Here is a 72,089-nt window from a genome sequence, read left to right on the forward strand (position 1 = left end):
TCATTTTATTTTTCAACTTTTTTTAAAAAGAGGGGCATGCAATGCCTTTATGCCCATAGGTACGAGCTCACAAGGATTAGGTCTCTGCGGTTCGTCACTACCACAGTATTTTCGGACTCCAAACCCTCCTTGTGAGTGTACTCTGATCCCTCCCTAGAGATGTTCAAAGATCCTTCCATTCATGTTTAAACATGCCTGAACTCTTCTCTCAAAACCATCAACTGTGCGTAGGAGAACATCTCTCGGGATCGCACGGCAGGCAGCTCTTATCCGCTCCTTCATGTTCTCTCGTGTTGTTGGAGCTTAACGGTAGACAGCGTCTTTTAAGTACCCCCACAAAAAGAAATCAGGAGACGTAAGATCTGGTGACCTTGGAGGCCAATTTACAGGACCGTCTCGACCAATCCACCGTTGACCAAATGTTGTATCCAGATGATTTCGAACAACATGAGTCCAGTGAGCGGGTGCACCGTCTTGCTGAAACCACATCTGTTGATGTGTTTCCAAATCCAGATCTTCTAGCAAAAGAGGCAGTTCATTTTGTAGAAAATCAAGGTAACGGACAGAGTTCACACTTCCCTCGAAAAAATGGGGCCCGTTCACAATACCACACCATACGTTCAAACTCCATCGATGCTGGTGATCGATCTGTCTCAACCAATGTGGATTCTGATCAGACCAATACCGAAAGTTCCATCGGTTCACTTGACCATGGTTGTTGAAAGTGGATTCATCACTGAACATAACGTATCGAAAAAAGTCCCTGGATCGCTCGATTTGTCTCAACGCCCACCGACAAAACGCCACCCTTCCCAACGGCTCTGGATTAGGAGTGTCTTGGTGGAATTGTAGTCGGTACGGGTGAAGTTTCGCACCTCTCAATACACGGTGCACTGTCGATTTCGGAAACCCCAGTCGTTCCGAGATCACTTTGGCACTCAAATGAGGATCAATTGCTATCATGGCTAAAATAGCCATGTTTCGGGCTTCATGCAATCCACCAAAATTATTGACGTTTGGGAAATGTCGACGGTAGCGGATCATCCGATCTGCCCTCGCTCGCTGCTCAAGGGTTCGGATTGTCTGCCGTGATGAGTAACGACGATCAGGATATTCACGTCGATACAAATTTTCAGCTCGGAAGTAATGGCCCCGACACCTCCCTAAAATAAGGAGCATATCAACGAATTCGTTGGGACTGAAATCAGCCATTGTTGCTAATTTTCAGAATTTTCCTCTAATTTAAGAACTTTGAAAGATTTCGAGAATCAAGAATTTTTTTTCTGATTTCAGAACCTTTACAAATTTTCGATTTCGTCTCTTGCTAATGGCTGCGGAGTCAGAAGATAAACGTTTCAATTAATTTTTCATCCGTGGGCGATCACAATGACTTCTAAAATAAAAAATTCTTCTCTGATTTACAACTCAAAAGTAGGCGTAAGTCTCGCTTACGTGAACTTATCTTTAAGCGTAAGCCTCGCTTACGATTAAAGGTAAGTTCACTTTGTAAGAGATTAAAGAAAACATCATTAGTAGTACTGACGTAGTCTGACTTTGCGTAGTTCTCTTACTTTAGAGTTTTAAATCAGAGAAGAATTTTTTATTTTAGAAGTCATTGTGATCGCCCACGAATGAAAAATTGATTGAAACGTTTATCTTCTGACTCCGCAGCCATTAGCAAGAGACGGAATCGAAAATTTGTAAAGGTTCTGAAATCAGAGAAAAATTCTTGATTCTCGAAATTTTTAAAAGTTCTTAAATTAGAGGAAAATTCTGAAAATTAGCAACAATGGCTGATTTCAGTCACAACGAAATCGTTGATATGCTCCTTACACGCAAACGCACTTGCACTGGGTACGTTAAAGATCTCTTCGCGGTACATCCTGGATATCTCTAAAATAGTTGAAAATGATGTTCTTACTTGAAAAATATGAACTTAATCAAAAAAATCTTTCAACAAAAGTTTTTGGTTTTGCGCTGAAAAATTTTTTGGTCATGAAAAAAAGTTATGTTTCCATTCGAAAAAAACATGTCAGCCATTCTAACACCGCCATTTTGAATTTTGGATCCACAAACCAATTTTCATTATACGTCCCCCTTCAACCTCTAAAAGTTTTGTTCCACACAATATTTGATCCGAGCAATATTTTCCGAGAAAAGTCAGGTGTAAGATTAAAATGGGACACCCTGTATATTATACCTATATACTATGCATTTGTACAGTCGTAGTCTCAGTTGATGGCGAGTCAGTGCTGGACTAGTTACGGGCTTTCTTGATTTAAGAAATCTTGTCGAAGAGTTATCATCGTTGCGTTTATTGTTGGTTCATGCGTCGGAATCTGGTTCTTCTCCTTAGCTCGTCCAAGAATCGGGCGTCTCCCCTGAGCCACCAGTAGCTCTGGGAGAGGCGGAGTGTGTCATTCTTGTCCCTTTTGGGGAGTGCTTTGTCGAAGATTCTTCTCTACTCGTTCTCATTCTCATGACGAATGCTGATTCCTTTTTTACAGCATTGTCTAGGAACGTGATATAAAACTGGCACATTTTTGCCATCCTGTATAAGACCCTAGTGGTCACAGTAAGTGAATATTTGTGGTGGAATGTAACCGCTCTCGAGATGAGCTTGGATATCATCTGCGTTCTCACATATATTCTTCAGATCACCAATGATGTTATTGTTTATTTTTATTGTAATAGCGAAGTAATTCCTGCATAACTTGATCATAAAGCAGTCGATTATTGGGATGTTCGCCTTGTTGTACACGGTGCTGTTTCTTGTTCTATGGGTGTAGTCAGAATTTGCTGTTCTATGGAAGCGTAAGCATGCTCTCAGAATGGATCTCTCTAGGCGGCGGTATTTCTCCATAACCGTTGGGCCTAAGTTCCAGGTTATTGGAGCTGCATAAGTTAGGATCGGTCGGATTAGAAGCTGGTAACAGATGATTTTAGCCCTGGTTTCCAAGTTTCTATTGTAGAAGAGTCTGGCGTTAATCTGCAGGGTCTTTTTAGCTTTGGCTATTTGCAGTTTGTGGTGTAAGTTCATTCTTAGTAGATGGTCAAAGGTGACTCCAAGATATTTGACAGTTTTATTATTAGGAATGTCGATTCGATCTTCGGTGGGTCCATCGGTTGCTGTGACCTTGAAGTTTTTAATTTTTTTATTAGTTGATCTCTTTATGTCGTTTACTGTTTGCCTGAATAAGATTTTGTCGACTTTATCTTGAAGAGATCTTTGAATTATGTCGATATCGTGGCTGCCTTTGTATACGATCAAATCATCAGCAAAGGCGATAGAATGACACTGAGGTTCAGTATTGAGCCCGAATTCGTTGATGACTTCGCTGTTGTAAATATTGAACCAGATGGGAGGGGTGACCGTGCCTTGTTGTAGTCCTTCAGTTATTTTGAATTTCCTGGTTGATATCTGCATGCCGTCCCACGTGTGAAAGTTTATCCCGCGTATCATATCAAGTATGAGTATGACTAGTCCCATAGGAAATTTGTACATTTTCAATTTGTGAATTAGTCCTTTATTCCAAATGGAATCAAAAGCCTTTTCAAGATCTATTAAGACGGCTCCTATTAATTGATTGTTGTGCAAATAACTATTGATGTCAGAAGAAAATTTCTTTAATGCGTGGGTTGTAGAGTGCTTTGCTTTGAAACCAAATTGAATCTCCGGGATTATGTCGTTCTTATTTGTGTGGTCAGTTAGCATGAATTTAATTAATTTTTCAAACACCTTACTGATGTTTATTGTGAGGCTGATTCGACGGTAGCTTCTCACGTCTTCCGGATTTTTTCCTTTCTTGAAGATTGGGAGTACCTTTGCAGTCTTCCATCTGTTCGGGTAGTAAAAGTTATTGAGCGCATTATTGAAAATGGTGGTATAGTCGGTGATTGTCTTTTTGGGTTGATTTTTTATTGCTGTTGTAGGTATTGTAACGTAGATTTTCCCCGCAAGGGTACGATCCAGTCCCTTCTCGGCTCACCCGCTCCTTCCCGTATAACTCTCCGGCTGCGAGAATGAACTGGGCGCCAGGTACAAAGTACCGTCGAATTAATCGACTTTATTTTCGTCGATTCTCGCGATCGTAACGCAACGCAAAACTAGAATTTAGAGTACACGAGGGGAACGAATGACCGAGGACGGTCCGACTACTCAGCTCATCTGAGATACAAAAGGTAGAAGGGGGGATCCTTGAGGAAAAATAGCAATTCACAATGCAAAGCAAATAATCGACACAGACAGAAGATTCAGAAAAGATTAACAATTTATTCAAATAAACAAAAGTACAAGAAAAGATGAATACTCGCGAGATTGGATCCTATATAAAATAAGAGTTGGAAAGGAAATTCAATTTACGGCTCGCTAGAATCGCATGGCCAATACGTATCGGACGACAACGCGGTTTCGGGGCGCGGCTTACTCGAATTCATCAGGTAATTCAGGTAATAGGTAATCGCATCGCAATTTCGCGGGTGTCGTAGGTAATCGACGACCGACGCTCTGGCATTGTAGGTAAAAGATAATCAGCGATCTCACGAGCAGATGCCTTAGGTAACAGGGAAAAGGTAACCAACGCCAGAACAACCGGTGTCTTAGGTAAATTCAGGTAAAAGGTAATCGACACCAGGTAACCCGAAAGTAACTCGCGAGAGCGTCATAGGCAACATAGGCAAGGTAATTGACGCTAGGTAATTCCCTACATAAGTTCTCGGCCACAAGAGAAACTCGAAGATACGCGACGAAAGGTAATCGAAGGTAATAGTGAAGCGACTTTCGGCCAAGCGCGAGGTAACACCGAAATTCCCGAACGATCAGTACAATAATACGAAGGTAGCGGCGTTATACGATAAAATAAATCATAGAAACTAATAGCAAGATAATTCTTGAAGAGGTAACATAGGTAACGGACGGGTGCCGTAAGATAATTCGTCATAAAGAAACGCAAAATGATACGATCGTCACGAAATAGAGAAAAGGAAATAAATACGAACGCAAATGGAACGGTTGAAAAATACGCAATACAAAAGATAGAATAAACCGCCGTATAGACGACGCGCGACAATAAGTGCGAGAGAGACAGAGCGAAAACATCGCGCAAACGACCGTGCTCGCTAGAGCCTCAACGCGTGCAGGGAGAGAGAGAAACGTAGCTGCGTGGAATATTCCAACGCGTACTACCAAAATTCGATATAAAAAATTCGACATTACAAAACTCAAACTTAATTAATTAATGCGCCATAGAATTACATCAAATGAACTATACTGAATGGACCCAAATTAATATTGAATCGATTAGTGGAGCTGAGCCGCAAAACTACGAAATTTGGGAACACGGGAAGTATCGGCCGCAATCTCGCTCGAAACTTTGACACACATGTTCCCCGAAACGCCAAATAAACCGGAACTAAATTCCGAAAACTCAAAATGCTCAACTCCATTATTCATCCAGGGAGAAAGAGAAAGGGCTTACCGAGGAACCCGCTCGTCGCACGCCGAAAGACAAAAGGAGCCGCGATGATCGGAAGGTATTGGTGACTCGCCGGTGAGGTGATCGGAAGAAGGCGGATAGTGCGTACGAGCGGTCCTCCAGATTCGGCGTTCTCCCCACCACTAGGCCCATGCACAACGGCGCTCACGCGCTAGGCGCGAACTAGAGTACAGAGTCTTTGCTCGCGCTTTCGCGGGAAACTCAAAACAAGGGAGCGTGTACGGAGGATAATTCCCGTTACACTTCTTTACACAATATCGCAATAATTACCCTTCTGCTGCTCTCACCTCTCCCGCTCACTCGAAACACTCCTCTCGACTAGATGACCGTGATCCGGGTGTCTCTCCTCTTGAGGATCCGGCGGGCAGCTCTGAAAGGACGAGGGGAGGCCTCCCTCACGACTCCGGATGACGCGGTGAGCCCACAAGATAAGCCACCAGGCAAGAACAGCACCTCGCCTCCAGAAAACTCCCCCAGACCCCACCTGACGAGGCGCCGGTTCACACGGACTTTGACACCCGAATTCACGGTATTGCGGGCGGTGCAACTCTGGGTTGCTACGGCGGGAAAGACACGGGCGGCGTTCAATAAATGGCCTATGCCAGCGTGCTCTTTCAACCGCCCGCAGGTCGAGAATGTTCTTCGGTACTCGAAGACGGCGTGAGAGGGATGATTCTTGCGAGGGAGATCGGCTCGAACAGCAGGAAAGTATCGTCAAATAACTAATGTTCGCGGGGACCAATGTGGTGACGGCAAACACCAAATCTCTCAAAAAACAAACGGAATAGTCAAAAGGAAACTTCATCAAACTCAAAATTAAACAATCAAGAATTTCTCTCTCTTCCTTGCACCTAGGTAAAAGGTAACGGTTATTAGACTTAGTAAATTGTCGCTCGAAAGGTACTATACGTGATTCTTAAAAATAAATCTTATAATTACGTGACGATGAGTCTCTTTCCGACCAACACCCGTCGAGTAAAACGGCATCAAAATGGGCCGTAAACCCGGTCCACTGGTCGACACGATTCGTACGAGTAGCGGGGCAAAAATGTCACGCCACAGTATGTTATCTAGGCCGGTAGACGTTTTATTCTTGAGTTTTTTGAATATGCCTTCCACTTCAAGATGACTAAAAAGGTGTTTCGGTATTCTTTCATGTCAAATCGGCATGTGAGCTGGATTCTCGGGCGAGAAGGTGGTGAGTGTTTGCCTGGATCTTCTGAGCTGATTTTCCCACTCCGCCGTTTGATTGAAAGATCTTTCAACCATATCCCGGGTGGCTGTATTATCGTTGGTGTATCTCGAAGAATTTATCGACCCAAGATATTTTCCGATGATTTTCAATTTGTCACCAGACTCTGTGGCTAAGATCTCGTTGCTAGTTCGATCTACGAGGTGTGGAAAGGATCGAAAAATATTATTGCTGAACTCACTGTTATCGTTCGTGATTCTTAGTCGATACCAATGCTGCTTTTTGGGCGAAGAATAGCATTGATTTTGGGGAAAAACTCGTGAGGGTTTTTGTAATTGATACTTTTTGTTTGTGCTGCCCAATAGGCAGTAACAGTTTTTTTGAATTCATTATGTAAAAGTTTGTTCACTCTTTTTATTGTTCTTTTGACTCTATCCTTTTCCTGCCTGCTCATCGGTAGCGATCGTCTGCTGGTAGCTAGGAAGAGTCGAGTTATGAGGAAAGATTTATATTTGTGTAATCTAACTATATTGTTGTTGTCATATTTTTTATAATATTTTTCCGGTTTATTGTTTTTTTTTGGGATCGCCTTCTGGATTGTTTCTCTTATTTGCGTTTCGAGTCTGCATAGTTATGTGGTCGTCTATTTCTTCTAGTGAGAGGTTTCTATCTGAAGGGATCGGGGTGTGCGTTGAGTTCGGATCGACTAAGTGTTTTTGAAATTTCTTTCAGTTCGCTTTTTTAAAGTTGTAATTGGCCGGTCTTGCCTCTTGGCGAGGGATTCCTTGTAGTAGCGTATTGGTGTCGAAGGAGAAGGTGATGGCGTTGTGTTCGCTGTCGTACGGTGCGGTGACCAGTTTGCCGTTGATTTTGTCTAGGATCTCAATTCGGCAGTCTATGAGACCATAGTCGAGATAAGAGCCTGCGCTTGGAAATGTTGGATTACACGGTGGATACCAGCTTGTTTTGTACTCGACGCTGTTTTCGCCTAACCATTGCATCATATGGCGTCCTCTGTCATTTGTCGCAGAGTCACCCCATTCTGTGCTACGCGCATTGAAATCCCCCGCGATGATGTAAAAGACGTTATCGTTGTTTAGTTTGTGGTCTTTCGCGAGTTTGTCCAATTCTTGGACAAAAACGATAGATGGGTTTTGCGTCGCATATATGCTGAGGATTAATAGTGTATTGTTCGAATTCACTTTGATATTAATCGCCGTGTATTCTATCACTTTGTTGTTTTTGGCGTTTGCGGATGAGGCTCGGGTATATTGTAGGCGATTGTATATAGCCCCCGCCGTTCCGCCCCCTCTTCGTCCAGTGGGCCGATCATTTCTGATAATTACATGGTTGTCTAAGCGAACCTGATGTTTATTATTTAGTTTGGTCTCGGAGAGTAGCGCTATATCGATGTTGTGTGCTATAATAAACTTTTGTAAATGGTATCTTCTTTTGGCAGTGCATATCGAGTTCACGTTGACGGCTGCGATTTTCAAAATGTTATTGGCTGTGGTTTGTGACGTCATTTTACTCTATGTTTAAGAAGCTCATGATGTAGTCGATTCTAACTGCATTTTTTGTAACCTGTGTTCTGGTGGTTTTAAGTTCTTGGAGAATTTCATTTTTAAAGCCGTTGAGGAGCACCTCTAATCTGTTCGCTGTAAAGTTGTTGCTCTCGTTACCAATAGCTATCATTGGCGACTCAGTTCTCTGCTCCGCCGCTGGTGTACTGTTTTCATTTAGAGTTTGCTCTATCGGATCGATGTTGTTACTCTCAGAGACCCAATTCCCAATTAATTTCTCTATGGGTTTTAATGTCTAGGTATATTCCTTCATGGCTTTTAATGTCTAGACATGTTCCTTCATGGTTTTCGTGGTCCAGGTATATTCCTCCATGGTTTTCGATGTATGGATATGTTTCTCCATGGTTTTCGTGGTTTAGGTACATTCCTCCATGGTTTTCGTGGTCTCGGATGATTCCTCTATGGGTTTCGATGTCTAGGTATATTCCTCTATGGTTTCTGATGTGCAGGTGTATTTCTCCATAGTTTTTAATATCCACGTGTATTTCCCCATAGTTCTTGATGTCTAGGTATATTCCTCCATGGTTTTCGTGGTCTAAGTATATCTCTTCATAATTTTCGCGGTCGAGGTCGACGGCTCCCCAGTTTTCGATGTCTAGGTATGTTTCTCCATGGTCTTCGTGGTCTAGGATAATTTCTCCATGGGTTTTGATGTCTAAGTATATTCCTTCATGGTTTTCAATTTCTAGACATGTTCATTCATTGTTTTCGTGGTCCAGGTATATTCCTCCATGGTTTTCGATGTCTGGATACGTTTCTCCATGGTTTTCGTGGTCCAGGTAGATTCCGTCATGGTTTTTGATGCTAGGTCAACAATTCCATAGTTTTCGATGTCTGGATATGGTTCTTCATGGTTTTCATCCTCTACGTCGACGGCTCTATTGTTTTCGATGTCTACGTCGACAGCTCCATGGCTTTCGTCGTCCTGGTATGTTTTTTCATGCTTTTCGAGGTCTAGATCAACGGTTCCGTAGTTTTCAATGTCCAGGTATGTTTTCCCATTGTTTTCGTGGACTAGGTTGACGACTTCATAGTTTTCACTATCCCGATCGATAGCTCCATAGTTTCCGATGTTGAGGTGAATTTGTCCATGGTTTCTGATATGAAAGTCAACGGCTCCATAGTTTCCGATAGTATCGTGAGTTTTTCTACGGTTTTCGACGTCTAGGTTGACGACCGCATGGTTTGCGATATCTAGGTCGACGGCTCTAGTTTTCGATGTCTAGGTTGGCGACTATAGGATTTTCGACGTCTAGGTGCATGCCTTCGTATTTTTCAATATATATTCGACAATTTTATATACTCCGATATTTAGGTGAACGGTGCAATGGTTTACGATATATTTCCTCATAGTTATCGATATCTAGATCTGCGATTTAATAGTTTACATTGACGAGGCAGGTTCAGACGTTACAGAAGACCATGAAAAAATATCCCTGGACACTAATAACCATAAAGCTGTGGTCTTAGATATTGAATACCATGGAAACATCTCCTTGGACATTGCAAACCATTGACAGTATCCAATGCACGCCAAGTTTGTGTGTAATATTGACAATGAATTTGTGCAGTACATCGCATAGATACAACGCATGCACTTGTACACGTATTTGCGCTTTTCTTTATAAAAGGTTCCTGTATCATATTGTGTAAAATGTTTTAAGTTTATAACCTGAGCTAGCATAAAAGCAGATGATAATTTCTTAATAATTGCAGAATCATTCTAGAAACCTTTGTTCCTCTGTAACGCTTGCTGGAAAATTTTCCTGAAGAAGTGAGTGATTAGGGCTAAAAGTGTACACGAATGAATTCCACAGGAACCTTAATTCATTCACTGTACTTGGCTACGTTAGAAAATGATCTCATTTTTTTTTATTTCCAAAATTCTGAATTCCTACAGGAAACGTAATTTGTTCACTGTATATGTTACAATAGATCTCATATTTTTTTATAGTTAATAATTTTTTCATATTTTTTTATTGACAATGCAAAAATAGAAAATCATTTAAAACTACGGTTGCGACCTTTTAATACTTGGCGTGCCTTTCTTACTTTTTGAATTATTTAGACTTTTATACCATACATCGTTAACTCTTTGCTATAAAATCGATTTTATACCGGTGAGGGAGGCCATGTTACTTTCCGCTGTCACCGTGACTATAAAATGGTAGCGATCGGGCAAGTTACGATTGAATATCATTTTAGATACTTTCACTATCGAGACATCTTTTGGTTGCAGGCTGTTGATTTCTCCTAGTACGTCTTCTTCCTCAAAGCCACCCCTGATACCTTTCAGGACCATCGATTTTGGCTTCATGTGCCTAGGAGTGAAGGTGTAGAACTCTATCAATTTGGTTTTAAAGATTTCTATTGCACTGTTGTAGGTGTCCATGTCGTTGGTAAGCAATCTTAGTAAGTTATCATCACAGGTGTTTATGAGGATTTTTCCTTCGATATTTCGTTGGCCATTAGAAGTTCAATAGACTCCTTTATGCTAAATTTGTAGGCATAGATGAGCGGCGGTTTTGTAGCATTTCTCTTGGTGTTCCCTGTGGGGAGTCGTGGGCCTCCGGTGGCGCCGTCGGCGTCGCGTGCCTCGTCTCCAGCGACTAGGTCTCCATCTTGTATGCTCATGGTGTCCGATCAAGGTTCCTAAACTACACAGGTTGTCTCATTGACAAGCTTATGGGCCGGGGACGTAGCGGCGAGGAGGGATTGTGACGTCACAGAGAATCCTCCAGAGTCGCTCATTCTACGGCTCCCAGTGGTTATCAATTTAAAGATACCACATGGCCAACATCGAAAAAAGCATATGAATTAACATTGAAGGATGATTTGTGGGTGCTAACCGATGATATTTAAAAATATTATTTAAATCGAAAAACCGTATAATAACATTTAATAAATAATTTGTATCTATTGACTGGTGATATTATTAAGCGTACGAAAACATTGTCATTTTTTCTTTTAAATCTAACCCAAAAACAATATCGACGTACCACAAATGGATTGATAAGAAGAATATCCCGCCATACAAGACAAAATTTGAGCTTTAAATAAGATAACATATTAAAATAACTAATAACAGTGATGATATAAACAGTCAAATAATCAAAACAAAAAATAGATTTTCAGAATGAATGATTGAATTTTTTAAATAAATTTAAAAAAAGTTGGGTCTACTGAGAATCGAACCCGACGTCCCTTCATCTCATAACTGGCACGATATTGCTTCGGCCATTTGGCATCATATATAAAAATTCACTTTGTACTACATAAACGCTGAGAGGGTTCGAAGCATTGTTATACCTATATTGAGCGGCTGCCGGCTGCTACGCTCCTACTACAGACTGCCATGAAACGCGCATGAGCAAAGTGAGTGAGACGGAATTTGTGTGTCTCTGTCGCACAGGATTCTCTGTGACGCCATAGAAAAAGTGGGGATGAGACAACCTGTGTAATTTAGGAACCTTGGTGTCCGATAGGCTGTCGAAACGGTTGGAAGTAGAGGTTTCTGCCTTATCGACTTTCTTTCTGAGTTTGGCCGATCTCTTGGGCGGTTTGAATCCGCCAGGTGCGCCCAGCGTTGCCACTTCTAGTACAATAGTACTTTTCTCGTACATTTTAATGATTCTTAGTACGCTAGTACATTTCATGGTTTTTTAATACATTATAACAAACATTTTGATACTTTTTCACGATTTTCAGTACAATTTCTAACATTACTCGCACTTACCATCTCAAACTGTATATGAATTATTTTTCCAGCAATCTTTCATTATTTTGCCCAATTATAATCATGATCTTAATGAAAATATACTAAAAATTATGACTAATAAGCTCATTATATGAAATTAGTGTCGCCGATAAATTTTGCCCATGAACGCGTTCTTCTGAAAATAAGAATTTTTTAAGAAACGAGCATGTAACGTTTTTTTTTTCATGGAATATCGAATCTTTCCACGGATATATATGAAGCGAGAAGATTGTTATTGACTAGTCATCGTACAGCTACATTTGATTGGCGGACACATTTCCGGGTGGGAGGGAGAGCGAATAGAAACAAAGAATATCTTATGTATTATGTAGTCACTAAGTGGAGCTGGTGGCAGGTGGAGACCAAAACGTTTCGTTCGAATTATATTGCGGACCGTGGATGTCCCGAAATTTATAAATCTCCACACTCCACATTCACGAAAATAAAAAACTGAAAGTTTGAGTCGTGTGTTTTTTTGTGTTGTGTATGGTGAAATATCGGTCTCTCTAAAATCACTGAGTATGGAAAGATTTGTTGTTCGACTAAAAAGGCAGAGACAAGAAGAAGACGAAGGCCAGCCTGGTTCATCAGGTCAACAAAAAACAAGAACGGAGAAAAGATTTCGTCGTTTGTCAATAGACCAGACTCCGCGAAATTACGATGATAGCGAGTGTGAAGACAATCCTTGTTCTGTTAACGTGTCAACAAATGCTGGAAATTTCTTTAAAAAAAGTGATGAAGAGATAAGTGACCTCGAAGATGTACCTTCTGCAAATGATAAAGAAGAACGGAGTGTGTCAACTCCAAAAAAGGAAAAAAAAAGTTTATAAACAGAAATTCAAAGATGCGTGGAGAAAAATGTATTCTTGGGTTGAAGCAAAAGACGATAAAACACGCTGCAAAACCTGTGACAAAATAATCACAGGTAATGTTACTCACTTGGCACGGCACAATGACATCATCTATCATAAAAAAAGATCTCGAGCCCTCTGTAATGTCAGCACAAGAATTGACAAAGCAATATTGGAGACTCAATCACAAAAAACGGTTCAAAATAGAGCTGTATTAAAAATTCTCAATTTTGTGACAGAACATAATTTGCCAATAAGCATTCTAGATCACTTGCCGAAATTTATCCAGCACTTGTGTCCAGATTCCAAAATTGCAAAAATAATTCAGTGTGGAAGAACAAAAGGAACATCTATAATCTGCAATCACTTTGCACCGGAAAGTATAGAAAAAGTATGCGAAGTGATCAGAAAAAATCCATTCTCTCTTATTATTGATGAAACTACTGATATTTCTATGGAAAAATGTTTGGCTGTTGTTGTGCGCTACTTTGATTATTCCTGCATAAGAGATAGACTGCTATCTCTAATCGAACTCAAAGCAGGCACTGCGGATGCTCTGTGTGAGGCAGTGAAAAATCTTTTTGAAAAAAAAACAACATCCCGTTGAGCAACATGATAGGTAAGTGAAGTTTGTAATACTCTATATTTTTTTAATTTACATTAAAGAACCAATCAATCCAACAAAATTTTTCACTCATGTCTTGAGATCTCATTTTTCGCTCATTTATATTTTTCGTTTCTCAAAAAAGATTGCCCGCAGTTGGCTAAATAATACAAATCTACATGGAGTGATAAAACGATAAAGGATCGTTTCCTATTCAGATAGTAAAAACTGTAATTTATCGATTTATTTTCAATGGCTTGATTTACAACAACAAATAATATTCTTTTATTATAATTCTGATATACCGATGCCCTCCACACGTTCTTCGAATGCGAGGAATGGAGAGTGTGGAGGGCCCCACTGGAGGAAAGGTACGGAAGCATAACTCCGGATAATATTGTCCGGGTTATGCTCCTGGGCGAAGAGCCTTGGGCGGAGGTCGACCTCTTTGTCGAGGTCGTCCTCCGCCGCAAGCGGGCCTTCGTGGAGGATGGGACGCCCTGAGGGGCGTTCAGGGAGATAGAGCGCCACCCCGAAGTAATGCGAAAGCGGTTCCGGGGTGGTTGCTAGGAGACCGGGGACGGGGTTTTTAGCCGGTAGTTTCGCTAATGGAGAGTCCGGCACACAGGGGGCCTTATAGGCCCCCCCCCCCCCCCCCCCAGTGCGTAAATGCATTTTCCCCAGCCCCGGTATATAAATTAAAAAAAAAAAAAATAATAATAATTCTGATATACAGGTTTTGCTGCTGACAACTGTTCTGTCATGATGGGAAATGTGAATGGAGTCCAAGTTCAATTTAAGGCTAAAATTCCAAATCTCTTCGTATTGGGTTGTTTTTGCCACTCAATGAATTTATGCTCATCGGCAGCTTGCCTTTAACTTCCAACAACGTTGGAGGATTTAGCCCGAGATATCTACAGCTATTTCAGCAATAGCCCTAAACATGTGCTGGAATTGAAAAGTTTCCAAGCATTTGCAAACGTTCAGCCACACAAAATCTTGAAGCTCTGTCAAACTCGTTGGTTATCGCTTGAGAATGTAATCAACCGGATTTTAGAACAGTGGGATGCACTCGAGTCATTTTTTGCTAAAACTTCGGAAAAAGACAGCTTGCAATCTGCAAAATGCACTTTCCACGCTTTGCGAAATCCGATTTATAAAGTGTATTACACTTTCCTGTTGTTCGTTCTTGAGATAGTTAATAAAATCAATTTGATATTTCAAAGACAAAAACCGATGATAACAAACTTGCTCAGTACCGTCGAGAAACACTTAAGAGTTATCTTGGGATGTTTCATGAAAAAAAGCTATCTCGAAAAAACTGAAATTGCTCGTATTATCATTGATAATTGTCGCGAATACTTGGACATCAACAAGATGTACTTTGGTGCAAAAACTGAGCTCCTATTCACAACTCTTAAGAGTCAGGAACTTCGAGATTTCAAAGTACGGGCGTTAGATTTTCTCGTATGTCTCGCAAGTCAAATAAAAAGTCGTATTGACTTCAATAATCCGATTTTGAAAGCAGTCAACGTACTAACTCCGAAAAATGTGTTGAGTGGTGCATATTCGTCAATAATATCGCTCATAACGTTGTTTCCAAATATCGTTCAGCCAGACTCATTCGAACACATCAATTCCGAGTGGCGCACGTTACTTCAATTTAAAGAGCAACTGGAAAATATCGACGATTTGGAAGAATTTTGGCTTGAAGCTGGCCGGATAAAAGAAGATGGAGAATCATTATTTCCGAATTTACACAAACTGGGAATGAGTATTTTATCTCTTCCTAACAGTAGTGCAGCTACTGAACGTATATTCTCGAAGCTGAATTTAATAAAATCAAAACTTCGAAGTAAACTGCATGTCGAGACCTGCAATTCGTTGCTCCTTGCCAAAGAGATGTCCAATGGGTCTTGTTATAAATGGGAACCCCCATCGTCACTCTTAAAACGTATTTCTACTCACAAATGTGATTTGGAATCACGCGACGTAGAAGCTGGGCATAATGTGGAATCAGACGAAAACGCAAAGATTATTGACGAATTGCTGACCGAATGATGAGTCTTCAAAACCCTTAGTTTTGATATTATATCACAAAATGAGGTATGTGCAATTAGAAAGTACGCCGTTTTTGTTGTTTTTTTTTCATTTGTTCTGTCCATTGCATTTTTCTTTCATTCGTTGTTTTGAAATGATATATGAAGTGCAAAATCAAGGAATCATTTCTGGTAGATTTTATGACGCTGACATAATAATAATTCTTCAAGCAATGCATTAATCATCTGGGATTCAATTCTTTTTTTTCAGAACTTTTGAAGTCAATGTTATAATAGGAAATGAAAATCAAATCAACATTAAAAAATTGGTGATGAAACAGAGAACTGTTGAAGACAACATCACAGCAGGAGATGAAAATCAAATCGGCAATCAAAAAACTGGCGATAAAAAAGAGAACTGTTAAAGACAACGTCACGACAGGAGATGGCAATCGATTAGCAATCCAAAAGATGAAAAATTGAATAGAAAGGAAATATTTCTAAAAAATCTTCGTTCAAGGTACAACCAACGTCTGATCAGTAAGTACATGACCTTTCCAATATTTATATTATTTTCAATATTTTCGTGATCATTGACAAAAGATGAAAGTTAATAAATTAAGAGTACAATTGTACTTTCGTTCCCATGCTACTAAATCAAATACAATTATTTCGTTTTTTCATTTATTATTTTTATTCAATTATTCATATTGAATTTGATTATCAATGATTGTTTATTACTTTTTTTACAGCTATCGAAGAAAATGACAGCAAAATAAATAAATCAGATAAAATACGAAACAACGGTTGGAAGGTTCCATGATCGCACATCAAACTCGAAAAAAAGAATCATGGGTCAAAACCTTGCTGAATTATTCGAGCTTCATCTAGAAAACAAGTAACAGGTTTTCCGTGCCATCAACAAAGCCGAACGGAAAGTGTCAAGTTCATCTACGATTACCTTAACGAAATCGATGAGACAACGATGATTAAATCATCCAAAATTTCGCTGCAATAACTTATAATATCTTGTATGTAAAATCATGAAAAACATTGCGCTTCACGATACAAAAAGTCATTAAATGTAAAGAGAGTATGTTGATCAGTCAAAAAAATTCTACTTTTTAGACAAAACGTCATTTAAAAATTAATCTCATTAATTATTTATACTCGAATTGATGCTTGAAATTGAAATTGAAATAATCAAAGTTCCTAGTCAAAATGTAATAGGCAATATTATTCTAAATACAAGATGAAAATGAATAAATGAAAACTACACTAAACAAACCCTTATCGATTCTCAGCTGAAATCATTGATAATCGTCTGAGTAAGTCGGAAAGTACTGGAATTAATTCACCGTGAATATAAATGGAGATAATCATTATTCGAAATCAATCTCGATCATTGGATATTAATAAATATCAATAATCATTGGAAAACTTTTTTGTTTCTCGAATTAAACCCACGAGACTGATAAATTATCGGCTAAAAATTATTTCAGCATAATGTTTTTTTTTTTTTTGTAAAATAGAGCTAATTGGCGAGCCTAGTCAAACTATTCGAGCGCATGTGCCTTTCACTCTTTTACATTCATCTTTGCATTTTGTTGGAATTCTTGTAGAAAAAACAACGGTTCAAAGATTCCTTTTCCTTCATCATAAATTTAAAAATAGTCATGGATTGAAGACGAAACAAAAAATAATCTCGCATCTCGCCAGCCGCTGCAAACTTATACAAAAACCGCGCTCCCTGCAATTTCTCGTTTCATCGTTCACGTCACTGTGCCTAGTGCTGCCATCTGGAGCACAGCAGATCGTTGAAAATAATAATAATAGTTTTTCATACGTTTTAGTACCTATCTAGTACACTTTTTTCATAGATCTCGTACACTTCAAAATTACGAAGTGGCAACTCTGGGTGCGCCTGCGCTCTCGGGGGCCTTCTCACCATGTTGTTGTTGTTGGCGACCGTTATTTTCGCTTTCTCTCGATGATCCTTCGTCAGACTCGCTCGAGGAAACGCTGCGTCGCTTGGTCGTCATATTTGGTCTGGTCGTTTTGTTTTCGAAGATTCTGTTGTAGCTAGAATGCTCGTATAATTTGCCGAAAGCTTTAATGTCATGCTTCAGCTTTGCCATTGAGTCACTGTTAGATTGTTGTTCACGAGGGTGCACTGGATTAGGCTTGTCCGTGGACATTTTCCGGGTTTTAAGGGTCCCCGCGAACCTTTATGTCCTTAAGAAAAAAAGAAATCACTGATCAGTGTCTCTGTCTCTTACTCTAAATCTAACAATTGGTGGCATTGCCAACTATATACACTCTTTATATATACACTCCACATGAACTTAGCCAGAATAAATGATAACGAAAACAACGTTAGGCGCGGGCGGAATTTATAGGTTGTTACACCAACGCATAGGCACAGCACACGTGCGTCACCTACGGTAGCCCGAGACGAAACGCATCCCTCAACCATTCTTTTCGTACCACAGCTTTGGCGGATCCTTCGTTACCAACATCCGTACAATTCCCAATTATAGCCATCCACAGCCACCAGGGAAAACAGAGCCCAAGCGGAGCAGAGAGTGCCGAGCGGAAAACACAAGCAGCAGTATATAGCAGTCAACGCTATATTATCACCCAACCGATTATATGTTGATAAGTCTCAATCGAAAGAGAATTGTAAAGTGGTAATTAGTAGTATACTTGAAATGTTTTGTGGCAATTAATTACTTCATAATCGAATAAACAAAATTAAACAAAATTTGGGTGCAAGTTAGCCGAATTTTTTTTATTTTTTGTTCAAATCGATTATAATCAATGGCTAAATTAATAGAAGATCGTTCAGTGGTCACGAATAATCAAGTTTTATCGTTGAGTAGTCATTAAATTATTTGATAATTTGAAAAAACTAGAGACCAGTTGGCAGGGACAAAGTCGATCAGTCGGTGGGGATTAGCCGGGCAAATTAGTACATTACGATACGTGTGACTTATGGCCGTTTTCTCCGACGCGGTTCAAACTCAGCTCAATTTTTTTCATATAATTTCCAGATAGGATGAACCGAGTTTAAACTCAGATTAACGTTGGAGAAAACGGGCATTAAGCTGCCTATTATTGCACGGCGTGAAGTTAGCGCCCGAGCGTATAGCGAGGGTGCTAACTTCACACGCCGTGCTATAATAGAGCAGCTTAATTCACGAGTATCGTATACTATTTTATAGCCCGCATGACATAAAACCGCATTTTAGTCACGCTTTTGCGTGACTAAAATGCGAGTTTAGATCAAGCGGTGCTATAAAAGTTTTTAATTAACCAATCGCATTTTAATTAATTTTAAACTAAATATAATCGTTAGGTGGTGATTAGTGGCGTAATTTAAATATTTAGTGGTCAGTCCTCATTCTTAATTAAATAAATAAAATTAAAGCAAAGTTGGCCGAATAATTTTCATTATCCATTCAATCGTTTAAACATGAAGCTAAATCGATGTAGAATCGTTAGGTGGTCTCAAATAATTGCGTTGTAACGTTTAGTAGTCAATAGATTATTTAATAACTGCGAAAAACTATTTGTGACCAGTTGGCGGAGTTTAGCCAGTCATACACATTGTTTCATCCCAACGTGGCGACTTTTAATGGAACACGTGGTTACGACAGTTCCTTTCTGGGACATCCAAGCTCTTTGAATCCCGGTGACTTTACACTGTTCGTTAGGTAAGAAAAATATTTTAAGCACGGATAATGTGTTTGTTGGGGTGAATAAAAAAGTGAAATAATAAGATTCTCGTTATTTACAGGTGAAACAGTGAAGTGACTCATATCAAGATTCAGAACGCTGATGATTTTTACGATCTTTATTATGGAGGTGAAAAGTTTGCCACACTCTCGGAGCTCGCCCAGTTTTACATGGAAAATGGTGGACAATTGAGAGAATAAAAAAACGGTCAAGTTATTGAATTAAAATATCTTCTTGATTGTGCGGATCCAACAACCGAAAGGTGGTGCCATGGACATTCATCCGCCTAAGAAGCCGAAAGTTTGATATGTTCGAGCGAGAAAAAACGGATCGCTTCTCGACCGCGAATCGCAGAGCAAACCAGGAATCGTTTTGTCGGTCAGGACTGATGATCTTGTTACTCATATTATGATATGATCTCAAGTTCGAAAGCATTACATCGCTGTTTTGAGTATTTTATAAACGACGATTTCCTCAATTGACCATCTTATCGCAGGTGGGAAGATCAATAAGTTTTCAGCATCTAAAATACGGCGTTGGTAGCGATGAGAAATTTGATAGTTTGAGCGATCTGATAGAGCACTACAAAAATCAATGTACAATAGCTACAAATTTTGAAAGAAGGTTTGTCCTTTTTATTTCTCCTTCAATTAATTATTTTTGTTGAGTCAAAATTCTAAACGTTTATTTGTAACAAAAATAGCAAAAATTCAATAATTTTTGGGGTTTGGAATTTTTTTTCAGGTTGGGCAGCTCTCTTGATTGTTTTCATGTGAGAAGACCAATTCCTGTGAACTCAACATTTGAAATATTTGAGGGACAAAGGAACAGAAGTGAACCAATCTGTGCCAATAGTATGGCGATAAGCACTGCGAATAAAAATTGTTTGGAAAGTTTTCTGCTATAACCCTTTGATACGCTGGTAAATCTTTAGCTATATTTCGAGAAAACCAGAATTTTACGATCATCGGAAAGAGGAAAGATGCGCTCGCCAATTCGACACAATCGATCAGCGGCATCCGTACGTCAAAATTATCTGCGAATCTAGTGATTGGCTAGTCGGTGGTGACGTCGAAGTACTCAAGATAATCAAATGGCACGATGAAGTCGACGAGTATAGACTCACTCCCAACGAAATACGTCAAATGGTGGTCAAATGAGATTGAAATGCAAGGAAATGAAAGCCGACGCGGCCTCGCTGCGCTCGGGTGCTAACTTCACGCCGTGCAATAATCGACTACTTAACGAAGTACCCTCGGTACGTAGTGAGTAAGAGAGTTTTAGTCTTCAATATGGGTAACGTAGTATATATTTCGGCAACACCGTAGCCCCTGGGTTAGTGTGCGTGCTCACGTACAATCACAAGCATTGAATCTACGTATAGTCGCGTATAGGAAACCCAGCTTCTTGCGTGATTCGTTTTTCATCAGTGGGTAAAGAAATCCGAAGTGTGTACGGGAAAAGAAACATCCCTAACCTCAAAGAAGACTTCAAAAATGATTGAATTGACGGTGTCTTCTTTTCATATTTTATATTTCTTATTGTTTCCGAAAATAATTGATGCATGAAACACACAAAATTTTCGTTACAAATGTATAATATTTCTTTTGCAATACTGTGTTTCTATCGTTGACTCAATTTGCGCATGTTCAGACGGTTTCGAAAGTGCTGCTGTAACTTATAGTCGAATGAAGCGCCATAACCTACAATTCTGCGGTGTTGCCACATTTGCGTGTTGCTCAAAAACCTTGTCTTATTTCCAGTCATTTCTTAGAACACAAGCAAGCTTTGCATGTTTTCCAAAAAGAAAAATGTTCATTGGACATTCGTTTATATCTTCTCCAAATTTTATCAAAATCTGTTTGTTAACTTCAACGTTATAAATTAAAAAGTGCGTCTGAATCACAGATTCACATAAGACTCCATGTTAACCGCTTCAAATTGAATCATAGATATCTCTTTTCAAAGTCAACCAAAGGTCACAAAATTTTAACTGACCCATTTTTCGAAAGATTTTGACATCTTTACAAATTTTTATAATTTTCTGTTTGGTAATTTATTTACCGAGGGTACTTCCTTAAGTCACACGTATCGTAATATCAAGAGACTCGGTAAAGTCTCGGGACAAGTACAATGACTGCTCTGTCGTCTGCTGGCCTGAGGCTCTCGTCGAGACTATCTTTTCTCTGAATAAAACGATTCGTGGTGGTGGGGGTAAAACTGGCATGTCATTTTCTAGAATTGCGGAGCTCAAGAAATGTTTTGTTAAGCGAAAATTAGTTTGGAGACTAATTTTCAAAATCCCTTTCGAATTAGCCCGAAACCAACACGATCAGTAGCATAATTGCTGAGAAAAAACTTTGCACAGGCTCAAGATTATGCAAAAGCTATTTACACATTTATAAATTCGACGTGTCTGTATATAATACCATCATCAAAGACCTCATGTCCCTGGGTCTAACTTCGCGGCGGTGTCGCGGACTGACGTCACATGTCAGCACCTCCACCTCGTCGCTATATAGATAACCAAGATATTATGAAAGAGGGTTATGTTGTTTTGACAATGCGAGGTTCGGAATGTGTGTATCGTGTGCTGGATAAATTCGTGATGATCGGTTAATGAGATCATGCCCACCACACGAGCGTTGAACAACTGAATTTTTTGTCATGATAAAGGATTGGTGCTATTATATTCTCTCAAAATTTATAGATTTAAAAATTAACATAACTAATCAATTAGTCCGTTGTTATTATCAGTTATATAAAAAAAATATCATTGTTAGTAAAAATTTGACTAGTTAACTTTTTGATTTGGCAACTTTGTTGTTGGTGGAGAGATATATCTACCTTGCCAACGGTAAACTGATGGCTTGTCGTTCACATATGATTTGATACACATAACCAACAATTTATTTGAATTTGAGGTTACGTCATTATTTGTGATTACAAACATTTTTGTTATCACAATATTTGTATAAATATGAACAATAGTATATTACACACCTAGGGAGGAAAAATAGACTACTTCAAACCGCGGGCAGAATTGTCCGCGATAAGCACGCGGTTTGAGGTGGTCTAATTTCACTCCCATGAATGTATACGATTTTTCTGTCCGACGCAGGCGGAATGCGGCAACTTCGGCCCGGAGGGCAGAAAAACATTTTTCTATTAATTATACTGAGAAAGTATACACGCCTGTACAATACCGATACACTAATGTAAGCACGTCACAACTAAACACGATATACGTCGATATACATATATATAAACAGCTGATAGAACGGTGTTGCCGATGTCGTACCGAACCTAGTATTCAACGACTCATCGTGAGCGATAATCGTAGTTAATTTATGATTTCATTCTTAAAGTTTCGGTGACCTGATATTTTTATAACGCCGTTAACAAGATAAATGTTCAACGAATACGTATATGATTTAATTTTTTTTTTTCCAGCATTTACGATCCCTTAAATTTGATTGAAAAATCACGATCCATTTACTGCCACTACGATGTCCAATTTTTAATACTTATTTTCTTGCTTAAATGTTCGGTAACCTCCCCTCAATTTTTTTTACCGCCATTTTCGAACATTTTTCTATGCTGTGTAAAAAAATCAGATTTTTCTGCAGATTTTTAAATAGTGGCCATGATCTCATTAATTGTGTCCTCCTTTCCTATCGTGAATTGTTTTTAAACATAGATTTATTTGAATGAATAATTGGTTGAATGTAAATGAATTCCAATAACTGTTTAAAAACTTATCAAATAAAAATATCTGATCCCATGTATTTTTGTCATATTCTCTTACATTTAGTTTGGCCGTGCCCTCCAGTCCCTTTTTTCCACCTATTTAGCTTACCAATCTTACCAAAATTAGCTATATCCTTAAAGCTTACCAATATTTAGCTATCCATACCAATTTCTGTTCATTCTCTGGACTATATGTATGTTGTGTATTTCTATTTTCTCTCATTGAGTTCATCAACATAGTTTGAAGATTTATGACAATAACTCTTGTTCGATCTGATCGCTTGTTTATACACCCCAGTTTGAAAAAAATCTTTGTGCCGAGTAAATACATAGATATTTACTTGAGTTGTTACATGATGAATTTTGAAGTTTATTTCAATAAGCCATTGGGTGATTTGTTCCACGTGATATCAAAATTTGTATTTTGGAAATGCAATGGACACCTCAAGTTTGACTACACGATTAAGTGACATGTATATATTGAGTATTTCCACGTCATGTTTGCGATTGGCATTATGGGTTGAAAAATTCATGTTTGCAAGTCTACACTTGATCATTTTTGGATGCGATCAAATATTTTATCTGCGTATAACCATGGAGACATACAAAATTACTTCATTTTGGTTGCTGCATCAACATGCATCATGTCTTTCACTTTTTTTTAAAATGTGTCATAATAACTTTCAAAAATGTGGCTCAGGAAATTCTGAAATGTTTTTTCCATAGTATCAAAGTTGCAACTGTAGTATATAAACAAAGAAATTCATTACTAAAGTCTTCAGCCGCCTACTACTTCAGCGAATAGGGCTGAAATTGTTGTCGTCGAAAGCCAATGCACATATACATTAAACAATTTGAAATTCTGTTCGCTTTTCAGTACGCTGTCTTTTTACTTTTAGTTTTGGCATGACTACTTTAATGAATTTGTGGTAAGAAAATGTAGATGAGTAAACCACAGTGGATACTTGCAAACTATGAAAATTCTGTGTATTGACATGTGCACCAAGTATAATCACTTCCTATTATTTGATTATGGAATGTGAATAGAAAAAATAGATAATAAAAATAATTCAAAATGCTACAAAAGGTCATCAATGGCTCATTTATAAATACCATAAGAATTCATCGTTTCAGAATGCAATGCATATATTAAAACATAAACAATTCTGTTGGGCTCAAAGCGGTCTATACTTTTTCTTTTTCTGATTGAACCTCAGTGACTACATGAAGAATTTGAAAATTTTGTGCATCGACATGTGTACATCTACTTTGCATCTCTGCATATACTGATATAAATGAAAAAGAATATTTCAAAAAGTCATTATAAAGCCATTTTTGAATAAAATAAAAATGTCTAGCTTCTGAATGAAATATATTTTTCTAAAAATTGCCGATTCTGGTCGACTTGGTGAGCATTATATGTTTTTTTCTCTCTCTTTCTTTCTTTCTATAAAAATTTGAGAAAAATCAACGAATACATTTGTTTCATTAAAAATCCTTCATATATTTTTTATTCAAAATGATTTCATCAAAAAAATAGAAAGGAATATTTATAAATAAAGCGAAAAAACTTCGCGAAAATGGAGAAAATTCATAAACATTACGAAGATCACTACGAACATTTGAATAATATAAAAATTATTATGGAATGGACAGAACTTGACTAAAATCATTGGAGAATTGATTTTTAAACATCACAACAAAAACATTGAAAAACTTTAAAACACCTTATTGAAAAACTTTTTATATCGTTTAGATCTAGTACAGAAAAAAGATTTTATATAAAATCGAAAAAATTCTCTCTCGGGGAAAAAAATTTGGAAGAGAACATCGATGATCGCCCGTTTTCGCATTATACCAGAAAAAATGTAAACAAAAATTCTTAAATCTCACAATGAAAATGATTTCAAACCGTGAAAAAATATTCGAATCTACTACAATACTACAGCATTAGTGAATAATATTATCCACTAATATACCTATTATGAGGTTTTTTCAACGTTAATGAGAGTTTTGAATCGAATTTCAAACATTGGACACATAAAACAAACGTCCATGGTTTGAATTGTTGACTATAATTATTTGTCATTATACGGCGTTCGGATTTATTGGTTTAAAAACATGAGAAAAACATTATATACGTAAATTTTATTTATTTCATCATGTATGGCAGAGTATTCCTCGATAGATCAACCAATGTTTCAATTTCGCATTTCACACTCAATTGATTTCTGTTCTTGAGCTCATTAATTGCAAGTTACATGAGATTTAAAAAAGAATTTTTTACTATTACGACTATACTGAAAATATTGCAATTCTTGCCTACTAATAGTCAATTAACTTTCTTGATTCTGCAAAACAAATGAGTAAGGTGGTACAAAAATATCTAGATGTGACGAGCACTTTTGTCTCGTATGTGAATATTTTTTAAAAGATTGCTTTAATCGAATTTTCAATTTCTGATCGCAGAATATACCTAGGGAAAAAAAAGTTGGGGCAAGTACATTGATGCTTCCTTGTTTCCTGACCATATCACGAAAAATGTGAAAAAAATTCCATAAAAAAATGTAAATAATTTTAACAGAACAATTCGAAAAAATGTCACAAATCCTGAAAAAACGTCACATTGAAAACAAATAAGAATCTGTAATTATTTTGTAAAGTGAAAAAAATTTAAATAAAACATGAGAAATAAAAAACCAAAATATCGCGCTTGAAAAACATTTTGAAAAACGATGCTTCATTCTTCTTATCTTATTTTAATAACTAAATCAAATTTAAAAAAAAATCCTATCTAAGTTTCTTACAGCATTAAAATTAATGATATCAATTCCAGGCCAAGTATTTTCTGATAAATTGAAAAATGTTACCACTTGAGTTACGTGCATCACTACAATTTAAAACCATAAAAATTCCCTCCCGTTTTATTAGTAATTCCGAGTTTTAATATTATGAAATTGTTCTATGGGCCGTTTGAATCCAAAAAAAATCACATTAACGGTATTGTAATTTGTTACTCTATGGTGGCAGGAGATTTAGAAGAAAATCGATTCTCCTCAGACTTTCAGGATCCCCTGGTATTATTGACAATATTCGACGTCAGTTTTGGATCGGTACAAATTATGTTTAAATATGTGTTAAAAGTACTTGTCCGGCCCATCACTTTTTATTTAAATTTTTCATTCAAATAAAAATAGAAGGGCCCTTCTAGGACTGATGGATCATAAGTATGCATACTAGGGTGATGCAAAAAAAATCGATATTTTTTTTTCTCGGAGCTGCAACGAAAATCGTTAGTACATCAAAAAAAAGTAATTTTCTCAAAATTTCAGATTTTTAAAAATATTTTTGTATAGTGCTCAAGCCACTTTTCGATATTTTCCTGTTTTTTTTCTCAAAAATCACAAAGCAAAATTTTTTTTTTGCTTTCATAGCAGAAAGTGTTAGTGCTCCATGGAATTATAAGTCTAATAAAATTTGTTCACTCTCAAAAAAAATTAAATGGCTACCTTGCATAATTTATTTCTTTTTTTCTATATATTTCGCTATAAATGATGAGATTAAAAAACGTGTGGCTACAGATAACTATTCTTGTCGTCCTTCTAAAAGAAAGGGGGAATGTACTTTGCAAAAAAATAGTTTTTCAAAATTACATGTTATAACAAATATTTTTGCGTTTTCTCACACGATTGGTTTCAATTTGCTTGTATTTTTCATACAGATATATAGTTTTATTGACGAAAACTTTTTTCTTGCTAGGGCATCGTACAAAAATGACAACATACCAAATAAAGCTGTGTTTTGCCGAATTTAAATTCTCTTTTTCAAAGTCATGTTTTTCACCGCAGAAGACGTTATACTTTGGAAATTTTCTAGTTTTCCCATTGGTTATAAAAATTAGTAAAATATTTTGTCTGAATTTTAATGGAAAATAAATGTAGGCTTATGAATGCGAAATCGCAAAAATGTTTAGTTCCAAACTCTTTGTTTACAATCAATAACTATTTGAGTTTGTACAGGGAGGCAACTTTGTACAAATAGACCTATTTCGATCTTGTTAATTTAATTTTTTTTTTATCAGTAAAGATTACGAAACCGATATTGGAAGCTTTATGATAAACATATGCGATTTTGCATCTATTAGTCTCCATTTTTTTCTAACAGAATTCGATCAAAATATTTTACTAGTTTTTATAACGCACGAGAAATTAGAAAATTCCCAAATTTTAACGTTTTCTGCGGTGCAACATCAGACTTTGAAATAATGAATTGGGCAAAACACAGATTCGTTTGGCACGTTATCATTTTTGTACATAGCCCTAGCAAGTTTTCGTGCATAAGAGTGTTTATGTCTATGAAAAATGCAGAAAAATTGAAATCAATCACTTGAGAAAATGCGAAAATCATTGCTATAACATGTAATTTTGAATAACTATGTTTTTGCAAAGTACATTCCCCCTTTCTTTTGGAAGGACGACAAGAATAGTTATTTGTAGCGCTACGTTTTTTAATGTCATCATTTATAGCTAAATATACAGACAAGAAGAAATAAATTATGCGAGATAGCCTTGAAATTTTTTTGAGAGTGAACAAATTTTATTAGATTTATAATTCCATGGAGTACTAACACTTCTGCTATGAAAGCAAAAAAAAATGTTTGCTTCGCGATTTTTGAGAAAAATACAGGAAAATATGGAAAAGTGGCTTGAGCACTATCCAAAAAAATTTTTAAAAATCTGAAATTTTGGGAAAATTACTTTTTTTTGATGTACTAACGATTTTCGTTGGAGCTCCGAGAAAAAAAAATATCGATTTTTTTCATCACCCTAATGCATACAGAGGGGATTGAGAAAGTTATTTCCAAATAATTTTACTTAATTGCGTTGAATTAATAACAATTGCAAATGAATTCTCCTATAATATACAAGGGATATTACTGTACATCGTTAAATAAACGAAAAACATTTTGCACAATAAATATGTTTAAGCTTCTAGAATGACCCCCTAGTTTATCAAGAGAAGCGGTAGCGTCTCGACGCCAAGTATTAAAAGAAAAGAAACAGCCAGGGCGAGGCCAATACCGTACTCTACTATACGCGAATATGCCGGTTTTATGACGTCACAACGACTTCAAATCGTTCTCACGACAAAATGATTCGACCGAAAATATTACAATGACGGCAATTTTTACTTCTCCTTTCTTCCAGTGAAATAATTCTATTTGGTATAAGAACTAACACATACTTTTATTGGAAACATTAAACGGATAATAAATCGCATTTCAGTAAATTTGCAACCGGATTCTGCCGTACAATTTTCTTATTTTATTATAGATTTTTATTTGAATGAAAAATAAAAATGAAAAGTGATGGGCCGGACAAATACTTTTAACACATATTTAAACATAATTTGTACCGATCCAAAACTGACGTCGAATATTGTCAATAATATCAGGGGATCCTAAAAGTCTGAGGGGAATCAATTTTCTTCTAAATCTCTGTCACCATAGAGTAACAAATTACAATACTGTTAATGTGTTTTTTTTTTATTCAAACGTCCCATAGAACAATTTCATAATATTAAAACTCGGAATTACTAATGAAACGCTTGTCCTTCCATTGATATCATAAATTTTAGTGCTGCACGTAACTCAAATGGTAACTTTTTTGATTCATTAGAACTCTCTCAAGTTCCTGATGCTTCCCTCATCAGAATAAATATTCCGAATTACCGTTAAATACTTGGCCTCGAATTGATATCATAAATTTTAATGCCGCACGTAACTTAGATGAAATTTTTTGTCAATTGATTTAGCTTTTAGAACAAGATAAAAAGAATGAGGCATCGATGTGGAACTTTTTTCGAATTGTTCTGTTGAAATTATTTACACTTGGTTTTATAATTTTTCGAATGGAATTTTTTTTACACTTTTCGTGATATGATCAGGAAACAAGAGACCATCAATGTACTTGTCCCAACCTTTTTTTCCCTAGGGGAACTTTTGTGATTTAGTATTATAACGTTGCTACAAGCATTTCAATTGTATTCCATAATTGCACAATTGAACGGAAACCTGAAAAATTTTAACCTTCAAATCTATCGATCATTTTCGTTTTTCACAAAATGTTTTTCGACAGTCCATAAAGATAGAAAAAAAGAATTTTTAAACAAGAATTGTACTCAAAAGAATCAAAAGATTTTTTGATATTTTTCAAGAGACTCGATAGAGTCTCGGGACAAGTACATTGACAGCCCTGTCGTCTGCTGGCCTGAGGCTCTCGCCGAGACTATACTTTCTCTGAATAAAATGATTCGCGGTGATGGGGGTAAAGTTGGCATGTGATTTTCTTCAATTGCGAAGCTCATGAGTTATGGACGGCTTTGAAAATTGAACTTTTAGCTAATTAAGAAATGCAAAAGTTACTAACACATTTAGGGTACATTCTTCTTGGACGCTGACAGCGTTAATAGCGTTAATAACGCTAATAACGCTAATAACGCTAAAACATGTTCGATTTGAAGTGAATGCGGTGACGCTGGTTGCGTTCACATCATGTTCGACTTGGTGCGATTATAAAATGGCGGAACCAACAAGTGATTTTGTTCTTTTTCAATTACTCGACGAAATAACACTGGATTCATCGAAAAGTGAAGACAACGAAACAAGCAGTAGTACGATAACAGAGATAACAGACGATTCTCTCAGTGGATGCGTTCAACCACTTGAACGTCGGGAGCTTTGAGAACACAATTCTAAATGCATATGTCAACGAAACTTTTCAAGGTTTCACTATTTCGTTGAATTGGAAATAAGTGTCAACTGAGATAATCTTTCAATTAAACCAGAGTTCGCAGAATATTGTCCAGTGTAAATATATCATCAGTTGCGTGATTACATATCATGTGCAATAATGTAGGTCATATATGAAAGTTCCCTTTGATAGCTGTGTGGTAACGAACCGGCCGGGGTTTGACGTTACGAAGTGCGGGACAAATGTCGCAAACGTTCGCATAGTTAGTGAATAATATAAATAAAGCAAATCAGTTTATCAAAAATAGGTCTGGAACTTGTAAGGAAAAATGTCCGTCAACCTATAACGTCAAATTTTCTTTTTGCGATCTGAAATATTATGGTTGATAATTAATAAAACAAGAACACACGGAACTGTTAGTATATAATGTGAGAAACTCCAATCGAATAAATGTTTTCTAATTTATTTCTTGTGTCATCATTATTTTTGAATATTCCGATATTTTGCTTCCGATTGAGTTTGGCTTTGCTCTTTCCGATCCTTGTTTTGACTCCATCGGTTTGCAGCGGATCGATACATATTATTAATTCGTTGCCTAATACGTGTCCTTTGTTTTTATACTATTTCTTCATGCTGATTGTGGTAACGTGATTCAAGTGGTTTCCGACTATGATCATCAATCGCACATTTTGTACATCAGATTCTCAAAACAGTTTCTGGTGTTGATATAAGTGTAGTTATACTTTTTCCACTTGGTCTGTCGAGTAATAAATTTTGAAACTTGTTCCAAAAAGTCTTTGGATGCTTTCTTTGCTGATAGTATGAAAAGTTGAATCTTCGGAATGCGGTAGGCAAACACAAATTTTGACAACAATACTTATGAAATTACGTGTATGTTGAGTATTCCTATTCTGCAAACTGCAAATGTGGAATTATTGGTGAAAACATTCATTACAATAAGTCTACAATTGCTCAGTTTTGGATGCGATTGAGTATAATGCCTGCCAACATCATGGAAACCTACAGAACGTTTGAAGGTTATGTGCGCTATGTCATTTTAATGTAACATCATAACTTCTAACAACTTTTCACTATATTACTATAGATTTGTATCATTGAAATACAGGAAAAATCTGCAAACTATAAAATTTATATATTGTGCCATTCATTTTACTTTTTGACTCTCACCGTAATATGAATATTAAGTGAAAAATTCATTACAAAAGTCCTCAGTTGCTCATTTATGGATGGATATGAAATGACTGTCTTCCAAATTCATTGCGTAGATACATTGAATCGCAGCAGATACCTGCAAACTTTGAAATTTCTGTGGATAAGTATTGAGACGAACGATGTCGCTCGACAACAAAACTTGCGGCCGTACCGACACGGCAACTAGCGATCCGCGTATCACTCAGAGAGAGGCGCCAGCGGACGGGCTCGCTTATCGACCCGTGCCACGTCGATCACAAGAAAAATCAATTTCTCTAAATTTTATTAAATAATCCAGCTCTCTTTAAGGTGCTCTGTCACTTGTTCAGTCGGTAAAAATCCTGTTGCACGGTTTATTCCGAGTAGCTTGATACTTGAAAGAAAATATGAGTTACACGCTATCTAGAGTCGCGGCAATTTGAAAACACAAGAAAAATTTATCAAATCATTTCGAAGCAATTATTTCAAATTCAAATAGGTTTCGCGCGCTGTTGCGACCAGGCTCGCAAGAGCCAATCAAAAAATTCAGCCAATAGGCGAATTTCTCGAAGTACGAATGAGAAAATCACACAGTTCCAATTGGCGATTGTGAGTTCTAGCACAAGCGCAGTTCATCTAAATAAAAATTTACGATTGGTCGCGATTAAGCAACCAATAATGAAGCACACCGAAGATAAAATTGGCCAATTAGAAATTTTAAAACGCAATAAAGGTTTGAAACTATAATAAGCGAGCGAATCAGAAATATCACGAAGCCCGCCAATTTATTATGATTATTTCGCATTGTTGTATCAGCTGAGTATATAAAGGCATCGAGAGCGAGTCTCATTAGGCCAGTCTTGCCCTCATCACGCTTGACTCGCCTACGCACGCCGATCTGTAGATTGAGCAACTCAGATTCGCTTACGCAATTCACCAGCCGATTCTGACTTCGCAACTCAGAATCCGCTTTGCAAAACGTAGATCACCACCGATTCAGTTTGGAAGGGCAGGCCCCATTCGGCTCCGTTTGGGTTCAAGATTTCCACTCTGGGGCACCGATCTGACCAGAAGGGCGGGGACAGTTCGATTTCGTTCTGGACCAATATTTTTGCCAGATTACCCATCCTTTTCCTGCCAGGAGGGCGGTGACCGTTCGGCTCCGTTCGGTCACAAGATTCTTGGGGGAATCCTTCCCTTCATGCCAGGAGGGCGGGGGCAGTTCGGGTTCGTTCTGCCTTAAGATTCCTGGGTGGATTGAATTCCGGTTGGTAGGTGCCAACGTTTAAGGCAATCAATTGAGATTTATTTAGCTTTTTTACGAAATCATAAATTCTAAAGGCGGGCGAAACAAAATAAGTTTATTTGCGAAATTTAATTCTTTAACTGTGAAACAAAATTCAGTAATTGCGAAATTTAATTCTTTATTCTTTAATTGCGAAAAAAATTCAGTATTTGCGAAATTTAATCCTTTAACTGTGAAACAAAATAAGTTTATTTGCGAAATTTAATTCTTTAACTGTGAAACAAAATTCAGTAATTGCGAAATTTAATTCTTTATTCTTTAATTGCGAAACAAAACTCAGTATTTGCGAAATTTACTTCTTCATTTGCGAAATTTAATTCTGTAATTACCAGAGTTAATTCCTTATTTGCGAAATTTAATTTCGTTGTGTCTTGAATTTGATCTATCTTTCCTCTTTTCTTTTCTTTTTCCTAACGTTATAAGCCGGAAATCATATCTCAGCCCGCAACACGCATTGCTACATGCTCTTGAGTTCCCAATAGACAAAACATATTAGAAGAGAAGGGGCAAAATCACCAAAGTCCAAGAACAAAACTCTATCGAAATATTTCCAGTACAATTTTGACGAAATTTAAATCTTTTTTCGTGGAAACCAACGTTATAAGCCGAAAATCATATCCCGGCCTCCAACCCGCTTTTCACCGTGCTCTTTGGTTCCTAATTGACAAAACATATTAGGGTACAAGGAAAAAAAGTGCCAAAGTCCAAGAACAGACCTGTGACGAAATATTTTTTCCAGTAAAATTTTGACGCAAAATAGGTCTTTTTTCGTGGAAACCAGCGTTATAAGAAGAAAATCATAAATAATCCATAGAAATTCAAACTAAAATCCTATAGTCAACTGAACATAAATAAGGAACTTTTGAGAAAAAAGACGTGATATCAAACCATAAACTTCCCCTAGGAAAAAAAAGTTTGGGACAAGTACATTGATGGTCCCTCGTTTGCTGATAATTTGATCTATAAAAAAAACTTCAAAAAAACTTTTTTTAACAAATTTTCAAAAAAATTATTTTATAAAAAAAAATACAGAACAATTCGAAAAAAATTTCACAAATCTTTAAAAAACATTATCTTTAAAAAAAAACTAATCTGTATCTATTTTTTAAAGTATCAAAAGTATCAAATAACAAGTAAAAAATAAAAAACCGAAAAATCGTGCTTGAAATCATTTTGGAAACCGATGCCTCATTCTTCTTATTTGATTCGAACAGCTAAATCAATTGAAAAAATTCCATCTAATATACGTGCAGCATTAAAATTTATATCAATTTGAGGCCAAGTATTTTCTAATAAATTGAAAAAAGTTCCCATTTGAGTTATGTTGAAATTGTTTACAGGTGGTGTAATGATTATTTTTATGGAATTGTTTTTTCACATTTTTCGTGATATGATCAGAAAACAAGGGACCATCAATGTACTTGTCCCACCCTTTTTTTCCCTAGGCGAATTTTTGAGATTTCTAATATTCCCAAAAAAAAGTTGCACTTATGGCCTATTTTTTTACGAAATATTCAGTTTAATTTGAACTTCCGGCATTGGATTTCCTCAGTAGCAATTTTAAAAAGTGTGCCAAAAAGTTACCTCTGAAAGATAAATTTCCGACAACTGTTAACTTTCGGATAACTTTATGGCGGATATTTGTATACCATTAAGGTAACTTTTTGGCACACTTTTGAAAAAAGTGCTACTATGGTTCCTATGATTCGCTACGATGGAAAGACATGATAGCAAAGCAGCAGCTGACCCTAGCGGATCAAGAGACTCGGTAGAGTCTCGGGACAAGTACATTGACAGCCCTGTCGTCTGCTGGCTCGAGGCTCTCGCCGAGACTATACTTTCTCTGAATAAAACGATTCGCGGTGGTGGGGGTAAAATTGGCATGTGATTTTCTTTAATTGCGAAGCCTATGAGTTATGTACGACTTTGTAAATTGAACTTTCAGCTAATTGAGAAATTCTCTATCGAATGAGCCCAAAATCAGCATTATTGGTGGCGTAATTGCTGAGAAAAAACTTTGCACGGGCTCAAGATTATGCAAAAGTTACGAACACATTAAAAAATTTATGTGTCTGTATATTATAGTATAACACCATCAAAGGCACTTTGATGCTATCGAGTTTCTGATTGGTTGGATCTGACGACATCCATTTTTAGACGTTGTGATTGGTTGTTGAAATTAGTTGTTGATGATTGGAAATCTGACGTCAACTTCATAACGTAGCATAGGACGCAGCACAGCTGGTAACAGCAGTCATAAATTCGATCGATATACATATATATATACAAACCGTGTGTCAGTTTTTGATCGCATGAACAGAGTTTCGACATTACGAAGTGCGTGCGGGATAAATAAAAAAATAATTTTCGTCATCTAAAGAAGTGCATATAACTATTTATTTTGTTAAAATTTATGATATATTAAATCGGTATCAAAGCGGCCGCGTAAATGTAGTCTGTGATGTGTGTGTGAAAAAGAATATAAAAAATGCGCGATGCATATGTCAATGAAACTTTTCAAGATTTCATTATTTCGTTCGATTGGAAATAAGTGTTGACTGAAATAATCCTTCAATTAAACCAGATTACAAAATATTGTCCAGTGCGAATATATCGTCACTGGCGTGGTTATATATCATGTGTAAATAGGTTATACATACGAATAACAAAAACACACGGAACTGTTAGAATGATATTAGAAACTTTACTTGAATAAATGTTTTCTAATTTGTTTCTTGTGTCAACATTATATATAAACATTCCCATATTTTGCTTGATATTCAGTTTGGCTCTGCCCTCTCCGATCCTTGTTTTCACCCCATCAGTTTGCAGAGGATCGATACATATTATTAATTCGTTCCCTAATATGTGTCCTATGATTTTCTACTCCTTCTTCATGATGATAGTGGTAACATGATTCGAGAGGTTTCTAACCATAATCTTGAATTGCACATTTTGTAAATCAGATTTTCAAAAAAATTTCTGGTCTTGGTATACTGGGTAGTTATTCTTTTCCCATTAGGTCTGTCGAGTGATAAATTTGGAAACTAACTACAAATATGGAATTATTATAAAAAAAATTCATTCCGATAAGTCTACAGTTGCTCAGTTTTGGATGTGATCAAATATAATGCCTACCAACATCCCCAGAAACTTACAGAATTTCTGAATGCAATGTGCGCTATGTCATTTTAATGGGACATCATGACTTTTGACAACTTTTCATTATAATGCTGTAGATTCGGATCATTGAAATACAGCGAAAATCTGCAAACTATACAATTTATATACTGTGCCATTCATTTTACATTTTGACTCTAACCGTAACATATATATGAAGTAAAAAATTGATTATAAAAGTCTTCAGTTGCTCATTTATGGATAGATTTGAAATTGCTGTCTTCGAAGCTCATTGCGCAGATACATTGAACCGCAGCAGATACCTGCGAACTCTGAAATTTCTGTGGATAGATATATATGCTACGGATCACCCCTTATCTTTGATTATGGTAATATGTAATGGAACTTGGTTCAGCAAGTTTTAAGGTGTTTCTTTTCAAATAGTATTGAAAATGTATTACTGTGGTATGGAGCGAAAACCTTCAAACTTTCATATTTTTGTGGCGCAGCATGTGTACCAATACTGCGGTATGGAGCGAATACCTGCAAACTTTCATATGTTTGTGTCGCAGTATGTGTGCCCATCATTTAAATTTTTTACTCCAACCGTAACATATAATCTCAAAAATTCATCCCAAAAGTCTTCAGCTTTACTAATTAACTTAATTTTCCTTTTTCTAAATTCTATGCTGAATTTCTGAATTTCTAAATTTATTTCTAAATTATCCTGAAATTAAATTGTTTACCTCCACAACCAATGCAGGTACCTTAAACGTCTTTGAATTCCGTTGCTCTGTTGAATTAAGTACGCTCAGTTTTTTTTGCTTCTTTGAGTTCTAACATAATAAATGTTTCCAGGTGCCTTTTTTCGGCAACTATCAAACTGTAGATAATTGGATCGCAGCGGCCACTTGCAAACTTTGGAAATATATTTCGTCGGGGGTACGTTTTGGAAGACACGAAAATGTCTAGATTCAGAATGCAAAAGCGACATTTAAAAATGGCCAATTCTGTTGGATTTGTTGAGTCTTGAATTTGATCTATCTTTCCTCTTTTCCTTTCTTTTTTCTAACGTTATAAGCTGAAAATCACATCTCGGGCCGCAACACGCATTGCTCCATGCTCTTGAGTTCCCAATGGACAAAACATATTAGAAGACGAGGAGAAAAATCACCAAAGTCCAAGAACAAACCTCTATCGAAATAGTTCCAATACAATTTTGACGAAAAATAGGTCTATTTTCGTGGAAACCAAAGTTACAAGCCGAAAAACATATCTCGGCCTCCAACCTGCTTTCCACCGTGCTCTTGGGTTCCTAATTGACAAAACATATTAGAGTTAAAGGAAAAAGATTGCCAAAGTCCAAGAACAGACCTGTGAAAAAATATTTGCAGTACATTTTTGACGAAAAATAGGTCTTTTTTTTGTGGAAACTAACGATATAAGCCGAAAATCATATCGCAGCCTCCAACCCGCTTTCGACCGTGCTCTTTGATTCCTAATTGATAAAACACATTAGAGTACATGGAAAAAAATCCTCAAAGTCCAAGGACAGACCTGTGACGAAATATTTTCAGTACTATTTTGACGAAAAATAGGTCTTTTTTCGTGAAAACCAACGTTATAAGCCGAAAATCATAAATAATTCGTAGAAATTTAAACTAAAATCCTATAGTCAACTGAACATAAATAAGGAACTTTAGAGAAAAAATACGTGATATCAAACCATAAACTTCCCCTAGGAAAAAAAAGGTTGGGACAAGTACATTGATGGTCCCTCGTTTGCTAATAAATCCATCCATAAAAAAACTTTAAAAAAAATTTTCTTTAAAAATTGTCAAAAAAATTATTTTATAAAAAAAAAATACAGTACAATTCGAAAAAAATTCACAAATCTAGAAAAAACATTATGTTTAAAAAAAAAATATTCTGTATCTATTTTTTAAAGTTCAAAAAAATCAAATAACAAGTAAAAAATAAAAAACCGAAAAATCGCGTTTGAAATCATTATGCAAACCGATGCCTCATCCTTCTTGTTTGATTCGAACAGCTAAATCAATTGAAAAAAATTCCATCTAATTTACGTGCAGCATTAAAATTTATTATATCAATTCGAGGCCAAGTATTTTCTAATGAATTGAAAAAAGTTACCACTTGAGTTACGTACAGCACTAAAATTTATGATATCAATCAGTGGACAAGTATTTTATTAGTAACTCCAAATTTTGACATTATTAAAATGTTCTAAGAAGCTTTTAAATCCAAAAAAAATCACATGAAAGCTAGTCATTCGTTACTCTATGGTGGCAAAGACTTATAAGAAAATCGATTTTTCTCAGACTTTCAGGATCCTTTGGTATTATTCACAAAATTCAACGTCGATTGGATCGATACAAATTATGTTTAAATATGTGTTAAAAGTACTTGTCCGGCCCATCACTATTCATTCAATAAAAAATCAATCATAAAAAAATGAAATTGTACGGCAGAATCTGGTTAAAAATTTGTTGAAATGCGATTCATTATTAGTTTAATGCTTTTAATAATAGTAGAGGTTAGTTCTTAGTCCGTATGGAATTCGTTCGCTGGAAGAATAAGTAGGAAGTAAGAATTGACATCATTGAATATAAACTGGAGAGTTATTTTGGAAGCATGAACATATATATTATGTACAATTTGTTTCATTTATCGATGCAGAATAAAATCCCTTGTATATTGCGGAATAATTTGTTTCCGTTTTTTATTAAATTAGTGCAACTAAGTAAAAATTACGTAAAGATAATTCTCTCAATTCCCTCTGCATGAATACTTGTAACTTGTGAACCATCAGTTCTAGACAAGCCCTGATTTTTATTTGGATAAACAATTTAAACGGAAAGTGATGAGCCGGACAAGTACTTTTAACACATATTTAAACATAATTTGTATCGATCCAATCGACGTTGAATTTTGTGAATAATACCAAAGGATCCTGAAAGTCTGAGAAAAATCGATTTTCTTATAAGTCTTTGCCACCATAGAGTAACGAATGACTAGCTTTCATGTGATTTTTTTTGGATTTAAAAGCTTCTTAGAACATTTTAATAATGTCAAAATTTGGAGTTACTAATAAAATACTTGTCCGCTGATTGATATCATAAATTTTAGTGCTGTACGTAACTCAAGTGGTAACTTTTTTCAATTCATTAGAAAATACTTGGCCTCGAATTGATATAATAAATTTTAATGCTGCACGTAAATTAGATGGAATTTTTTTCAATTGATTTAGCTGTTCGAATCAAATAAGAAGGATGAGGCATCGGTTTGCATAATGATTTCAAACGCGATTTTTCGGTTTTTTATTTTTTACTTGTTATTTGATTTTTTTGAACTTTAAAAAATAGATACAGAATATTTTTTTTTTAAACATAATGTTTTTTCTAGATTTGTGAATTTTTTTTCGAATTGTACTGTATTTTTTTTTTACAAAATAATTTTTTTGACAATTTTTTGTACTTTTTTAGACCAATGCCTGGTCGTACAATCCGCTAGGGGAGTGTAGTCCTAACCTCAATTTGACAGATCAACAGAAAAGAGGTTTTTCCTCACACATGCGCCGAAAGTTCAACTTTCCGAAATCGGAAGGTTTAATTTTCGGTGCATGTGTGGTGAAAAATAGTATACACTCCACACGCGAGTGAAATTAGACCACCTCAAACCCCGTGCTTATCACCCTCGCCTTCGGAGGGAAGTAGTATACTTTCCCTCCCGAGGTGTGTAATATACTAGAACATCCACGAGTGGTCGAGTAGAAAAAGATGGAGAGAACCGGTGTTACCAAACTAAACATAGACTGAGGTAATAAAGTTACCTTAAGATGGGGCGTGAAATTTTTAATTTCTCGAGACTCATTCACGAATAATTGAAAATCGCATCAGCTAATTCCAGTCAGTATTGCCGTATACTCTAGCACGAGTTTACAGTGGGGAAACTGAATAGAGTCTGGACATAATATTGATCAACGTTGATAAACATGTGAGTGCGTTATTCACCAGTGAGCGTTTCGAAAATAAGCAACCTCTTGGATAAATTCTACGTGATTAGCGTATAATTTGAGTTGTCTATCGATGTCCGTCCATTGTACATTCGCTGCATCATCTCCCGCTTCAAGGATCATATTAGCAACAGTATTACCATTATCATCATGGAAATTCATCACAAATGTTTCAATCCAAGCATTGTCTGTATTCCTTGGATCATCCACATAACCTTTGTAAATTTCTTTACCATGTTCAAAAAAGTTCTCTACTAGTGTTTTAAGCCACTGTAATTCCGTTTCACTTTTATTCAGTGCATTCATAGTTTCTTCTATGAATTCTCTTTTGAGCGTTGTCGATATGGTCTCATCACCATCGACCATGCCACCAGGTATTGCCCATTTTCCAGAATCGCATCTTAATATGGATACAAATTGGAGTATTGGCTTTCCTGTGACTCTGTCAATCTCCAGAGCACCTGTACCATTGCGTTTCCAGCGAGTGATAATTGGATCAGCTGCATGATTTGGTCCCCATCGCCCCAAGAGACCTCTGCCCTTCAAGCCTGTACGACCGATTGGATTGAGTGGATAACCTTGTTCGTCTAATGTATAGTAGCCCATAAAACTTTGACGATTCACATTTTCTGTTGAAAATGAATGTTTTGAGAACCTGATGATTTTATTTAAATAATTGATGATGATGATATATCATGTGATTGTCAGTTATTGAGACAGGCAAAATTATATTTTCAGTACATGGTTTCAGTGGATATACTCATAAACTTATACATAAATGAGTATATATACATATAAGACATGTACTGAATATACTTAAATGAATGTATTCAGTGATCTTTCGAGTCGTGCAGTTTCAGTTAAAGGTTATATATGGATGGGTGGCCACACCACTTATCTATGATGTTATGCTTTGCACATCAATTATTAAATAGGGAATAGTTTTTCTCATTATCCAACCTGGTTGAAATTTAGTGAAAATATAATAATTATAGCAACCAGGTTTTCTATACAGTTCCACTCGACCCGATATGAAAGTGAATTAGAAACGAATGGCTGTGAGAAACACTTCAGTGTGTGCCATGGGTGGTCTCAGAGTAATAAGAACAAGAGGAAAGTGAGGTTAAGTTAAAAGGGTCTGTAAAAATCTGAAAGAGTCTTTGGAGGAACAATAAATAACATGTTGTTGGATTTTTTCAATGGATAAAATAAATGAAAATTGTGAAGATTCTTACCATCAACACAATTCCACTGGGGTGAAAATGTTTTGTCAGTAATATTCGGATCAGCCCAAATTTTACTATTTACGATACTCGCGGTATATTCTTTAGGCTTGTAACCGGGAAAAGCTACATTCCACGGAATCTTATCAACAAGTACGTTGAATCTATTTATACAGCTCAATGGATATACACCTTTTATACAATTTTGATGTAACATTTTTTTCATCGGTTATATACACAGGATGTAAACAGAACAATATATATATTTATCAAGAGACTCGATAGAATCTCGGGACAAGTACATTGACAGCTCTGTCGTCTATATACGTATACAGTCCAAAAGCGAGCGCACTTTGGCACCTCCGTAAACTTTGCCGAATATAACAAGCGCTTTTCCAATTTTTTACAAAAATATTTCAGCTTAGTGACTACGTGTAAACTACGCTATTATTCCAGTTTTGCATATACAGACGGGTATATGGGGAATTCCACGTCAAATCAGCGACTTCAAAACTTTTGGATTTTTGATTTGGTTCAAAATTTTTCACGTTGTTATAACCAGTGAAAGAAGCTCTCTTGATTTTTTCCAGAATTTTTAGTTGATTGGATAATAAGTAAATGATTTTTGGAAAAAAATAGAGATTTTTTTCTTTTCCCTATAACTTTCGGAAAAATGGGCCGAATTGAACTTTTTTTTTTTTAAATTTGAGTGTTTTTTCTGTTCTTTTCGAAGATATTTTTTAAAAAATTATTGGTGTAGATTTTAATTAATTTTACGCAGTTTTAAGCAAAAACCATTAATTTCAGGCAATAAGACAGTTTCAATTTTTTTTCGAAAAAATTCTCAAAAAAACTTCAACTAATCCAACGATTTTTAAGACTATAATTGCGTTATGGGATCTCGTTTGGTTATATTTTTTTCGTAATTTAAAAAAAATTTACCAATAAAATCTTAGTTTTAGACCTGGACATTCAACCAAAACTGATGTTTCATGTGTGCAATACCATTTTGAATTATAGATCCTATTTGACTACAAGCGAAGTGTCGAATAGCAGTTCGAATAGTTTAATAGAGAAGGTAGTCATAAGCCATTGAGGAGATGGAAACTATCGGTGGGATTCGACAGTTCCGATCTGGCGAGATCGTTGTTGCAGTCCTTTTGGGTTGAAGAGGCACTACAAAATAAACGATTTACGATCGGCATCCGAGGATGCTCAAAAAAAACTTGGTTTAAGCAAGTATTGCTTACCTAATGATATTTCAATATCAGCGTTGTGACTATCATCATAGTATTAACACGTTATCAACGATCATTACAGATATTCTATGCCAAAAAATAGAGCACAGTTGATGGGTCTTACTTAAACCAAGTTTTTTTGAGCATCCTCGGATGCCGATCGTAAATCCTTTATTTTGTAGTGCCTCTTCAATCCAAAGGCATTGCAACAACGATCTTGCCAGATCGGAACCTATCAATGGCTTTTGACTACCTTCTCTATTAAACTTTTCGAACTGCTATTCGTTTGTAGTCAAATAAGATCTATAATTCAAAATGGTATTACACACATGAAACATCACTTTTGGTTGAATGTCCAGGTCTAAAACTAAGATTTTATTTGTGATTTTTTTTTAAATTACGAGAAAAATATAACCAAACGAGATCTCCTAACGCAACTAGTCTTAAAAATCGTTGGATTAGTTGAAGTTTTTTTGAGAATTTTTCGAAAAAAATTGAAACTGTCTTATTGTTTGAAATTAATGGTTTTTCCTTAAAACTGCGTAAAATTGATTAAAATCTACACTAATAATTTTTTTCTAATATCTTCGAAACGAACAGAAAAAAACACTCAATTTAAAAAAAAAATCGTTCAATTCGGCCCATTTTTCGGAAAGTTATAGGGGAAAAAAAATCTCTATTTTTTTCCAAAAATCATAACTTATTATCCAATCAACTAAAAATTCTGGAAAAAATCAAGAGAGTTCCTTTCAATGGGTATAACAACGTGAAAAATTTTGAACCAAATAAAAAATCCAAAAGTTTTGAAGTGGCTGATTTGACGTGGAATGCCCCATATTTATATATATCAATACCTATAGCGGATTGTACGACCATTTCCTGGTCGTACCATCCGTTAGGGATAGATATATATTTTGGTTATCTATTCCCAGATAGACAAACGTGCTATGAAAAAATGTAATCCAGAGCAATACGACGTTACAAAACAGCATGCGTAACGTAAATATTGTACAGTTTACTTCCGATTTGAACTACAAACTAACGGCACATTGGTAAATTTGGCAGTAGTATTGAGATAAAAAGTATTGACAAGATGTTGGCAAAACGTGTGCATGGATAACAGCAACAGAACGGCAACAGAACAGCACGTCGTGCCCTTCGCGGCGCAAAGTGCCACGCTGCTTTTGCTTATTTGAAACAATGCCGCGAGCTGCTTTATCGACGGCACACGGTACTGCGAAACCACCTGAAGAGAGAGCAGAACTGATAAAAATCAGTTCACAAAATCACTTCCATTCATTCAGTTATTGACCTATAAAATTTTATAAAATAAATATGCTCAAATAAAAAGAATCAAGACCCGAATCGGCGATGTAACGATGTGTGTGGACGTGTAGTAGAAAAATTCGAGTTTTACGGAATGGTAAAACAAACCCGAACACCCGTGTATTGGAGGACCTTCTTTTCACGTGGAATCCGAACCATGCATTCATACATACACTCTGCACTTTCATACGGAATCATACATCTTAACGTCTAAAAATACACTGAAATTCTGTAAGAAATAATTATAATCTTGCTTATTTTTTAAATAAACTTGTTAATGATTAAATGTATATACAACTAATCATATACAAAATAGGAAAAAACCGTTTACCCCTTTCTTTGAAAAAAGAAAAAAATAAAATGTTAACCTATTTTGCTGAAATATTATCTAATGAGTCTAAGAAAGGGTTCGCTGAAAGCTCCCATTGCACAGAGGTTGGTCACCATGACGAACGTGTTTTCTCCAATCACCTCCAGTTTTTCCCACTATCGAGCCTACTTCGATGGCTCTGTTTCAAACTCTTGAGCGCTTTGAACCTCACAGTCGCGAGGTTGGCTTTGGTTTCGTTGAGTGTTGAACTATCGCAATTTTCTATAAAACGAATTCTCGATCAGATCCATCCAAAATCGCAAAAATTCCCCTAGGGAAAAAAGGTTGGAACAAGTACATTGATGGTCCCTTGTTTCCTGATCATATCACGAAAAATGTAAAAAAAAATCCATAAAAAAACTATGAAACTAAGTGTAAGTAATTTCAACAAAAGAATTCGAAAACAATTTTACAAATCATGAAAAAACATATTTAAAAAATACAAATCTATAATTATTTTTTAAAGTGCCGAAACAATTCCAATAACACGTAAGAAATAAGAAACCGAAAAATCGCGCTTGAAATCATTTTGGAAACCGATGCCTCATACTTTTTATCTTATTCAAAAGCTAAATCAATTGACAAAAAATTCCATCTAAGTTACGTGCGGCATTAAAATTTATGATATCAATTCGAGGCCAAGTACTTAATAGTAGTTCGGAATATTTATTCATATAGGAACCATCAGGAACTTTAGAAAGTTCTAATGAATCAAAAGAGTTATTATTTGAGTTATGTGCAGCACTTAAATTTATGATATCAATAGGAGGACAAGTGTTTTATTAATAATTCCGAGTTTCAACATTATGATATTGTTCTAAGAAACATTTAAAACCAAATAAATAACATCGAAGGTTTAGTAATTTGTATTTCAATGGTGGCAGAGATTTAGAAGAAAATCGATTCTTCTCAGACTTTCAGGATCCCCTGGTGTTACTCACAATATTCGACGTCGATTTTGGATCGGTACAAATTATATTTAGATATGCGTTAAAAGTACTTGTCCGGCCCATCACTTTTCATTTAAATTTTTCATTCAAATATAAATCAATCATAAAAAAAATTTTTCATTCAAATATAAATCAGGGCACTTCTGGTAGTGATGGATCATAAGTACGCATACATTGGGGATTGAGAAAGTAATTTTCATGTGCATCGATAAATGAAAAATATTTGGCACAATAAATATGTTTAAGCTTCTAGAATTATTGCATTATATTGCAATGACGGCAATTTGTACTTCTTATTTCTTCCAGCGAACGAATTTCATTCGGTGTATAAGAACATACTAATATTGAGAACTTGAAACTGATAATTTCGAAAACAGTTGGAAATGCTATCGCTCCGGTAAAGAGTTTCTAGCAGCAAGTCGTCATATCTTATAAGTGTACTTGTCTCACAATCAGAGTCGCTGCCGCGACTCTAGATAAATTGCATTTCAATAAATTTTTAACCGGATTTTGCCATGCAATTTCTTTTTTTTATGATTGATTTATATTTCAATGAAAAATTTAAATGAAAAGTGATGGGGCGGACAAATACTTTTAACACATATTTAAACATAATTTGTACGGCCGAGACTGTAATTTCTGAATTATCGACGAACACGCTTATTGCGATATCTGTGCCTTGTTTCTACAACTATCTTACCCCATTTTTTTCGGCTAGTGACTTTGGCCGACCGGAAATAGTGACGGCGGCCATTTTCAGCCAATCTAGTCCCTACCCTCGTAGCACGGTAACAGAACAGCAGTCATAAATTCGATCGATATATATATATATATATATGTACAAACAATGGGTCAGTTTTTGATCGGATAAACAGAGTTTCGACATTACGAAGTGCGTGTGGGATAAATAAAAATAATTTTCGTCATCTAACGAAGTGAATATTATTATTTATTTTGTTAAAATTTGTGATATACCACAGCGGTATCAAAACGGCCGCGTAAATGTAGTCTGTGATGTGTGTGAAAAAGAATATAAAAAAATGCGTGATGCATATATCAACGAAACTTTTTAAGATTTCATTATTTCGTTCGATTGTATTGTTCAGTGTAAATATATCGTCAGTTGCGTTGTTATATATCATGTGTAAACAGGTTATATATATACGAATTAATAAAAGAAAAACACACGGAACTGTTAGAATGATGTTAGAAACTTTAATTGAATAAATGTTTTCTAATTTATTTCTTGTGTCATCATTATTTTTAAACATTCCTATATTTTGCTTGATATTATATAAGTTTGGCTCTGCCCTCTCCGATCCTTGTTTTCACCCTATCGGTTTGCAGCGGATCGATACATATTATTAATTCGTTGCCTGAGATGTGTCCTCTTATTTTCTACTACTTTTTCATGCTGATTGAGGTAACATGATTCGAGAGATTTCTAACCATGATATTTAATTGCACATTTTGTAAATCATATTTTTTTAAAAATTTCTGGTCTTGGTATTCTTTTTTGACTTGGTCTGTCGAGTGATAAACTTGGAAACTTGTTCCAAAAAATCTTTGGATGCTTTTTTTGCTGATAGTATGAAAAGTTGAATCTTCGGAATGTGGTAGGCAAATACAAATTTTGACAATAATACTTATGAAATAACGTGTATGTTGAGTATTCCTATTCTGCAAACTGCAAATGTGGAATTATTGGTGAAAACATTCATTACAATAAGTCTACAATTGCTCAGTTTTGGATGCGATTGAGTATAATGCCTGTCAACATCATGGAAACCTACAGAATTTTTAAATGTTATGTGCACTATGTCATTTTAATGTAACATCATGACTTCTAACAACTTTTCACTATAATACTATAGGTTTGGATCATTGAAATACAGCAAAAATCTGCAAACTACAAAATTTATAAACTGTGCCATTCATTTTACTTTTTGACTCTCACCGTAACATGAATATGAAGTGAAAAATTCATTAGAAAAGTCTTCAGTTGCTCATTTATGGATGGATATGAAATTACTGTCTTTCAAACTCATTGCGCAGATACATTGAATCGCAGCAGATACCTGCGAACTTTGAAATTTTTGTGTCGCAGCATGTGTGCCAATTATTTTAATTTTTTACTCCAACCGTAACATGTAATTTCAAAAAATCATCACAAAAGTTTTCAGGTTTACTAATTAACTTAATTTTCCTTTCTCTGAATTTCTGAATTTCTAAATTTATTTCTAAATTATCCTGAAATGAAATTGTTTTCCTCCACAGCCAATGCAGGTACCTTAAACGTCTTTGACTTCCGATGCTCTGTTGAATTAAGTACGCTCAGTTTTTTTGCTTGTTTGAGTTCTGACATAATAAATGTTTCCGGGTGCCTTATTTCTGCAACTATCAAACTGTAGATAATTGGATCTCAGCAGCCACTTGCAAACTTTGGAAATATATTTCATCGGGGGCATGTTTTGGATGACATGAAAATGTCTAGATTCAGAATGCAAAAATGATATTTAAAAATGGCCAATTCTGTTGGATTTGTTGTGTCTTGAATTTCATCTATCTTTCCTCTTTTCCTTTCTTTTTTCTAACGTTATAAGCCGAAAATCATATCTCGGCCTCCAACCCGCTTTTCACCGTGCTCTTTGGTTTCTAATTGACAAAAGATATTAGAGTACAAAGAAAAAAATTGCCGAAGTCCAAAGATAGACCTATGACGAAATATTTTTAGTACTATTTTGACGAAAAATAGGTCTTTTTTCGTGAAAACCAACGTTATAAGCCGAAAATCATAAATAATTCATAGAAATTCAAACTAAAATCCTATAGTCAACTGAACAAAAACAAAGAACTTTTGAGAAAAAAGACGTGATATCAAACCATAAACTTCTACTAGGAAAAAAAAGGTTGGGACAAGTACATTGATGGTCCCTCGTTTGCTCATAATTCCATCTATAAAAAAAACTTAAAAAAAATACAGAACAATTCGAAAAAGATTTCACAAATCTTTAAAAAAATATTACCTTTAAAAAAAAACTAATCTGTATCTATTTTTTAAAGTGTTAAAAGTATGAAATAACAAGTAAAAAATAAAAAACCGAAAAATCGTGCTTGAAATCATTTTGGAAACCGATGCCTCATTCTTCTTATTTGATTCGAATAGCTAAATCAATTGAAAAAAATTCCATCCGATTTACGTGCAGCATTAAAATTTATGATATCAATCGAAGGACAAGTAATTTATGAGTAACTCCAAATTTCAACATTATGGAATTGTTCTAAGAAGCTTTTAAATCCAAAAAAATCACATGCAAGCTAGTCATTTCTTACTCTATGGTGGCAGAGACTTATAAGAAAATCGATTCTTTTCAGACTTTCAGGAGCTTCTGATATTATTCACAATATTCGACGTCAATTGAATCGATACAAATTATGTTTAAATATGAGTTAAAAGTACTTGTCCGGCCCATCACTACCCATTCAAATAAAAATCAATTATAAAAAAACGAAATTGTACGGCAGCATCAGGTTAAAAATCTATTGTTATTATTTATTATTTACCATTTATTATTAGTTTAATGTTCTTAATAATAGTATAGGTTAGTTATGCCGAATGAAATTCGTTCGCTGGAAGAAGTGAGAAGTAAAAATTACAGTCATTGCAATACAAACTGGGGAATTATTTTGGAAGCTTGAACATATTTAATGTGCAAAATGTTTTTTTATTTATCGATGCACAATAACATCCTTTGTATATTACAGGACAATTCGTTTCCATTCTTATTAAATTAGTGCAATTAAGGGAAAATTACTTGAAGATAACTCTCTAAATTCCCTCTGCATGAATATTTGTGCCCCATCAGTTGTAGAAAAGCCCTGATTTTTATTTGTATAAACAATTTTAATGGAAAGTGATGGACCGGACAAGTACTTTTAACTCATATTTAAACATAATTTGTATCGATCCAATCGACGTCGAATATTGTGAATAATATCAGAAACTCCTGAAAGCCTGAAGAGAATCGATTTTCTTATAAGTCTCTGCCACCATAGAGTAAGAAATGGCTAGCTTGCATGTGATTTTTTTGGATTTAAAAGCTTCTAAGAACAATTCCATAATGTTGAAATTTGGAGTTACTCATAAATTACTTGTCCTTCGATTGATATCATAAATTTTAATGCTGCACGTAACTCAAATGATGACTGTTTTCAATTGATTATAAAATACTTGCACGTAAATTAGATGGAAGTTTTTTTAATTGATTTAGCTGCTTGAATAAAATAAGAAGAATGAGGCATCGGTTTCCAAAATTATTTCAAGCGTGATGTTTCGGTTTTTAATGTTTTACTTGTTATTTGATGCTTTTGAGACTTTAAAAAATAGATACAGATAATTTTTTTTTTTAATATAATGTTTTTTCAAGATTTGTGAATTTTTTTTCGAATTGTGCTGTATTTTTTTTATAAAGTAATTTTTTTTATAATTTAAAAAAAAAATATCATATTTTTCTTATGGATGTATATAATTATCAGCAAACAAGGGATCATCAATGTACTTGTCCAAACCTTTTTTTTCGTAGGGGAAGTTTATGGTTTGATATCAAGTCTTTTTTCTTAGAAGTTCCTTATTTATGTTCAGATGACTATGTCATTTTAGTTTAAATTTCTATGAATTATTCATGATTTTCGGATTACAGGGTTGGTTTTTACGAAAAAAGACCTATTTTTTGTTAAAATTGTTCTGGAAATATTTCGTCACACGTCCGTTCTTGGACTATGGGGATTTTTTCCTAGTACTCTAATATGTTATGCTTATTGGGAACGCAAAAGCACGGTGGAAAGCGGGTTGTTGGCCGTAATATGCTCTTCGGCTTGTAACTTTGGTTTGCACGAAAAAAAGACCTATTTTTTGTCAAAATTGTACCGAAAATATTTCGTCACAGGTCTGTTCTTGGACTTTGGTGAATTTTCCCCTTGTCTTCTAATATGTTTTGTTCATTGGGAACTCAAGAGCATATGAAGCAATGCGTGTTGCGGGCCGAGATATGATTTTCGGCTTATAACGTTAGAAAAAAGAAAGGAAAAGAGGAAAGATAGATCAAATTCAAGTCACAACAAATCCAACAGAATTGGCGATTTTTAAATGCCATTTTTGCATTCTGAATTGCATTTTCGTGTCATCCAAAACGTGCCCCGATGAAATATATTTCCAAAGTTTGCAAGTGGCCGCTAAGATCCAATTATTTTCAGTTTGATAGTTGCAGAAAAAAGGCACCCGGAAACATTTATCATGTGAGAACTCAATGAAGCAAAAAAACTAAGCGTACTTAATTCAACAGACCAACGGAATTCAAAGACGTTTAAGGTACCTGCGCATTGGTTTTGGAGAAAAACAATTTCAGGAGAATTTAAAAATGAATTTAGAAATTTAAAAACTCAGAATAGAAAAGCAAAAGGAAAATTTAGGAATTCAGAAAAGCTGAAGACGTTTGTGATGAATTTTTGAGATTACATGTTACGGTTGGAGTAAAAAATTGAAATGATTGGCACACATGCTTCGACACAAAAATATGAAAGTTTGAAGGTATTCGCTCCACACCGCAGTAATACAAACTTCAGTACTATTTGAAAAAAAAAACACTTTAAAACTTGCTGAATTGTTGGGATGGTTCGAGCAGAGTCCGACTGCACCGATACGGTCATAGATCAAGTTACTGGTGGACAACGCGAGAGGCGTTGTACAAAGAGCAAGAGGGACAGACAATTACGCTCTCCCTCAGTCTCTCGTCTCCGATGCTCTGCGAAGGAGCACGTGCAAGCAAACCAAAGAGTTGTTACCACATTCATAATTTACGGTGTTAATAAAATTTAACAGATTTCTCTATTTCGTCATAACTATCGGTGTAAATTGACTATTTATTTTTCCTGCTAATCCAATCCCATTCACAGATCTCTCAGTTGTTATTTCATCCAATTGAATTCAACATGAATCAAGTTTCATTACATATTACCATAATCAAAGATAGGGGGTGATACTTAGCACATATACTTATCCACAGAATTTTCAAAGTTCGCAGGTATCTGCTGCGATTCAATGTATCTACGCAATGAGTTTGGAAGACAGCAATTTCATATCCATCCATAAATGAGCAACTGAAGACTTTTGTAATGAATTTTTCACTTCATATTCATGTTACGGTGAGAGTCCAAAAGTAAAATAAATGGCACAGTATATAAATTTTATCGTTTGCAGATTTTTGCTGTATTTCAATGATCTAAATCTATAGTATTATATATATCTATCCACAATCTATAGTATATATCTATCCACAGAAATTTCAGAGTTCGCAGGTATCTGCTGCGGTTCAATGTATCTGCGCAATGAGCTTCGAAGACAGCAATTTCAAATCTATCCATAAATGAGCAACTGAAGACTTTTATAATCAATTTTTTACTTCATATATATGTTACGGTTAGAGTCAAAATGTAAAATGAATGGCACAGTATATAAATTGTATAGTTTGCAGATTTTCGCTGTATTTCAATGATCCGAATCTACAGCATTATAATGAAAAATTGTTAAAAGTCATAATGTTACATTAAAATGACATAGCGCACATAGCATTCAGAAATTCTGTAGGTTTCCATGATGTTGGCAGGCATTATACTTAATCGCATCCAAAACTGAGCAACTGTAGACTTATCGTAATGAATTTTTTCACTAATAATTCCACATTTGCAGTTTGCAGAATAGGAATACTCAACATGCACGTCATTTCATAAGTATTGTTGTCAAAATTTGTATTTGCCTACCGCATTCCGAAGATTCAACTTTTCATATTATCAGCAAAAAAAGCATCCAAAGACTTTTTGGAACAAGTTTCAAATTTTATTACTCGACAGACCAGGTGAAAAAAGAATAACTACACTTATATCAAGACCAGAAACTGTTTTGAGAATCTGATGTACAAAATGTGCAATTGATGATCATATATGATCATATATGAACTATAGTTGGAAACCTCTTGAATCACGTTACCACAATCAACATGAAGAAGTAGTAGAAAATCAGAGGACACATCTCAGGCAACGAATTAATAATATGTATCGATCTGCTGCAAACCAATGGAGTCAAAACAAGGATCGGAAAGAGCAGAGCCAAACTCAATAGGGAGCATGATATGGGAATATTCAAAAATAATGATGACACAAGAAATCAATTAGAAAATATTTATTCGATTTGAGTTTCTCACATTATATACTAACAGTTCCATGTGTTCTTGTTTTTATCAACCATAATATTTCAGATTACAAAAAGAAAATTTGACGTTATAGGTTGACGAACATTTTTCCTTACAACTTTCAGACCTATTTTTGATAAACTGATTTGCCTTATTTATATTATTCACTAACTATGCGAACGTTGTTACATTCGTCCTGCACTTCGTAACGTCAAACCCCGGCCGGTTCGTTACCACACAGGTATCAAAGGGAACTCGTATATATAACCTACATTATTACACATGATATACAGGGTGTCCCATTTTAATCTTACACCTGACTTTTCTCGGAAAATATTGCTCGGATCAAATATTGTGTGGAACAAAACTTTTAGGGGTTGAGGGGGGACTTTTGATAAAAATTGGTTTGTGGATCCAAAATTCAAAATGGTGGCGTCAGAATGGCCGACATGTTTTTTTCGAATGGAAACATAACTTTTTTTCATCACCAAAAAATTTTTCAGCGCAAAACCAATAACTTTTGTTGGATAAATTTTTTGATTAAGTTGATATTTTTTAAGTGAGAACATCATTTTCAACTATTTTAGAGGTATCCAAGATGCATCGCGAAGAGATCTTTAACGTACCAAGTGCAAGTGCGTTTGCGTGTGCGTCTGCATATGCGTGCATACGTGGAGGTGCATGTGTGTGTGTTTTTTATTTTCATTTTATTTTTCAACTTTTTTAAAAAGAGGGGCATGCAATGCCTTTATGCCCATAGGTACGAGCTCACAAGGATTAGGTTTCTGTGGTTCGTCACTACCGCAGTATTTTCGGACTCCAAAAGAAAACATCATTGGTAGTACTGACGTAGTCTGACTTTGCGTAGTTCTCTTACTTTAGAGTTTTAAATCAGAGAAGAATTTTTTATTTTAGAAATCATTGTGATCGCCCACGGATGAAAAATTGATTGAAACGTTTATCTTCTGACTCCGCAGCCATTAGCAAGAGACGAAATCGAAAATTTGTAAAGGTTCTGAAATCAGAGAAAAATTCTTGATTCTCGAAATTTTTAAAAGTTCTTAAATTAGAGGAAAACTCTGAAAATTAGCAACAATGGCTGATTTCAGTCCCAACGAAATCGTTGATATGCTCCTTACACGCAAACGCACTTGCACTTGGTACGTTAAAGATCTCGTCGCGGTACATCCTGGATACCTCTAAAATAGTTGAAAATGATGTTCTTACTTGAAAAATATGAACTTAATCAAAAAATTTTTCCAACAAAAGTTGTTGGTTTTGCGCTGAAAAATTTTTTGGTGATGAAAAAAAGTTATGTTTCCATTCGAAAAAAACATGTCGGCCATTCTGACGCCATCATTTTAAATTTTGGATCCACAAACCAATTTTTATCAAACGTCCCCCCTCAACCCCTAAAAGTTTTGTTGCACACAATATTCGATCCGAGCAATATTTTCCGAGAAAAGTCAGGTGTAAGATTAAAATGGGACACCCTGTATATCTTGTAGAAAAAGTATTGAAAAAACGTGGTAGTCAGTTGCTTGTTAAATGGTTAGGTTTTGATGACGCGCACAATAGTTGGATAAATAAGGATGATTTGTAAAAATGAAAAAATAAAAAAATGTGAAAAAAGGACTTGCTGATTTTTTTTTCTATAGCATACCCCTCCAATTCTCGAGACTCGTATGGTCAAGCCTTATATTATAGAGGTCTGAGTTTAGCAAAGCAGATAGAATGAAAAAAGGGACTTGTAGACCTGGTTCTTTTTATTCAACACAAAAAAGTACAATATTGAAGAAAAATATTCTCTCTCTCACGCTTACATACATATTTACATTTCAACTATATCAAATTTTTGACAGATCTTAAATCTGCATCTCTTCTTCGGAAATGTTTGAGTACATGGGGATCTTGTAGTGACCCCACGGCAATGTCTCCACCGTACCCGGTATAATATAACGCTTGTCATCATGTGGGCTCAGGGCAATTTTTGATTCTGAGATGGTATATACCTGATGTACCGTTGAACGATTGGCAACGTGTCACTTCAGTCTCTTCGTTCAAACATTTTACAAAATCGTCAAAGTTTATTGTTTTCGCAACAACATTGCTCTTCACACCCTTAACCTTCTTTACATCTTTTTTACCCTCGACACGCGTGGCATACATTTTTGACCTGAGCCCCACAAACTTCGTCATAATGGATCCATTATTCTCGTCCTTCACGAGACCCGGAACCTTTTTATTGACAAGCGGAATATGGTAAGCATTGTCAATGGGATAGTCACTCGTATCAAATTTGGAGAGATTTTCTCGCATATCTCGATAAACGTCATCACACTCAATTTCATATATCAAACTATCTGTATCTGTATACATTACTGAACATTTATCCCCATACTTTGGAGTCATAAACTCATGATGAAACGTATACAACCATGTTTTCGATATATCGAGAATTGACATGCCAACGTATATTGGTTTGTCAAATTTCACCTCAAGCTTACGCAATTTAACGGCTATCAAGTCTTCAGCAAAGATACTGCCACTGTGTAAATTCGGTTTTGCAATCATCGCTTCCGCTCCATATCTACCATCCCACTCTGTTAACAATGAAACATTTTTACGTTCGCGCACATCTTCCATCGTTTTACCGAAAACTGCATTATTCATTAGTTTATACATATTTTTGTCAAAATCATTCGTTGCACGCGTTCGCAATTGTGTGTTCAGATCAATGTAGCCTGCCAGCCATGGAGCTTCAGCAAATTGCAATATCCTATGTATTTTCTTGAGTATGAGCCCATGACTCAGACAGTGTTGTAGAGTTCGGTAATGGGTAACATAGCGCTCTTTATCGAAAACGGTTGCAAGTAACTTTTCTTATTTCTTACCCGGTGGTTTTCCATGTTCAGGAAAAAAAGGCAAATCTTTGTGTTTGTCATGCAAGTGCGCCGGATACTCCAAATCAACTTCAAGTATATAACCTTTTGTCGGATCTGGAGTTTATATCAAAGTTCGAGATGTCTTCGAGAAACTCAAAATCTCGATACGGTAATAGCGTTTTCATTGCACTTCCATACAGATTATTTACATCATAGTACATAAGGTATGTGGAAGCTTGTGATGGATCGAAAGATTCCATGTACTTGTTATTTGCACGTGCATATCTCCTCGAACATTGACTTAAACCCCCGCGTATACCTCTCTCAATAAAAAATACCATATCAATGTCGGTGAGTAGTTCAAATTTAATTCCAGTAAATTTAAGCATAGCATCCCAGGTGTACCCCGGGAGAGTGAAATAATATGCTGGGTCAAGCCCATAACTTTGTTGAGAACTAACTCGAAAATTTTCAAAAATGTCTACCAGTAAAAGGACATCCGTTTTCAAATAAAGATCGCTATATTCCCCCAGCGTTTGAATTGAAAATCGCTCCCAAACTGTTTGTGCATGTTGATATTCACTTTCAGAAACTGTTGTGTCTGCTAAAGAACTGTAAAAAGCATTCCGAGGTGGAAGCTCTGTATCATTTAATTTTTAAAAACAGTCGATGTATTCATACGGGAAGACTCCTTTTCTCGTCAAAAGAGTGAAATCATCGTGTGAAATATTTGATAATTGTGATTTTAAAACTGTTAGTTGGTCAATCAACAGGAGCGAAGCTAATTTATCAAGACTTGAACTCATAGATTTGAATGAATCAATAAAACAGAGTCTTATCTGTTTTCTATAGTCATGTGACGATGATTTAATTATTTTTGAAAAAGAAATATATTTTTCTTTTGTTAAAGGTAGTAAATCGATTTTCCCCTCAAACGCTGTGGCCACCTCCTTTATTATGAAATGCGCGTCGTAGCCCGATAGATTGTGAAAAACAACCGGAATGAAAAATTAATTTTTGTAATTTAAATTGCAATTGCCATGAGCAGGACCTCGAAACTGTCCCGTTAGATGGCAATGATCGCGTACATTTTGCTCTTTCCCGACAAAGGGTTTCTCACAAATGACAATTTACGTCCTCGCGAAATTTTTTCCATTCTGCCGGCGATAATTCCTTCATCGGGACATTCGTTAGTAAAATTTTTTCCACGCAGAGTGCCAATTCTTTCAACTGTTCAACGAACCACCCAATACAATTTTCACTACGACGTGAATAGTATCCCGGTAAGGATGAATCGTATGAACAGCTAACCTAAAATCCTATGCTGAAAACTTTATGATGGTGCTGCCTATTCTTTTCTCTTTCTCTCTCACCCGTCTTCTCTAATACGCACTCCCGGTCAGCATAGACGATGAATGGTAGGCGCTCCTTCCGATTATGGTTTGTGAATTCCAACCATTTATCGTTTTCCGCTGGTAATCGTATGGCACAATCATTCATCTTGCCACAATCCACCTCATGAGCTCGTAGCTTGCTCTCCATTGAAAAATATTGCAAACACCTGTAAAATTATCATGAATATTACCACATATTTTTGGGTGAAAAAAATGTTACATGTATAAGTATAGAAATTTACTTACCGGTCACAAATATATTTTTTGTGGTTCTTGCTGCTCAGTTGGCTGCTCACTAAGCGGGATAGATCTTTAATCAGTGTAAAGTGGCCAATTCTGTCTCCTTCCTCGTTTTCAATGTACAACAAATTGACGTGTCTCCCTCTTTTGCGCTTAGTAATGTAAAGAGGTGCAATACCACTTTTCGTTATACCATACACATTTATCGAGACATCGTTCAATTGCTCAAATTTTTTAATTTGATTCAGCGTCATCGGAAAGTCAATGTCCTGAAGATTCAGAATCGTCGAGTAGTGCGGATACGAACTTTGACGATCACTATGCTGTTCAGCTGGGTGGAGAGCGGCAACCACAGCCCATGCGAAACATGCGTTGTCATTTGATTTAACGTTGACAACGGCTTTCTTCAACATTATTTCTCGCGGCAATCGAATGTGGCACCCTGCACACATCGGATTATATTTATTAATATTTACCGTGAGATTGGAGATTGAAACCAGTGTCCATCCACTATCACATTCTTGAAACTCGTCAAAAGTGATGCCAAAGTGGGCTCAATCACTCGCTCTTCATACCACTCTTTTAAATCCGACGTTTGAAAAAGTTCCACATTAGCCGTATTGATACTTTTATGAGCACGCTCATCACCCGTAGCAAACTCGGCATTGAACTCTGTATTAACTTTAGCACTATTAAATTTTACTATACAGTCCTTCACTCGCTGTTCAACCAAGTCGTATGCATCCTTCAAAAACTGGCGTGGTACTATGTAATTTCGATTGATCACGGCGCCAGTCACTATGCGATTCGCGAACGCTGAATCAATTTCTTTCCAGACTAACCCTCGATCGCTTAATCCTGCGCCGGTATGTTGAAACCGTGAACGTGTGACTTCCAGTAACCCTTGCAAACGTATTATTCTCGCAGTTACAGAGTGTTGATATCCTGTGCTCAATCGAGGGCGTTTATTCGGCGAAACTTGCTCTTCCAACGATTCAATAAATTCAAGACATTGTTGTTCCCAATAACTATATTCTTCCACCGACTTTATAGAAGCTACTTGTTCGCGCAACAGTCTTTCAACATCGATACCGTTGGTATGAGCCATGGTTGTTGAAAGCAAAAAAAGTATGTTGTTGACTCGAAGATGATCCGTCGCAAAGTGTGAAAATGTTGCTAACAAAATCATGGTCATCTCTCTTATATATATTTCCTAAAAAGCACATTTTGAGCGTAGGTGGTGGGAGTGCATGAATGTGGGGAAAAAATGCAAAAGTATCGATGTAAACCTATTGGAATATTTTCTTTTTTTTCTAAGCACGAAAAAAAAAACGTTGAAAATGTTTGCTACTTTATTTTTTCCACGAAGTAATTTTTCTTTACCAGGTGAGAGTTTAAAATATATGTGGGAAAGTGCAGACATAACAATGTCTATTGGTTTGAAATTTTTCTTCCTTTATTATCACGAAGAAATGTTGCTGCTTTTTCCCATGAAGTCAACTATTTTTTTTTGTTAACAAAGCGGTGGGGTGTGAAAAATGCGGTGCCAGAAATGCAAGTCTATTGAAACTTTGTTTATGTCAATGCGAAAAATGTTGTTTGAAAAACTGTGGCCGCTTTTTTCACGTAGTCAGCTGCTCTCACATTGTGGGAGATAGAAAATTTCGTGGAAATGGAAATTAGCTGGCTTTAACTTTCGTTACACTGGTCTACATGAACAATTGGTCAAGGGAAAGGATGTGGGTGAGCACCCTCCCGTGGAGTAAAAATTTCTAGCTGGACATATTTTTTCGAACATTATGACTCAATTGTGTTCGAATGCGATGGGAAAAGTCGCTCCACGTCTCCTAGAAGACATTGCGATTACCCGTTTGGAATTTTTTCTATTTATGTTACCGCATAAAATGTTGTTTGAAAAAATGTGACTGCTCTTTTCACATAGTCAGCTGTTCTCACATTGTGGAAGGCATGAACGAAAATTTCGGGAAAATGGAAATTAGTTTGCCTTTACTTTCGTTACACCGGTCTGCATGAACAATAGGTCAAGGTAAAGGATGTGGGTGAGCACCCTCCCGTTGAGTAAAAATTTCTAGCTGGACATATTTTTCAAACACTATGTCTCAATTGTGTTCGAATGCGATGGGAAAAGTCACTTCACGTTATTCGTAGAAGACATAGCCCACGGAGATGGCAAGGCTTAAAAAAATTTCACCCTATTGTGTCAACTTTTCTTTTTGTTTACGGCAGGTTGTCCGCTCCGGGAACTTCCGGAGAAAAAAAATGAGCTCCCTCCACAATACCATGATTTTTCCCTTTCTCTCTCACATTCATCTTCCATCTCTCTCTTGGCGATCCCCTCTATAGACCCCCCGCTGCAGACCCTGCGCTTCCCCTTGCACCACTACAGACCCTCCCCACTACAGACTCCTCCCCCGCTGCATACCTTGCCCCGCTGCAGACCCCGCGCTCCTCCGTCCCGCACCCCCCTGAGATCCCTGGTCCAGATCCGGCCTAGCCGCTATACTTACGCGAGTGTCACATGGGGTTTCACTGAAACTACTGTTCAAGTGGCATAAAACATAAATGTACTTGTCTCCAATTTTTCCACAGCATTCGTGCTGTTACTTATGATTTGATTTGACTACTTTTTGTGCACTGTGAACTTGAAAAAATTTTACAGAATATTGGAAAATCAAATTCTTCATGTTAGGGCACAATATAGATAATATTCTGTTATTGTTAATTCATTTTTTGTTCGTTCCAAGGAATGCACACTACATGAGTAACATATGTAGGGTTTATTCACTGAGACTACCGTTCAGATGTAATGATTATCACCCATCAGAATGTACTTGCGAAAAGACATTTATTGAATAAATTTTTAATTCAAATTATTCCCCGTCTCGTTGAAAGAGATATCGAAAAAAGGGGAACATAAATTTTTAAAATAAATTACGGCTAATTTATTTAAAAACTCAAAAAATCGCAACGAATTATAAATTTTAATGTCGTTAAATAACGACAGGATTGCAACGACTAAGGCATTCGAATCTTTTTTTCACCAACGCGATATTGATAGATTGGAATAATTAAATCTAACATAAGGTGGTCATCCCGTATGGCAGCCAGATTTTGTGGGTTTTTTTCGCGATTTTATAGTGGCAAGGAAAACAAATATAACCTTTTGAAATTTGAAGGGTTTTTTCAATGGTATTTCAACTCTATGGTAGGATTTTTTAACTCTGATATCTCTGGTAGATTCGGTGTAAAGCTACTCCACAGGAATATGTTTCTTCATAGTATCCACGATTCTGGGCGACCGGTTTATCTGAGATCAAAAAACCAAGGAGCGTATTGATTAGTAAAGCAGTGGTTATCACCTGAATTAAAATCATACAAAAATATTAAAAATTGAAGGATTTTTCTGTTTTGAAACATTTCAATTTTTCAAAATGTTGCATAGCTCGATAATCCGTTAAGTTTTAATATTTCTGTATGATTTTCGTTCAGGCGATAGCGACTGCTTTACAAATCAAAACGCTCCTTGGTTTTTTGATCGCAGATAAACGGAACCTCCGGGAATCGTGGAGATTATGGAGAAGCATATGGGATCCTGTGGACTAATTTTACACCGAATTAATCCGAGACATCAGAGTTAAAAAATTCTGTCATAAAGTTTAAATACCAATGAACAATTTCTTTAAATTTCAAGTCTATGTTTTTTCTTGCCGCGAAAAAATCACAAAAAAACCCCAAAAAATGGGCTTGCCACACGGGGCAACCCTCTCAAGCAGAATCAGTTTTTTTGAAAATAAAAATCGTTTCATTATACATTCAAGTTGTTTCAGGTATTTACTGTAACAACGATTTTCCCGTGAAGGTACGATCGAGTCCCTTCTCGGCTCATCCGCTTCTTCTCGTGCGACTCTCCGGCTTCGAGAATGAACTGGGCGCCAGGTACAAAGTACCGTCGAATTAATCGACTTGATTTTTGTTCATTCTCGGGATGTTATCACAGCGCAAAATTATCGATTAGAGTGCACGAGGAAAACGAATGACCGAGGACGGTCCGACTACTCAGCTCATCTGAGATACAAAAGGCAGAGGGGGGGATCCTTGGGGAAAAATAGCAATTCGCAATGCAAACCAAAAAAATGTAGCCGACACAAAACAGAAGATTCAGAGAAAGTTTCACAATTTATTCAAAAGTTCGTCAATTAAACAGAATTACAGAAAAAGATAAACGAGCGCGATAGGTGATTCTATACAAGAAGAAAGTATGAAAGGAAAGTAAATTTATTAGTCGCTAATTCGCAGGGCCGATACGGATCGAACGGTGCCACGGTATTCCGGGCGCGCCTTGCCCGAATTCGTCAGGTAATCACGGTAATAAGTAGCTGTGTCGCGAGATCGCGGGTGTCGTAGGTAATCGACGACCGATGAACTGGCATTGCAGGTGAAAGGTTGTAATAATTTGAATTTAGCGCGATATAATATTTCACGAAAACGACTGAAATTGTGATCTCACCCCTCCCCGAAAGTGTAATCCTCGGATGTCGCTGACCAGAGAGTCAGTGTGAAGTGTGCCCTCGAGTAATAAAGATCGCCATAGACCCTGACCGTTTCTTAATCATTTGCCTCACCTTATTTCATCACGCGGTATTTCGATATTTGGATCAACGCATCGAGTAGTTTCAGGCGAGTAAAGATTTTGATAAAAACATAATACCAAAGTATTCTGCACAGAAATAAAAGGATCACTACATTTTTGGCGCCCAACTCGTGGCTACAAGAACCAGCTACAAATTCCATTATAAAATTAATGTAATTTAAATAACATTCAACATAACAATAACTGGAAAACAATAATCATAAAGAAAAAAAAAAGAAATAGTAAGATAAACAATAAAACACAAAATTAGACGCATGCGAAAAAATGACCAGTGAAAATAGTCAAAAAAGAAAACAAAAGTGAATTTGATCAGTATTACTCTGAGTGTGATAAAAAACAGAAAATTATATGTCTAAAGAAAAATCTATTCAATCGCCCAGAGTGACTCGGAAAAGAGCTCAAGCGCTCTCCAACATAGTAGCGAGTCCACAAATATTGACGCTTCGAAAGCGTAAGGCATTATTGTCTCCGCAGGTAATATCAAAAAAAAGAATAATTCAACCGAAAATTAACTCTAGGAGAAGTCGAACGAAAGAAATGGGCGAAGACAGAGACAGCATCATAAACATAGACGAAGAATGGCAGCGGTTGAGAGAAGAATAGCAATGGCTGTTACAAGAGAGGCGCGATTTCGAGAAATTGAGAGCGGAGATACGAAATGATCAACAGAGACAAAACAACGAGCAGAATAATCCTGAGCCTCAACGAGCACAAATCCACACAAATGGAGAAATAGTAAATGGTTTGGTCACACACTTACAAAATTTAAATATAAATATCGAGGTTCCAAAATTTGACGGAAGGCGAAACCCGCTTGAATATTTGGAAGAAATTGAGAAATATCTCTCTTTAAAAAATATTCGCGAAGAGAACAAAATCACGATCTTAGAAAACATTGTTGATGGTCGAATAAAAAGTTGGTTTGAAGCAACAAAAAACAGTATATCTAACTTTGACGCATTTAAACGCCTATTTAGAGAAGAATTTTATGCGATCCCGAGTAGAGTGCATTTTAAAAATTTATGGGTGGCTCGAAAATATAAATTTAGTGATGGAACCATGCAAGAATATTTTTATCAGCAAATGAAAGAGACGCGACATTTTGAACCGAAATTATCAACTTATGAAATTAACTATACTATAATTCAACAACTACCGCTTCGCGTACGAACGAATTTAGCGGCGATAAATTATGCCGATACAGGCACAATCACGCGAGCTCTTGCACAATTAGATCTGACTCAGGAAGAATTTTCGCGACAAAACGAATCAAAAAAAAATTCGAGTTTCCAGGGACGTGGGATTAACAGTATAAGTCATATTGAAACGAAAACAAAGGGGTGGAACGATGAAGCCATACACAGGACAGGTTACATACAGAGCCGACCGGTAAACACCCAGAATTATCAAGCAAACCACAAAATGAATACAAGAAACCACGGTTTCCGTCAAAATTCATATATTTACCCCGAAAATGAGATAAATTCAAAACATCGATATCTAGGTAATACGTGGAATCAAGCAAATTTGCCATTACCGGACGTTAGATATCCCCCACCAAATTTTCAATCTGTACAATACGGAGTGTCAACACAAAATCAAGGCAAGCAATATCACTACAATGACACAGATGCTCGAGACAATTTAAACGCATAAATGACATGATGAAACAGGGTCCTACATCGTGTCATAGATCATTTGATTTTGTCGAGGACCTTCAAAAAGAAATTGAAGGAGAATTGATAACCAGAAAAAATCTAAAGGCAATAATAGAACAGTGCCCCTACATCACTTTCTGCATTGAAAATACTCCAGTAAGAGCTTTAGTCGATACGGGTAGTCAGATAACATGCTTCTCGAATGATCTTTATGACAAATTAAAAACAAATTATAGATTAAAGGAACTACCAGTGACGAACGTCCACGTATCCACAGCTATAGGAAAAAAGAATAGTTTGGTTAGAAAACAAGTTTTTGTGGAAGGAAGAATAGGAAATATTACATTTTCTCATGTGGTTGAAAGTAAATGAGGGAATAATCAATTTTAAAAATAAAACAATAACAATCAGGGATAAAAGAATTGCACCGAGTCTGATGTCGTTTGATAAAAGATCGGTAGAGGCAGTAGATGTAAGCACCAGTGAACACAGTCAGATCACTAACGTAAAAATTACGCCGTCTAATGACGACCCCGAAAGAATTGGTGTTTTGAGTACTCTGAAGTGTGAGCTGTATGATAGTAATTATAAGAATTGTCATATAATTTATAAAGAAGAACGGTGTAACGAGTTGTCAAGACGGTCACCAAGTCAAAATGCGGATCAAAATAATAAAGAAGAGCTGCATTCAGTCCAAATAAATTTAGGACAACTAGGAAGCGATAAATCGGAAAAGATAAAAAGGATCATTTCAAAATATGAATCAATATTTTCGGAAAAGCCAGGTCTAGCTATAGGATATGAGCATGAGATTAGGTTGATGAATAAAAAACCGATTTCGTATCATTCTTACCCGGTTCCGATTCACTCACGAGATGCAGTACGAAAAGAAATAGAGCGGATGTCAAAATTGGGAATAATTGAGCGCAGTTCAAGCTCGTATTGTAATCCTCTTCGTGTTGTGAAGAAAAAAGACGGCCGTGTGCGTTTGTGTTTAGATGCTCGTTATTTGAATGCTATAATTGAGGGAGAAAATGAATCTCCGCCAATTATACATGAAATAATGCAAAAACACGCTGGTAAAAAATTCTTTACAACACTTGATTTAACTCAAGGCTATTGGCAAATCCCTTTAACAGAAACATCGAGAAAATATACTGCGTTCTTATTTGAGGAAAAATTATATCAGTTTAAAGTCATACCTTTCGGTTTGAAAACAGCCGGAAGTGGTTTTATACGGGCGTTAAATTTAGTATTTCGAAATGATTTCGCCGATTTTTTGACATACTACGTTGACGACTTATTGATCGCATCGAGAACTTTTGAGGAGCATTTGTGGCACATGGAACAAGTCTTCGAACGTCTTAGCAGGTACAACATTACGTTAAGATTGGACAAGGCAGAATTTTGTAAAAGTTCGGTCAAATTTCTGGGTTTCATATTATCCAAGACTGGAATTGTTCCCGACCCAAACAAGATAGATGTGATTATGAATTTTCGTGAGCCAAGCAACCAACGCGAACTTCAAAGTTTCCTCGGAGTATGCAATTATTATCGCCAATTTGCTGAAAATTTTGCGGAGTGCATGAGCCCCCTTAGATCATTATTGAAGAAAGATGCAAATTGGGTGTGGAAAGAAGAACATTCTAAAGCGTATCGAGGGATAAAAGATAATTTCAAGAATTCTGTTGAATTAGCTCATTATCGACTCGATTTAACGTTTTATTTGCAAACAGATGCATCTGATAAGGGTATCAGTGGGGTTCTGTTTCAAATTGACGAAAAAGAAAACAAACGAATAATATCATTGATAAGTCGAGGTTTGACGTCTGCGGAAATAAACTACACGACGACGGAAAAAGAACTTTTGGCGATTGTCTACAGTTTTCATAAATTTCGCGTGTATTTAATTGGAAAACCATTTGTGGTTTTAACGGATCATCAGGCATTAACTTTTCTGAATAAAACGCCTTTTCATACTGCTAGGATTTGCAGATGGCTATTGTTGATCCAAGAGTATACTTTCACTATACAACATTGTCGAGGAAAAGATAATATCGTAGCAGATTTCTTTAGTAGGAATCCTTGTGGAAATTTTGAAACGGAAGATATAGGGAGAATGATTATATCAAGCCTGCGATGTGCCGAGATTTATGGTGTGCAAAATAACGAGGTCAATCCAGGTTTGATCATGATCATCCAACTCGAATTGGACCCCGTTTTAAAGAAAGCGCTGAAGAATTTACAAAAAAAACAACAAGAGGATTCTTTGCTTATGGAATTTATCGAAAAATGTCGAAAGGATTGTCCAGATAACATAGAGAATTACAACGGAATTTGGTTTTGCAAAGCACATTTTAGTTCTCATTGGTGTATTTTGATTCCGCGTACGTTAGTTTCGTTGCTGGTGCTAGCAGAGCATGAACGAATAGGACATGCCGGAGTGCTGAAAACTCTTATGCATCTCACTAAATATTTTCATTGGAGGGGAATTAGAGCTGATGTCAAGAAATATGTACTGAGTTGTGACCTATGCCAAAGAGTTAAACATTTGCAAAAAACGATGGCAGGCGAATATATTCAAGTTAAATCAGAGCATCCCGGTGATCTGATAACTGTGGATTTTTATGGGCCGTTACCAAAATCAGTTGGTGGGGTGCAGTATATATTTGTGGTTTTGGACGCGTTTACAAAGTTGGTGAAGCTATACCCAGTAAAAAGAGCGACAACGAAAATTGTTATAAAAAAAATCATCGAGGACTACGTTAAAAATGTAGGGCCTCCCCGACGTATCTTATCGGATAACGGTTCCCAGTTTACGGCCAAGTTATGGAAAAAGGCAATGGAAGAAAATAACATTCGGGTCGTATTCTCCTCTATTAGGCATCCACAATCAAACCCGACAGAGCGGATAATGCGTGAACTGGGAAAATTCTTTCGATTATATTGCGCCGAACAACATACGCGGTGGGCGAAGCATATTTCTAAAATTGAAACGTTGCTGAATTTCACAACACACACAAGCACCGGTTTCTCACCGTATGAATTACATTGGGGAAAACCCATGGATGAGCAATTTTTAAAATTATTTTCGTTTCCAAAATCTGAGCCATCACCTCATAAAGTTAAATTAGAACTAGCCAAAGAACGGATGAACAAGAATTTCGAGCAACGCAAAAAACACCAGAGAACGTTTTCTCGCATAAAACTTGACCTCGGAGATGTAGTATTACTGAAGGTTCCCCATCTCTCGAGTAACAGTGACAGAGTGACTCATAAATTTTTTCATTTGTTCGAGGGCCCATATAGAATTATCAAGGTAAAGGGGGAAAATGCATTTTTACTCGCGGATCCGCTGAATGAGAAGAATATCAAGGGAACGTATAATCGAAGTAGTTTGAGAAAATATAACGAACCCATGCTAAGGGAATATAATGAAAAATAGGACGACTATGACGATGACTTGATCGGCAACGATTTAAAAAAAAAAAAAAAAAAAAACTAACTCTAATCTGATATATATAAGAAAATAAACAAATAAATCAATAGAACTGATTTGTAAATGATTGTGTGGATACTGACCTGTATGCAATTATGGTGTAATAGCGAGCGATCGTGAAATAATAATATATTATGTGTGACGTTTGGAAGTGAGCGATATATATAATAAAAAAAAGGGGAGAGGACGGGGTGATCACGAAAAATGGAGTGTGAGACGTGTGGGTGTGTTTTCATTTATGTTAGAACGAGACCCTTAGTGGGGTGGAGTTGGGTGAATGGTTTGTAGAGTGGATGGATGAGTGTGATTTGATCTGTGGTTAATTTCAGTAACGATGAATCGAAAATGAAATTAAAGTGGGGTAATGTAATAATTTGAATTTAGCGCGATATAATATTTCACGAAAACGACTGAAATTGTGATCTCACCCCTCCCCGAAAGTGTAATCCTCGGATGTCGCTGACCAGAGAGTCAGTGTGAAGTGTGCCCTCGAGTAATAAAGATCGCCATAGACCCTGACCGTTTCTTAATCATTTGCCTCACCTTATTTCATCACGCGGTATTTCGATATTTGGATCAACGCATCGAGTAGTTTCAGGCGAGTAAAGATTTTGATAAAAACATAATACCAAAGTATTCTGCACAGAAATAAAAGGATCACTACAAGGTAATCAGCGGTTTGACGAGCAGATGCCTTAGGTAAAAGGTACTAGGTAACCAACGCCAGAACAAACGGTGTCTTAGGTAAAAGGTAACAGGTAATCGACACCAGGTAATTCCCTAACCGAAGTCTCAGGACTTGGAATTACGCGGCGAAAGGTAAACAAAGGTAATACAAACGAATTTCGCTTAGGCGCCAGGTAACATCGAGATTCCGAACGATAGGTAAAACAATACAAGCGTAGTGATAGTAGAAATTAAATTATTGAACGGAGGGAGATAACATCGAAGTAATATTTGACCGAATAACACAAGTAATTAAAGAATGAGACCTGATTATAGTGCGCAATCAGGTAACAGAAAATGAGGTAAGCGTCACACGAAATAGCGAAAGAAAAATAAAGACTAAAGTGAAAGGAACGGCTGAAAAATACGCAATACAAAAGATAGAAGAGAATGCCGTATAAACGATACGCGCCAATGTGAGCGAGAAGGACGGAACGAAAACATCGCGAGAGCGAACGTGCTCGCTAGAGCCTCAGCGCGTGCGGTGAGCGAGAGAGAGCGACATACTTTACGGCGTGGAACATTCCAGCGCCTACTACGCAAAATTAACGAACTCTAACTCGACATTCGTAATAATTTGACCAAATAATACATTATGAAAGAGACCAAATTAATAGCGAGCTCAATAATCAAGCCGAGCCACGCAAAACTGAACTGTAAAAGACTAGGAACACGGGAAGTATCGGCCGCAATCTCGCTCGATATTCTTACCACGTGTTTCACTAAATCGTCACATAAACTCTACTAAAGCAAAAACCGGAACTGTATTCCGAAACAAAAGAAGGAAAAGGCTCGACTCGATTAAAGAATTCAATGGAGAAATAGAACTGGACTTACCGAGGAACGCACTCGTCGCACAAAGGAGAAGATCGGGGCAGTTCGGCCGCAGACTCGCCAGTACGATGCTCAGACCTCGACTAATTGTCCGTAGTGCGTACGAGTGGTCCTCGAGATTCGGCGCTCTCCCCACCACTAGGCCCCTGTACGGCAGCGCTCACACGCTAGGTGCGAACTAGAGTCCGGGCTCTTGGCTCGCGCTTTCGCTGGATGTTTGAACATGGAGCATGTAAGGAGAGCAATCTCCATTACGCCTTTTTACACGATCTTACAAATAATTACCCTTCTGCCGCTCTCACCTCCCTCGCTCACTCGTAACACCCCTCTCGACTAGATGGCCGTGATCCGGGTGTCTTTCCTCTTGGGGATCCGGTGGGCAGCTCCGAAGGACAAGGGGAGGCCTCCCTCACGACTCCGGTCGACTCGAAGCCATGGTGGGCCCACAAGATAAACCACCAGGCAAAACAGCACCTCGCCCCCGGAAAACTCCCCCAGACCCCACCTGACGAGGCGCCGGTTCACACGGACTGTGACACCCGAATCCACGGTATAGCGAGCGGTGCAACTCTAGGCTGCTACGGCGGGAAAGACACGGGCGGCGTTCAAAGTATGGCCTATGCCAGCGTGCTCTTTCGACCGCCCGCTGGTCGAGAGTGTTTTTCGATGCTCGTAGACGGTGTGAGAGGAATGATTCTCATGAGCGAGTTCGGCTCGAACAGCAAATTGGAATCGCTAAAATAATGGTTGCGGGGCCAAATAGCGGTGGCGGCAACACCAGATCTCCACAAAACTGTACCAGACTAACAAAATTGAACGTCATTAAAGCTCAAAATAATTAAACTAATATTCTCTCTACTCACTGCACTCGCAGGCAAATAGGTAACGAAAGTAAATATCGACGGAAGGTAATATACGCGAGTTCTAAACTAAAACCTAAAATTTACGTGACGCTGAGTCTCGTTCCGAACATCGACCGACGAGTCGAGGGGCGTCAAAAATGGGCCGTAAACCCGGTCCACTGGTCGACACGATTCGTACGAGTGGCGGGGCAAAAATGTCACGTCACATTACATACACACACATACACACACGCGGACATATTTTATTTCGAACTCAAATTTTACTTTGTTGGAATTGAAATGAAAACTCTCCGTGATTATCAATTTAGTCTTTTTTATGAATAAAAAAAAATCCACCAAGAAACGAAAAAAAATACAGATTTCCTCAGTTTCGATTTGCCAGTATAGAAATTTTGTAATCAAGCACTTTCGAATAGTTTGTCATGCGTTTACAGGCAATGCGATTATACTTCTTTTCTATATTGTTGTAGTCCCTCGCTCTCCTTCGTCATTGCTGTTTTGAGTTATTTTATTATATATTCTCCAATAACAAACATCGACAAGTTTGATGATACAATCAGAGAGAGAAAGAGAGACAGAGAGAGAGAGAGAGAGAGAGCTGATGAGAAAGAGCGGAGGCATGGATTTTTTTCTCTAATATTTCAGAATCCGGATTACATCTCAAGATATATATAGAAAAAATCTTTAACCTTTCTAAATATTTTATACCATCAATCCGTATGTTGTTGACAATTTTCGGTTTATTTTCCATCACATAATACTCTTGGATTCCTCGGCCTTTATTTCTCTTTTATTCTTCTTCCCTTTTTTCTCACCACTTTCATTAAAATATTGTCCTGTTTTTATCGATTTTCTACAGAACCGGAAAAAATTGGAACAGTGAGTAGTATTGGTACCACTATGGCGCCCCCCACTCTCATCCCCACTCCTACCATGATACCCGCGCGAGTAACTTGATGATGTAGGAGGGATTGAGCGGAGCGTCATAGTGGTACCGATACTTTTTTATTCCGTTATTATGGTTCATTGTTTTTTTTTCTTACCATGAATTTTCTTACCATGTAGTGATGATGACGATACTGGGGAAGTAAATGAACGACAAAACCAGCGAAGTAGTGAGAGTCGATGAACGACTAAACCGGGTGTAGTAATAATGGCGATGATGAGAGAATGAAAGATTAAACCATTGATGATTTTTTTTGGATTTGTTTAAGAAGAGTACTTATTTTTAAGATATTTTACCCCAACTTCATTCACAATTTTTTACTTCAATGTTTACGTTACATACAAAAATATGAAAGTTATATGTCATTTTTTTTTTACGCTCACGGTCATTGATACGCGAACTATTTTTATTTTCGTAAATTCGCGAACTACAATTTTCCGCTATCGTGTACCGTCAAGATGGGTTCAATTGTGCTCCAAGCGTTTATTTCCGCATACAACACCCCTGCATACATGCGAATCTACGCTCGGTAAAACTACTACCTCCGCGCATATTATTATTATTTTTTATAGAATTTTTAGAGGCAAAAGCGTTATAATATTCTCGCACTATTCTGTCATTTTCACGGGGATCATCAGTGAAGAGACTGTTGATTCTAGCCATATCAAAACCACAAGACATAAGGTGCAAAAAAATAATACAATATTGTCCACACACATCTGTATAATCACTTTGGAGTTTTTTAATGTTGCATCGGAAGAATTTGCAATTTCTCCGGAGTCTTGCAAGGTGCTGCGGTATGACGGGTGGGAATCCATAACTGTCGAAGTACCATCCTCTTCCAGATTGATCGATGTACATGGCGACCCAGTGTTCTCCTGGTTTTGTGTGTTCATCAGTGTTGACTATTATGCCGGCAGGTCTCGACCATAGACGTGGAATTTCATCAGCTGGAAATACTCCCGTGGCAGCTATAGGTAGATAACGTAGAGCTTCTCGTATTTGTTATGTGTTCATACTCCGTATGAAGACGATGGAGAAGTGACGAAAAGATTCACCTTTCACCTTTATATATAATCCTATAAGGGGTATTTCGCGTACACATAATTTGTTTAATCATTTTTTTAATTACAGTTGCACTGTTTAAAGCACAACAGTCATTAGCCCAACTTTCGGCGGTAGAACTATGGCGTAAACACATGGCACGTGTAGTCAATAAACCTATGAATATATTATTGTTGAGATATTCATCTACTCGAGTAATTTTGTCTTCATCCAGTAGTTCACTCAAAATTGAGAATGTTTTCTCTCCACGAATAAATATATTTTGCGTATGTTCTGAAATTATTTGCAAATTTCTGCACGCTTGCTGGAGAGTAATATCACCCTCATGCCACTCAAGACCATGTCTAAAGCGTGAGAGTACTTTATTTTTAGCTCTAATTGATTCCGTTAAATGGGAATAAGCGTGTGGGGGTTCCACTATCCAATGCCAGGCGATGGGGTGATCTAGGAGTATAATAGAAATTTCTTTAGGAAAAAGCCTATTGTCTTTATCTATCATTTCTCGAATGTCGATAATAATATTCATTTTTGCACGTCAACAGTCAAGAAACACCAACGATGAACTCAATTTTTTCTTTTATCACGTGTAATGTCAAATGAGAGTCTCTTTTTGAAGTGTGCAAGCCAATCAACCTTCGCACTCGATCAGTGAATCTTCTTCCGTATCAAGAGACGCGGTAGCGGCTCGACGCCAAGTATTAAAAAAAAAACGAAAGTGTAAAAGAAAAGTCAGCGCGAGCCCTGCCGCACTCTTATATACGCGAATATGTCGATTTATGACGTCATAACGTTTTTCAAACCGTTCTTACGGATAAACCATTGTAATTAAAAATCTGAAAATTAGTGATAATTTTTTTTCGATTTTTCTCTTTCAATTGATCCTTATTGCAAGTAAATCCGTTTACTCAATCCCGAGATATGATGATTTAAGCAATTAAAATCGAATGTTTCGGTACGCTCTAGTCGCTTGGAGTCAGAAAGACTTAAGTAGCGTTTGTTTACCTTTGGACATACGTCCTTTGCACGAAACGTTACTTTTGTCCCGTTTCGTTTCGCCCAGTCCACTGAACGCGATATCCCCTCTACTCGCGCCCGATCGAGCGCGAGAGACAGCGCGCGAAGACTCGTTCCCTCTCTCTCCCACTCGTCGTAACGTGGCGAGAGATCTATACGCATATCCAAAAATGTTCTCACGTTCTTTTTAATGCTACTGCACCGCTGGTTTAGATATTTGGATGCAACAAGGCGCATTTTGAAGAGAAGACATTAAGCTTTACTTTGGTGTATTCGAAAAGTCTCTACGACTTTCATTACGGGTACTACATCGTTTCAACAAACATTGATATTTTCGTTCGTTTGATTTCTTTTTCAACTGGGCCGCAAGTTCAGATAAAACAATTTGTCTCCTCAATTTTCGATATATATTTTTTTTTTATTTTTCAGCGGAACCTCGAGTACATTGATTGTGGTAACTGTAGTAAAACAATGGGGTTTTTTGGAAAATTCGGAGAGAAAAAATTTTACTTCTTCAATTCCAACACATTC

At 36.5% G+C, this 72,089-nt stretch overlaps 1 protein-coding gene and 2 long non-coding RNA genes across 3 annotated transcripts; 2 read left to right on the forward strand and 1 right to left on the reverse strand.

Moving 5' to 3' along the window:
- Positions 1-12,381: 12,381 nt before the first annotated feature.
- LOC122413638 (uncharacterized) lies at positions 12,382-16,998 on the forward strand. Its single transcript, XR_006261591.1, has 4 exons — positions 12,382-13,497; positions 14,219-15,588; positions 15,793-16,061; positions 16,274-16,998. It is a non-coding gene; the product is annotated as an uncharacterized lncRNA (long non-coding RNA).
- A 2,123-nt stretch (positions 16,999-19,121) lies between these two features.
- Positions 19,122-20,177, forward strand: LOC122413639 (uncharacterized). Its single transcript, XR_006261592.1, has 3 exons — positions 19,122-19,237; positions 19,321-19,883; positions 20,004-20,177. It is a non-coding gene; the product is annotated as an uncharacterized lncRNA (long non-coding RNA).
- A 19,058-nt stretch (positions 20,178-39,235) lies between these two features.
- On the reverse strand, positions 39,236-40,999 carry LOC122413600 (ADP-ribose pyrophosphatase, mitochondrial). The gene is made up of 2 exons (XM_043424043.1): positions 40,647-40,999; positions 39,236-40,040 (listed from the first exon to the last, which is right to left on the reverse strand). The coding sequence occupies exons 1-2, from the start codon at positions 40,858-40,860 to the stop codon at positions 39,406-39,408; spliced, it is 849 nt and encodes a 282-aa protein (XP_043279978.1). The 5' UTR covers positions 40,861-40,999; the 3' UTR covers positions 39,236-39,405.
- Positions 41,000-72,089: the final 31,090 nt, after the last annotated feature.

The sequence above is a fragment of the Venturia canescens genome, chromosome 7 (assembly GCF_019457755.1).
Source record: "Venturia canescens isolate UGA chromosome 7, ASM1945775v1, whole genome shotgun sequence".
Lineage (NCBI taxonomy): Eukaryota > Metazoa > Arthropoda > Insecta > Hymenoptera > Ichneumonidae > Venturia > Venturia canescens.

Bases quoted from the DNA above. Each gene is read 5' to 3' on its own strand.
- LOC122413600 (XM_043424043.1), bottom strand. From the start codon at position 40,860: ATGAAAAAAATGTTACATCAAAATTGTATAAAAGGTGTATATCCATTG. The intron at 40,041-40,646 runs GTAAGAATCTTC...CATTTTCAACAG, and splicing joins CCAGTGGAATTGTGTTGATG to AAAATGTGAATCGTCAAAGT.